Raw genomic sequence first — 72,089 nt, forward strand, 5'->3', positions numbered from 1 at the left:
GTCAGTCGCCAATGGCAGTCAGCAGGGTTTAATAACATCAGTTGTTCGACCTGCTAGTTAAATGCGTTTTGTTAGAATATACTTTTTCACTTTTTTGGTCTTTTGGAAAATGTTGTTTGTGTTGTATATAGACCCCTCTACGAAGAAATTTGTTTTGCATGCACACGTATAAAAATTGCTGTTTTTATCCAACGCAATCATAGGTTTGAAAGTTGTTTTCAATTTAGACTGATATATATATATATATATATATATATATTGATAGATGTGTTTTATAAAATAACTGAGATGAAATATAAACAAAATGCAGTTTACATACACAAATACTGATACATACCTCGCATTCCTTTAGACCCTGGTGGTCCTGGAAGAGAAGATAAAATAAAATCATTATTATGATACGAAAAATTTTAGTTTTTTAAAACTGTAGAATTTTTCTAAGTAAAAGAGGTGTGAAGTGTTTTGTATTTCTGGTTTTTCACAATATGCTAGACAACATATATATCCTACTGGATAATCGAACAGATATGCAAACATGTTACTTAAGGAATGACGAGTTGTTAGCAATATTTCCAATGTTTTGAAATAAATCTAATGATAAATTGCAATTGTACATTTTAAGTGATTTGTTCAAATTTAAATGATTTTGAATGTGCAGTTGCAATCTAATAAGATACTAACAAATATGGGTGCAATTGACATACAAAATTTTAATTCATACCATCTAGTCCATTTGTTCCTGGTTTTCCCGGAAGATGGAGATAAAAAAGATAATGCCACCAATATACTTATAATAATACTATCATATATTTTTGAATATTTACTAACATATTTTTGATACTACCAAAAGTTGTTTGACGAGAACCGTTTTCCGCGCTTCTCTCAACATTTTTCAAAAGATCATTATGTAGCTTAAACATTGAACAAGACATGCTCAAATGTTATTAACGGAATATATAAGATGATTTGTAAGCAATGTTTTAAATGTTTTTAAATGAGAAAAACTGCTTAAAAGTAGAATGGCTTATTCATTTTATTATTACAGTGTTTTAGTAGGTGTCATGGTTTTTTTTCTCCCAATATTTTAGAAAAATATGTATATATGATTGCAAATTCAAAAGACATGCTAAATTGAGTAGAAAGATTTGAATAAAATAAATAAATTGATAATAATGTCTCCAATTCTTGTAAAGTGAGTTTGGAATTTTAACTTACATTGCCTTTTGAAATTTCTCTAAGTTGAAGCGGTTTGAAGTACAATGTATTCTTGTTTTTTTACGATGTGCAAGAAAGCCTTTAGACCCGGCTGGAAAATTTAACAGATAGGAGAACATGTTATTTAAGGAATTGATCACTATGCTTTGTTAGCAATGTATCATTGTTTTACAATAAGACAATCTTATTTCAATAGGATATAATTCCCATTTGTTGTAGTGGTTTGAGAGTTGGTATATTCTTCTTTTCTCCCAGTATTTTAGAAAAATATCTGTATGGTATATGCAACTCGAACAGACAAGCTTAGTTAAGTTAAAAAAATTCAAATATGAATTAGAATGTTTGCCAATACTTTTAAGTGAGTTTGACGTTTGTTTGCAACTTTAATTAACATTTCCTTTTAAAATGATCAATTCCATCTTCAAATATATCATGTTCTGTGTTAGAACTCTAGATTCTACTGACGAGGAAAGGTAAAACTAGGCCACCAAAAGCTGATTTCTAGGTGGCCGAGTGGTCTAGAGCGCTGGACATAGTGCAGGCGGTGTTGTCTCGATATCTCAAAAACATGAGTTCGAATCCAGGTGAGGGAAGAACAAAAATTTATTTCCGCAAATTTGCAGATTTAACATTGTTGTGCTCATATTTAGAGTAATTATATCTATAAGTACTTCTAAACAAATGAAAACTCTACGACAGATCCATCCATTTGATCACCAGTGAAGGTGATACACGGCTGAAAACACATATTATATTCATAATTGTTCTAAATATCAGCACAACAATGTTAAATCTGTATATATATATGTGTTTTAGAAAACAACTGAGATGAAATGTAAACACAATGCAGTTGATATACACAAATGATGATACATACCTCGCATTCCTTTATATCCTTGTAGTCCTTGAAGATAGAGAAGATAGAATCAAATCATTATTATGATATGAAATATTTTTCATTTTTTAAAAATGTAGAATTTCTCTAAGTAAAAGAGGTGTGAAGTGTTTTGTATTCTTGGTTTTTTACAATACGCTAGACAAAATTTATACCCTACTGTAAATCGAAAAGATATGCAAACATGTTACTTAAGGAATGACGAGTTGTTAGCAATATTTCCAATGTTTTGAAATAAATCTAATGATAAATTGCAATTGTACATTTTAAGTGATTTGTTCAAATTCAAATGATTTTGAATGTGTATTTGCAATCTAATAGGATACTAGCAAACATGGGTGCAATTGACATACAAAATGTTGATACATACCATCTAGTCCATTATTTCCTGGTTTTCCTGGAAGATAGAGATAAAAATAATAATGCCATCAATATACTAATAATAATACTATCGTATATTTTGTTTGTTTATCAACCTGTGTTTGATACTACTAAAAGTGGTTTGACGAGTACCGCTGTCTGCGCTTCCCTCGACATATTTTAAAACATCTATATGTGACTTTAACATTGGACAGATATGCTTAAATGTTATTAACGGAATATAAAAGATGATGTGTTAGCACTGTTTCAAATATTTTCAAAATGAGACAAACTGTTTACAAGTAGAATTTTCTTTTGTTACAGTATTTCGGAAGGTGTCATATTTTTTCTCTCTCAGTATTTACGAAAAATATCTATATAGTGTTTGCAAATTGAACAGACAAGCTAAACTGAGTAGAAAGAATTGAAAAAAATGAATAAAAGCTACAATGGCTTCTGAAAGATAGAGAAGATAAAATTCCTTTATTATTATGATATCAAATACTATTTTTTTTGAAAACTATAAAATGTTTCTATGTGAAAAATGTTTGCAGTGTAACTTATTCTTTGTTTTTTACGATGTGAAAGAAAACATATTCGAGTCTAGAAAATTAAACAGATATTTAAACATGTTATTTAAACAAGTAAACAAGATGAGATGTTAATAATATTCCAAATGTTTTGAGACAATCGGATTTCAAGAGAGTATAATTTCTTTCAATATTTTTGAAAAATATTCATATGTTGTGTGCAAAATGAACTGACAAGCTAAAAGGGGTTCAAGGAATTGAAAAATGAAGTAACTGCTTATAATGATGGAAATACTTTAAGGTAAGTTGAACGTTGATTTGCAAACATACCTTCCATTCCTTTAGACCCCTTTGATCCTGGAAGATAGAGAAGATGCAATGCCATCATTATTATGATATCAAAATTATTTTTTTTTGAAATTCTATGACTTAAAGTTTGTTAATCGAATATTATTCTTTGTTTCTCACAATATGCAAGAACACATATATACAAGACTTTAAAATTGAACAGATATGCAAACATGTTATTTAAGAAATTATAAAAATGAGTTGTTTGCAATATTTCAAAGATTTTGAAATATTGTGAATACAAAAATGCGAATGATTTATATGTGTTTAAGCAAGCACATACGATAAATTTTCACCAGATTGCTTTTGACACACACGAATGTTGATAAATACCATCTTTTCCGTTAGGTCCTGGTTTTCCTAATGATCCTATTGGTCCTTTTGGTCCTGGTGGTCCTGGTGGTCCTGGTGGTCCTGTATTTCAGGGAAAAAAGAGATGAATGCATCGTTTTTTTTCGATTTTTAATTATAGCTCAATGAGTCAAAGTTGTATACAACATTTTCAGGTATGTATTTCTAAGACACTATATGGTATCGATATTTACGACATCGACGATTTAGCATCGATATCAGTATGTGCCTTTCACTACATGTGTCGCAGCAAACACAACATCGGCCGTCGATATTGAATGATGTTGACAGCCAAATTTTATACCTGGCACGTTTCTTCTTATTCAACTGTCGATTCCTATTTGATATTTAAAATGTTAAACTGATACTACATTAGTCCATAAAGACAAGCTAGTTTTTTTTTATCTATTGAAGCTATCGATATCGATTCCAAGATGTTGGTTATTCATTTCATTTAGTTTAGTATATGTTCTTCATTAAATTTTGCAATTTAGCAGCTTAAAAAAAACCCACTCTATTTATTTGATACAGTTGTCGATTTTGACGACATCGACGACATCAAGTCGATATCGAAAACTTATAATTCAAATGTCTATCTACTACAATTATCTAATTTAAAGTCAATTGAGTTTTCCATGGTTCGTATGTTTAAAATGTCGATATCATTTTCATATCAATATTTTGTCATAATTTTTTTTCATTTAGTTCAGTGTATGTACCTTATTCAAACGTTAAGATAAGGAGATGTCTACAATTTCAAATCAGAGAACAAACCACACGTAAAAAATAAGAATGTTTACAACTATAGGTCATCGTACAGTCTTCAACAAAGACTAGCACTAATACTGGCATGACAAAATGTCAAATATTTCAAATGGAAAAAAAAAATAATCTGATTTATGTATAAATGATAAACGATTAACGGAAATCAAATATTGCAGACACCGACCGACGACAACCACTGAATTAAACAGTTCCAGATTAGTCACATTGAGGGTTTGGCGATGTAAAACATATTTATGAGCGCTAACCCCTTTCTTTTAATCTCGGATGGTGGTGAAGCGTTTATACATAAATACAAAACGTAAAACACAGTTGGAAATAGCGTGCGCTATCAGATCGGCACAAGGAACAACAACAAACAGACAGACATCTCAAAGTACCGATCTAAGAAACCTCGAACAATTCAAATCAATTTAAAATGTAATTGAAACGAATAAATAAAGCATGTTTTCCCTATTCTGATAATGAAAAAGTTCACATCCACTGGATTTAAATCTTACATAGTAAGTCATGTTTGTGGCTTATTTTAACAGTCTTTGTATGTAGCCATGTTTCATTTAATTATCACCTTAATTACTATGTCAACGTTATACAACCAAATGAACAGCTTTTAATTTGGAGAGTTGACAACTTGATTGATTACAAATCAGCTATCATCTCACCCAATATCAATCTTTATATAAACTCATCATAGATACCAGGATTGAAATTTTGTTTTTGCGCCAGACGCGCGTTTTGTCTACAAAAGACTCATCAGTGAGGCTCGAATCAGAAAAAGTTAAAAAGGCCAAATAAAGTACGAAGTTGAAGAGCATTGAGGACCATACATTCCTAAATGTTTTGCCAAATACAGCTAAGGTAATCTATTCCTGAGGTAGAAAATCCTTAGTATTTCAAAAATTAAAAGTTATGTAAACAGTTAATTTATAATTATGACCATATTAATGATAATTCATGTCAACACAGAAGTGCTAACTTCTGGGCTGGTGATACATATATAATCATCATAAATATCGTTTTAATATCTAGTCGACTTCTTGTTATGTCATTAGTGTACAAGTTCATTGACATTGATTCGATATCGTGTCGACATTGTCGAATCAGATTTAAAATTAATATACTCTCAATTAAACTTTTGGAAATAACTAGTCTACCCAGATCAAATTTGCAAAATTCCCCTCAGCATTAATTTGGTGCTCCCTGAAGCCTACTTCTGTTATGCGTGAGGGTTCCTAACGATAATAAATCCAGAAATGCATACAATTTATAAAGTGCTTCTGTTTGACGTCTTTTAGTGTCAAAGTGTTCATAATTGATTTGATAACAGTATATTACAAAATCTTTACTGATTGTACAAAAATAAAAGACAACAAAACAAGTCGAAAGGGGCCGTACGTTTGAAATATAAAACAAACCTATAGAATAAAGTTAACTGTCTTATGCTCTGTTGAAGATTACATGTATTGACGGCAATTTCCTTCTTAAATGTTTTTTTTTAAACTCAAGGTACTGACTTCGTATTAATGTTTACCATGTTGGAAATAAAACATTAAACTATTTGCACAACAGGTTAAGTATAGTACCAGAAATTCAAGTTCCTTTATATGAGAAATACTTAAATTTATTTAAATAAAGATTTCTTACATCTGATTTTTGCAACTTTTAAAATAAGAATACTTAACACTAAGAAAAAGAATGATGTTCATAGTCGAAAATATATTTATTCTTTAACAATTTATTTCTACGCACAAGTAACAAACCTTAAGGTAAATACTTTAGTGTAAACTTTCTGTTAATGAGATCTTAATTTCAATCTATGACTTTAAATTAAGCATGCATACGGTTCAATTTCTGTCAGATTTTGATATAACTTTGAAATTGAACATACAAAAATTCAGTTGGAGAAATAAGATTCAATATTTCTTATTCTTAGATTTTTAAACTTATATTCCTTTTTTATTCGAAATTTTTTTTCATGATCATACAGTTTTCTTACCTTGATTTGTATTATCTAACCTAGCCAGTACATCCGCTAGAACAGCAGCGCAAACTACTGCTAGAAATGATACATTCATATTTGTCAAACAATTGCAAGTGACCGCTGGAATATCTCTTTAAAAGGTGATTCGAATGTACCAGTGGTTCTACCAATTATGTTGATTTTACTAATTTATACTATGTTAAGTCATACGAAGTTGACAAATAACAGCTGCGATCAAAATTGACATTTTGTCAACCAATAAGATGTGTTTTTGGGTCAAACAACATGTCTTACTGAACGAGCATTTAAGGTATGTAGTTTGCATGTTTAAAAAAAAAATGTTTTTAAGTGCATGCAAGGTAACTTAATTTTATGTATTTACACATTGAAAAAATTGTTTTGGAGCAACATAATCATATATTTGTTTTCTTTTCTCTCTCACAAATAACAACTGTATATATGTCTAAGAGTCTATAGAAAACAACCAACCAGCAAATGTAAAACATATCGGACAAATTTTAAGCAAAGCCAAACAAAATTCAGTGTTAAAGTTTGTGTAACGATGGCGATATCATATAAAAATGTAGTAACTGCCAGTATTCTAAAGTCTGTTCGTTGTGTCTTTTGTGTGTTTTTTTTAGATTTGCGCTTTGATTCGATCTGATGAGTTAATCCCTTTCAACTGATTTTTACAGTCTGTTCTTATGCTGTACTGTTACACCACTGTCCAGGTTAAGGGGAGGTTTTGGCGCCAGCAAACATGTGTAAACCCGCCACATTATGTATGCGCTTGTCGAAAGTCAGGAGCCCTTAAGTCAGTGGTTATCGTTTGTTGCTGTTTATCATATCTGTTTTTCGTTTATTGTTTAGACTGTTCTTATGCTGTACTGTTACATCACTGTCCAAGTTAAGGGGAGGTTTTGGCACCAGCAAACATGTGTAACCCCGCCACATTATGTATGAACTTGTCGAAAGTCAGGAGCTCTTAATTCAGTGGATATCGTATGTTGTTATTTATCATATCTGTTTTTCATTTATTGTTTTGTACTCAAATTAAGCCGTTAGTTTTCACGTTTTATGTCCTTTCGGGGTCTTGAAAGGCTTAAAATGCGGTATGGGTGTCGCTCATTGTTGAAAGCCGTACAATGACTGACAGTTGGCTACTTCCACGTCGTTTGATTTTTCACATATGTCCTTTCTGGGCCTTGAAAGGCTTAAAAGAGGGACGAAAGATACCAGAGGGACAGTCAAACAGTTAAAATGTGGTATGGGTTTCGCTCATTATTGAAGGCCGTACGATGACCGACAGTTGATTCCTTCTTTGTCGTTTGGTCTCTGGTAGATGGCTGTTTCATTGGTAGTTCTGCCGCATCTTTATATTTTTTATATTGTAAATTTTATCGGATACACCTTACCAATCTTATCTCCACATGGATTGGGAAGGAATATTGGGATATATTTACCAGTATTGCTGTGTGCATACTGGGGACTATATTTCTAGACAACGAATCGAATAGTGATTGTATGGCCAGTATTTGGATGTCAAAGATACCTGTATATGTCTACTTAAGTATGGGCATGAAGAATTACGCAATCATGCTTGCTAAGAACTGATTTTTTTATATTTGATAAAGTATGAGATTACTTGTATGAATTAGTGTGCTCATTTAAAACAGTAAATAACTCACTGTGGTGACACATTTTGAAATAGGACTGGCACTATTGATGGATATTAGTTGTAACGAAATATCTGTCATTACATATCATTTCATCTTGTTCGATCATTTTGTTAACCTTTATCTATATATGGTGTTGCACACACCTTAATAATACTATATATCTAAAAATAATAATTCAAAGTAATAAATAATCAAGTAGTTATTTCGAACAAGATTTGTTCAGGAAAGTGTACTGTATTTGATATCAATCTGAATTTTTGTATCAAAACCGTATTTAAGCATTTAATTTAAATATTTCGCATCATAATGAAAATATGAATTAAGTTTCAAGTTAATGGGCTACAACTTTACGGTAAACTACTTTGACAAAAAACTGCAACCTTATACGAAACGTACGTACGCACTGACCAGAGAGAAAGGAGTGGTTAATATACATCAATGAGACAGAAGCAAAAAAAAAAAAAAAAAAATACCAAACAAACAAACAAAACAAAATACATCTAGAGGGGAGCATAGTCTTCGAAAGCTGATAGGTGTCGATGCATTTTATATAAATGTCCATATAAGCTCGTTTCTATAAAAGTTGTGAATAAATTGAACAGATAGCAATCAATGCTCCAGTATAGCACTGTTACACACAATTCTAAGATAAAAACCGTAAGAAAAGAAAATCAGATATTAAGAAATACGAAACCAGCTTACTGATTTATTACAGATATTTTTCAAGGATTCCCTTTTCCTTCAAAACAATCTTGCTGTAAATACATACAACAAAAAATGGCCTAGAATTTGTGAACCTACTTTTCATAACGTGTACGCCATAACATGTGTAGTACACCAAAACGACTTCTTAAAATCTATACATTTTTGTATAGAACAAAATTAATGTCGTGTCGAACAATTTTATTGTCGTACATTATTGAATTAAATAACAAAAATAAGATTTGTGTACCTACTTTTCATAACTTGTACGCCATAGCGTGTGTGTACCTACTTTTCATAACTTGTACGCCATAAAACGTTTAATACACCAAAACGACTTCTAAAAATCTATACATTTTTGTATAGAACAAAATTAATGTTTGAATAACAAATTAAACCTGTCGTGTCGAACAAGTTTATTTTCTTACATTATTGAATTAAATAATAAAAAATGTATGTTTTAAAGTTTGCAGAGTTCCTATATGTTTTCATGTAATTGTATCCTTGTTACTAATATTACAAGAACGTTTCAAAATATACTTGTCAACTGTAAACATACAGAAAATGGCGAAGATAAGGTCGGATTGCTTGCTTGTTTAATAGGAAATGCACTATTCTGTACATAAGTGCAAGTTTGCCTAAGGATCAGGCAGATACCAACACAGGAATGTTTCAGATTTTGATAAAAAAAAAAATGCTTAAATCGTCTGATTAACATGTTATAAAGAAAAAAACCTTTTTAAACCATTGAGATATGGTTGCTATGAAAACAGGACCATTTGATTTTCCCAAAAGCAACAAGTAATTGGGGTCACCATAAAACCCGCAGTTTGTTTTATTATTTCAGTCTCATGAAATCTGCTGATATAAAATCCAGCATTTCTCCATTGTACTAAAGTTTTTTTTACAACTATTAAATATTCTTTAAGAACCGCTGTTTTGATAAAATACAATTTCATTCTAGAAATATTGGGGTACGATGGTCTCCAGCGACCATAATATAAAAAGAATGCAAATAAGGCCAGGAATCAAGTTAAAAAAATTTCTATTACCAGAACAGCACATACCTGGTAGTACCTAATATGGAACAAGAAGTGGTCATACCTTTATTATCTCATCAAAGGTCCATGTTTTTTTTCCCAAACAATGTGTAACCATAGCAATAAAGTAAGCGCTATATCAACACAGCTGAAGAAGAAATTGTAACTTGTAACATATTTGTTCAATATCAAAGTCTTAATGCATATATATGGAGTAGTTATGATTTATTTAAGCTTGTTACATTAGAGTGTTGTCAAGTGATCCCATATTTTCCAGGAAAATATTACGTAGCAATCAAAAAGTTTCCTTAGCAATCATAATGAACAAACTAGAAATTGTGTTTTTTTTTTCATATTAAAATAATGTCCAGTGCAAAATCTGACAATCAAGAGGTCAGCTACAATCATGTCAATATGAAATAAGTAAATTAAACAATATTTGTATTTCATTAGCAACACCTTTGGCCTCCTAGTAACAAAATGGATTCCTTGCATGTCAAGAATTAAAATAACAAAAATTAAAAACGTAATATTATACATGTATTATTTTTTTTTATCTTAAGAACTGTTTTAATAAAAATCCTCGTAAAGCCATTTTACATTATGTCCTGGGTTCTCATTATCTTCTCCCTTCTTACTACTAACTGCGTATTCAAAGTCCATGGCTATTTTTAAAAAGTTCACATACCCTGATTTTAATTTATATTTCTAACAAGTTTCCATTATGTTGTTTTAGTTCTGTAAAAGGATTTGATAAGAATATTTTTGAAATAAAATCCCTCTTTATATTTGGTTTGGAGGATAAGCTAACAATTTAGTTCAATATGGACTTATAAGTTTGTTTTGGTTTTAATAAATGAAATTTTGATTTGACAAAAACTTTTTACAAAATATTTTTTGTGAAATCAAGTTTTGAGGTGCCAACAGGAAACATTTGGAACTTGTATGATATCTTTTCTAGGTAGAAATAGTTTTACCTAATTGATAATCACATTTTGGTTAATCAATTTAATTTATAGGATTGATCATAATATGTTGTTTAAGTTCAATTCAATTACACACAAATGCATGAGTTACACAGTGTGGACCACATGATTGCATTCTTTTCTTTATGAACCTTAAACACATTACCAGTATACATGATAAATGTTCTTGGATGTTGTCTGTCATATACTTTCTTTCGTTTATCATTTTGTCATAAATCAGGTCGTAGGTTTGTTTTCATTTAATGTGTTTCACATTTTGTCATCATGGTCATGTTAGGGTCATTTATAGCTGACTATACATTATGTTTTTTGCTCATTTTTAAACGCCGTACAGTGACCTATACTAGCATTTCCTTACAAAATGTAAATCTGCTTAATTTGGACTCTGTTAGATATCTATCTCGTTGATAATCATACCAAATCACCTTATTTTATTATGTGTTATGCCCTTGAATGCTATTATTACATTGTATTATGTTGAAAAAAAAGTTAAATAACAAATACTAAGGAAGCAACCATTAAAATTGGTACAAAAAAGTCATGTTGGTGGATGATGGGACCAATATATAAATTTATGTTTAAGTCCAAGATGGTCGGTTGTTTTATTTTTTGCTTACCAGAAATTTCGCCAGCTCTCGTCTCTTTTCGCTTTTCAAAATGATTAAAGTATTTCTTTTCAATTTTGGCACTAAAATATGTAAAAAGTTGAAAATTATAAGATGACACAGATATATGTTTTGCCTGTATGTAAATTTGAAAGAAAATTACAAAATGTTGAAATTAAAATAGCAATACTTTGAAATGTAAAACATGCAAAATATTCAAAGTAAACGAAGGTAAAGGGCCTAATAATGTTTGTTGAAATAAGAAATGTCAATGCTCAAAAACAACTGCAGATCAAATATCATTGACATCATAAGTGGATTCCATTAAGCTGATCTAATCACAAACTTTAAAAAAATGTAAACTATGCCAAATTTCAAAGTGAATAGACCATGACTAAGGGGACAGGGCCAAATAATCTCCATGGATATGAGATGCTTTAATGATTATACAACTGTATATCAAATACAGTTGTATCACTAATTTACCATTAGTTGTTCCCCTTAAACTGACCTAATTATAATTCTTAACGCAACCGCCAGGTTTCTGAGTGGGGGCAGGGCATGCATGATCTTTGTGCCAAAAAATCAACTCTTGAAGTTGTTGAAGACATTGGGTGCCTTCTTGTTTAATATTGTCAAAAATGTATCAAAGTTGCTCCAGCAGAAAAATATAGGCCATATTGACCTAGTTCTTGTTGCTACGTATATATCCTATTTCATAAGATGATTTCACCAATCATCACTCAGAAATGAACCAATACGCAAAAATCATTTTGTAAATCGGCATCAACATACCGACAGGGGGAAGTCTTTATGACCTATCCAGTTATGGACGGGGATGACGAGAGAAAATATTGTAAGTTAAAGGGATTCTTATCTATTCAATTATATCATTTATTAAATGATGCATAAACAAGATAGTTAACCTTAAATATGGAGCAAGTGTGATAGGGTTGAAGAAAATATTCAATTACAGGTACTCTTATTTGGCATTTACATTAGAAAGATCATATCAAAGGAAACATGTGTACTAAGTACACCTGAAGCGATCGAAAACTGTCAACTGAAGCGGGACAGACGGACGAACGGACGGACGAACGAACGGACGCACAGACCGAAAAACATAATGCCCTACAATCGTAGGTTAGGCATAGAAAGTAATAAAACTCAACTTAAGATTCTAATGGAAAGAAACAGCATTTAACTTATTTCAGACTCACATATCGCCAAAATGAATTATCTTTAGAATCTTAACGATGTGAATCTTGATAGTCAAAGAAAGGCAAAGTGAGCAATGACCATGACGAATTCAGCATGTAGAATATGTTGTAACTCCAGGGAGCTAGCGTATCAATTCAAGAGAGCTCTGGGTTACATTTTGTAGTAGATTTAAAAATTATAAAACGGTGATGGTCAAAAGGTAAACGAAAATGTATGTGTTAAGAACCATCTGACCATATACATATATCATGTATATATATATACTGATCCTATAGTTTATGATTAAAAATGCAAAAAGTAGACCCTATAGTTTTATTGGCATTTTTATAGCACCGATAAAAAGCATATATTCCTCCCATTAAGCAAATAAGGTATGAATCAACAGATAAAAAAAGCCAGTTCTACCATGTACCTTCCCGTATTTGTTTAAGGCCCAATAAGAAAAAAGTTGTGCCTCCAATAATCTTACCTACATCATGTACATGGTATCCTAAAAAATGTTTGTAAGTTTTGAAAGAGCATTATTTATACTCAGTCAAATTGTTTCCTCTCTTAAACCAGTCTACCTACCTATTGATTCTAATTCTTATCAACATGGTAGCCGAAACACAGGTGTTATGGTTAGGCCTATATGCATCAAGATGCATGAAACCTTTACTATTTGCTAAATCATACATGTGAAACTTTCGTTGGAAGGACAATAATCCTGTTTTCATGGGATCTCCTTCCGTTTAATAAACACTCATGTTTTTGGCATTATCACCAAAATTGTCCCACACCATTTAAAAATTATGAAAAAAAATACAATTAGGCAGTTGCTATTTTGCCGGCGCCAGAAAAATAGAAAATACGCTATTTTGCCGGCTCTAGGTAAGCGCAAGCCAATTGTGCCGGTAAAACATTTTTTTTAACAGGTATGCAATTCAAATGTTTAATCAAATAATATGCAATGCGATTTAGTACTTTTATTTTTAACAACAAACAGTTAAAAAATCTGAGATTTTATTTTTATACATACATGTAGCATAAGACTGTGACTGATTTAAGAAGTAATTTCAGTTACATATTTTGATATGATATCATTGCTACACATTAATTCTTAATATTATTATTTTTATGTTTTTTTTTTATACGAATTCTTATTTTCACTTGGGCTCATAAATGTTTTAAAACGATTATATGTATCTCAAATTTTGTTACTGTTATCTTATTAAACTATATGAGTAATAATTTGATTATTTAATGTTGGCAATGCACATTTTCGTAGTACTTGTCAGAAGTAAATATTAAAATTCACTCTTTACAAAGATCTGGCAAAATAACAATTTCACTATGTATATTGCCGGCGCTGGAAAAAACATCCATTGCTATAGAACTATGCTATTTTGTCGGCTTTAGTTAAGATATTCTAATCAGAGCCAGCGAAATAGCATATTTTCAATTTTGCCGGCGCCCGTAAAAAAGCTACTGCCGATCAATTAGGGTATTTTCAATCTAACATAAAAAAATCTACCAAAATACTGAATATGAGCCCCGTCCACTGTTTTTAATTCATTTTGAACCATTACTTAAACACTTATCTTATGAATATATATTAATAGTGTTCCTGGTCTTATTGGCACAAAGCTACGGTAGAACCAAGAAGAGACCCTGCTCATCAGGATGGTGACTGCTCTGCCTGGCTTTGAACTTCCTTTGTGAGACGATTGTGCACAATCAACCTTCTTCTCAAGCATATCCCTTGGGTGTATGGGTGTTTAAATAAACCAAGTATGATTGTAATTTGGAAAATATACCAACAGGCAACACAGTAACATATCAAATGTCCCTCTGACTTGATTTTTGCATATTTTAATCCTAGAGATGATAAGTGGTTATTAACAATTCTACTACATTGTCTAATTAGTGTGTTTTTTCATCCCTAAAATACTTTGAATAACCACATTCATCACCAGATAAGGTTAAAAACAACATTCTACATATCTGACAATATGTATTGCATTCACGGCGTACTTCGAGCGCTATAAAGATAATATCATAGTCAATCCATCGTTCACCAAAATTGACTCTAGTCCGACCATAATGACATCATCGCCGAACTATAGTTTGTCCCAGCCACTGTTCGGGTTTCGCCATTTTATAAAATGGCTGACAATTGTGGTGAGGACATTTGTTAAAAAATTTAAAATGTTATTTATATCAACACAAGTATTCTGAATTACCTAAAACACGACTAGTTGCTTTTTAATTTGTTATTTTAATGATATATTTAGTATAAAAAATGTGATGCACACCAGCAATATGGTGATCATATTTTGTACATGTGTCACGAATATTACTGCAGAAACTATCAATCCACACAATCAATATAAACCTAAAGAAATCATTTTTTTTCGGCAAGAGCGAGCAGCTAAGACATCAAAAATATATACCCTGTCATATATATCTATGGACCAAAAATAGACATATATGTATGGTTCTAAAGCTTTTCTTACAGATGGCTGTCAATTTAAAATTATCTTGACTTGCTATCTTTGTCATACAACACCAACTTGTATTAGTATACCAAGTCTAGAGTCACAAAAAAAAATCCCATCTATATTGATTGTGAATACAGGTACATCTCTTTGAACATCAATAAGAAAAAGACATTGACTTGCTATCTTTGTCATAAAACACCAACTTGTATTAGTATATCAAGACAATTATGATGACGACAGAGTAACAAGGCAATCTTCGTGTATGATGAATCATTTTGCTTTCATTTTTTAATTGTTAAAACTTTGAAATATTGAACTCAGCATGCATACACTCTTTTCTAAAACATGCAATAAAAAGTACCAAACATCCTTTATCAATAATGCAGTTGCAGCCCTTTTACAAAAGTAAAATCATTGGATCTGCACTCTTGTTGTGTGTTCTTACTTTTAAGCTCCAAAACTGTTATTGCAAGCTTGGATGTACACAATGGTTCTGCACATATTTTTTCTTATCAAAAGAGGGATGAATCAAAATCATGACTAAGAGCTTGTACTGAATTTTCGTATGATTTTATGACCCCTATCTAATATCAGGTGCATTAAGTATGGTACATCTTGTCTGTAAATCTGTTTATTCATAGGTCCTTTTGATATCATTAGGATGAGGGCTTGAAATTATTTGCAATAAAGGTCACTGCAACTTCTTAGTATTTTGTGACTTGCCATTATAACAATAAGATGATGTAGTATGATTGCCAATGAGACAACTCTCCACCTATAACAAAATGTCGTTGATGTAAGCAACTATTACCGTAAGGCCTTAAGCACAGAGCAAAACCCAAACAAGGCATATCAAGCTATATATAAAGGCAACAGTAGTATACCGCTGTTCAATAATAGTCATAATTTAATTAAGCCAAAAAACAAAAAAAAACGGGTAACAAACTAAAACCGAGGGAAACAAATCACACATCAACTAATAGAGGAAAACAACGAAACAACAGAAACACTGAAAAAAAGGCCAACATACATAGAAACAGACTGAAGATAACAACTGCCATATTCCTGACTTGGTACAGGACATTTTATGAAACAAATGGTGGGTTAAATAAACAACAACTCAGCATAAAATGACGCACCGGACATACACGGTACGTATAAGAAAGTAACAACAAAATGTCCGAAAGCGGGATATGTAAATATTGTCTATTGAAGTAGCAATCCTCAAAACTCAACAAATATATTGTCGATTAAAAGTCAAACATTTTGACATTATTTTTTTCAAAACACATGATGCTTCATGATATTATACAAAGGTATATAAAAGAGGGACGAAAGATACCAGAGGGACAGTCAAACTCATATATAAATTATCATTTACAGTGCAGATAATACAATGTCAGATAATTATAATTAAGTTAATTTTAATAATTCTTATAATTACCATTTTCTTAAGAACAGTTTGTGTTTTCTGCTGCAAACTAATTCGTGTGTGTTTTGTTTTGTTTTTATATTTAAATTTTAAGATGAAAAATAAAAAAAAAAAAAAAAAAATAATGGAATAACAAAATAAAAGAAAAAAAAACAATAAATTGTGGAAAAATCTAAAACAAATATGAAATTTGTAGGAAACAAAATTTCAAGGCAGATGAAAAGTAAAAAGCCAAATTAAAGAAAAAAAAACAAAAGTCTCATGTATTTGTGTGATTTTTCTTCAGTATAAACACAGAAAAAGCCCTGTTTAATGAGATGGTGAAGTCGATCATTTAATTGAACATGGGGGATAGTAGTGTACAGCGCAGACAAATCAATTGTCTTAATGTTGGTGCAAAATTGCAGATATTGTGATCTAAGCTTTGGCAGTATATATAAAGGACTCCAAAATGACCAGTTTAAAAATAATTCAAGGGTGAAAATCACTGGCAAGATTTATATACACAATTTTAAACCATAAACAAATATGAAAAAAAGTACCAAACGACAACCACTGATATATATTTACACTTAAGCACAACACAATTAATGAAATAATCTTAATTTTCTAAATAGTTTTTTTTGTACTTGTAATTCATATGCTCAGAAATCACTGATTATAACAACAACAAAAAGACAGAAGTATGAAGCCAAAAGCTCGATTCAAATTGCTACTATGATACTTTCCACAACGACAGGTAATAATGTTATTATGCAAACAAGTCATTTTTTCATACACCAGGGATATTGTAATATTTTCATTTGCCTCTCAAAGGGTCCCACAAGGTGTTTATTTTTGCTGATCCATTTTTTTTCATATATTTTACTTTACCGACATTGTTAGACATTGGGTTTGGCCCTACACCAGGTCATATGATATTCAACATCCATTATGCACCCTTTATTTTGATTTGTAATCAAATTTGAATGTACTGGTTGCTTCAATTATTAGAATATTTCCTTATAATTGTTTTTAAAATATATGGATAAAATATATATCAAATTGACACATGCAAATATGATAGTTCAGTTTGCCAATAAACAGTAGGTAATTGGTTCCTTCAATTTCTTTAATCAATGTGCAAGGACTTATATCAGTTTTTATAATTACATGTCATTCTATTTCAGATACTTGTATAAAGGAGTGCATTATCAATAGCTTGATAATATTTGAAAATGAAAAGTTTGGGGAATAAATTGCACCTGAGACTGAGCTACCACATACTTCTCATAAGCAGTGTAGACCTCCAACTTTGTCCAACAAAAAACAGTTGAAGATCAGCCTAAAACAGAAGACTTTGACAAATGTGGAAATACTATGTTTAACGTATGGAAAGATCAGGAAGAAGACTGTCTTGTTTTCAATAGGCATGAAAGAAATGATGACTTCATCAAAAAACAGAAACCACTCAAAGCTTTGGAAAGGTATATGTTAACAACTGGAAGATATCAAATGTCTAGTATCACCTCAACATTCATTTAATAAATAATCTTCGCAAAAAAAAAATGGAAAAAATTATAGACTAACCGTAAAGTTCTGAAGCAAAATATTTCAGATATAGAACAAGTTTTGATAATATGTAAGAAACAAAAGCTAGCACCAAACCAAAAGTTGTAATCGACACAGACAAGGATGTGGAGGAAACACAAAGCAAACCAGAAGAAACAAATGAATTAACTGAAGACCAAAACAAAAAGGATAAAAAGCAGGAAAGAAAAGAAATAAAAGACAACAATGTTATGGATAAAATGTATCAACAATATGATGATTTTACTCAAAGGATGCAAACTATGCACAAAGAGACAATACAACGACAGGATGAGAAAAGAGAAAGAGTTCACAAGTCAAGGAAAAGTTGACCAAAAATAAAACGTTCTGCATTCGATCATTTATCTTGCTTGTTTTAATTTGAAATCAGAACTTTGATGCATACTTTTTATGTTTTTTTTTATAATTAGTCAACAGTGAGTTGAGGTATCAAGTTAATTACAGGAAATTTTATTTATCAAATGTTTTCTGTGTCTGATACGTTATTTCTTGAGGTTTTTTTGGCTCACCTTGCTAAAAGACATGGTTGTCTGACACAGTCATTGATTTGAATTGTCCAATTTGTAATTTTCTTCTCTGTAACTTCATGCTATAGACTTTTCAGTACAATGTAATTATAATTTGGTGCTCTTGTACAACCAGAACATACCTTGCTTTTCATTTAGTACTATATGAAATCACTTGATTGCATCAAAAATTGGATGATTGCTAAATTTTCACGTTTCTCTTGTCAGCCAACAATTGTATTGAAACTGTATAAAACCTTATTCATCACAGCTTTTATTTAATTACTTTAAAGCTGATCAGTATACGGTAGATTTTAGTCAGTTGTGCAAAAAAGGATCAATTGAGCCTCTATTTCTTTTTACATGTTCCTGTCATTTTGTTTTTGTATGGGTTAAATGATGACAAGATAGAAAGTTTGTATGTGATATTATTTTGTTTTATTTATATTTTTGTGATTAAATTAAATTTGGATGCATATAATATAAAAATACAGAGTAATTTGATGTGATATACTTTTCTCAGATGTCTTGGACCTCATGTAGAGCATAATTTTTTCATGATATGTGCCACTGGACATTAATCAATTATCCATTCATCCCTCAATCAATCTATATTACATGAGTGCCTTTGGTTGTTTTTTGTGTTTAGATTTGTTTGTATGACTCTCATTGTGAAATCTAAGCTATTTCACTACATTTTAAAACAGAAATATAATCCTCTTGGCTTGTAACATTATTAGTTTAGGTCTTGTGTTCTCGATTCTAAATTCTATCAAATTGGTTCAGTATATTCTACCTAAATGTTTATTTTGAACATTTTGAAAAATGATTAAGGATAAATTTTGAAGTTTTCTGACATTTTTCAGCATAAATGTGTACATTTGTTATACTGATAATGCAGTATTACCTTTCATAAAAAGCTGTTAAGCATTCTTTGGGTTTTCAATACCTACATTTACAAATAACCAGAAAATTGTGAAGTATGAATCTATATCCTGGTGGACCAGTGTGTCCCTAGACACCTTTCCTAAGATATATTCTATTTGGTCCGTGTAACACTTATCAATTCCAAATTTTAAAAAGTTTTTAAATTTTAGTTTTTTTTTATTTTTGATCAAAGTTTTAAAATATCAAAATTCCAATTTTTTTTATTTTTTTTGAAATTTTGAAAATTTCACCAAATAATCAAAATTTTAAAATTATAAACTTTTCTTTGAAATTAAATAGTTTGGATGTTTAAGCAAACTTTAATAATACTAAACTGAACGTACAGTTTTGATCATTTCGATTTTTGAAAGTTTGAATATTTTGATTTTTGATTAAAATATAGGAAAAGGTAAACTAAAAAGCGGATACCTGTTACAAGTGCGGAACGGAATAAGAATGAAACGAAACGAAATAATATTTACAAAACCAAATCAAAACGAAGACAATATTTTCTGAAAAACTAAATATAATATAAACAAGAGGCTAACGTGTATGATCTACAGGATGAATATGATAAATATGATTCTTTAAGTCGAAAAATTAATTAGTTAGACCTGATTTTGACACACTTTGATTTTCTAAATAAATAAACAGCAAGTAAAAATTATTTGTCAACTTTGTGATTACTGCTCTAAATGTGGTTATTGATAGTATATGTATGTATACTTGACTCGGATAATTCCACGAGGGGCTTCAATAATGCGGTACATTTTTCAGGTGCGGATCCAGGAATTTGAAATGGTGGAGGCCTAGTTAGGCAATGTTTGGACGAATGCTTGTAAAAAGTATATGCATTTATCAAATATGTAGCACCATTAAGGGTTGGCCACGCTCTCTGCACGTTAAGAACTCCTGCAACAACTCGTTGATTGCCTGTTGCAAGGCCAAATTTCTGTCCCTATCCAATATACCCTCATTTTTCAGTGACGATCTAAATTTTGCCGACAACGGATTCTATTTTAGGACCTTTTGTATTTATTGTTAATTTGATATCGTCCTGAATGTGCATGAAATATTTGCCACTGGACGTTAAGCAGCCAATAATCAATCATTTAAAATGCCGTTTAAATATGCATTACAAAAGAACTTAGACTGCCAATAAACAATAAAATTACACTAACAAAAACATTAATCCGACCATGTACTATTTCCCGCTGACAATAACTTTTGAAGTGAATGGAATATCCGATAAAATAAAATAAAATAACACTTGACAGCATACTTCCGAAGCGCTTTTCTGTATTTACCTACATCCGGAACAATCAAAGCTGAACATTTAAAAGCCAGGTATATATATGAACCGAAACAATTGAAGAGGTGTATAGCCAAAAGAGACATTAAAAATAGCAAAATCCTTCTAGGGTCAACATTGCCTGAGGGAGTTGAAACCTTAGTTTCTTTATAATTTATATACAAATGGCCTATTTCAAATGATTGATTATTGATTGCTTATCTTTCAGTTGTCCATTGTAATTAATTACATTAATTTTCAATTACTTTTATCCAAAGATATGTAAGAGCTATATCATTTAGAATAAAATCATGAAAATGACAACAGGCTATAATATAATGAAACTTTTATATATATATTTATATAACGTGCTAGTTCACAAGGTAACAGTCCGCAGGAAGACTTGTCATCTTACCCGGACACATTATCCTGACTCCGAGCTGACCAGTCTTTGCTCTTACTCCTTAATGCCGCATGTTTAACGGAGAAGCAGCAAATACCAATTTTAAAGTCTTTGGTTTGACCCGGCCGGGGTTCGAACCCACAACCTCCCGCACTAGAGGCAAACACGCTACCACAAGACCACCGAGGCGGCTGTGTACCTCATGTGAAATTTGAAGTAACTTTAAAGCTTGTATTAATTACAGAAGAGTAATGGTAGCATTTTTCAGACGTCTTTTGGCAAGTATATTGGGCTCCCTTCTTGTATGTTTTGACTGCTGTATTTGAAATTGTGTAGAAAGTGTTTAAATGAAATCCATCTGTACAGATTTTAACATATAAATATGATGGTTTAAAAAAAAACATTGCCTTTGGTTTTTAAATCAAGGGACAAACTTGTACTTAATAATTAGTTAAGTGAAAGGAATAACCTGAGGCTAAGATGATTGTTAATTGTTAGAACAACATATTTATAAATTGCATGTAAATAAATTGGCATTGTTTTTAATTTTTACATTTTTTATGTAAATTTGTGAAAATATTAATGAATTAAATACAAATAAAGATTATATATAGTTATATATGCTATGATGATTAATTAGATATCAAGGAATGTTATATTTTTTTCATCATGATAAATGTTTTAAAAATATTAAAAAAAATCAAAGTACCAAGTGTATACTAAACGTAGGAAAAAATATAATTTACCAGTTGCATCAGAAAAGCTAAAAAAGTTTAAAATTTCCATGCAATTATTTAAATGTAATTCAAAGTAATTGAAAAGTAATTCATAATTACATGGCAAAAATGCAATGTAATTCATTACTTTCAATTACATGGTCTTTAGTACCTCCTTTACTGGTCATAGCATTCAGTATATAGAAGGGTCATATACATTAAGAGATGGTTCTAGTTGAGTTGGATATAGTATTAAAGAAGAAATTAAACAGAAGTAACATCGAAATGGATAGAGTCGTATTTACCTCAATGGAATAATTCGACTGCATCTGAATATTTTCACAAACGATAATTAATTATAAAGTTTTGGTGACTATGACTAAGACTTTTGCCAACAACATGAACTACCTGTATGTGCAGCTTATTCATGTATCGTTGTCATACAAGCATATTGTTGCGGTTGCCTGTTTAATTGAAACATCAAAATAATCATTAAACAGAAGAAGAAGAAGTAAGCAACTGCCTTGTTAATGGAATGGCAAGCCTCAGATTACTGCAGTTTTGTTAAGATCATTACTCTGCTACCTGATTATAAAGGAAACTTTTCAAGTTGAGAAGTTTTCATTCTAGTTAGGTCTACCTTTAATATTTGAATAAGGCCAGTATCTATACGTGATCCTTCATTTTAGACTACATTTCTGCAAGAATGGTACCGTAGTTACGACTTCTATACTTTCTTTGCACATCTTTTGATGTTTGGCTTTAGTATGAAAATATGTCATAAGCTTAGTATCATAGGTCACTTAGTTTTCCTGTAGGTAGGTCAAAACAAAACACTTTGAAACCTTACATAAGCGATATTTGTTGATTTTGATACCTTATTGCGGCCATCTTGGAAAAAGCCGCCATTTTGAAATTTCAACTTGGGTCCTTAGGTAATATTGTTAGAAGCATCAAGCACTACTAATATTCCAAATTTGAACTTGTATAAGTGATATATGTTGATTTTCATATTTTGATATGATATTTCATAATTTTTTCTTGAAAAAAACCGCCATATTGAAATTTCGAGGTGGGTCCATAGCCTATATTTTTCAAAACACCCCGCACTACTGTATGCAAATTTTACCTTGAATTTGACCTTATATAAGTGATATATTTTGATTTTCATATTTTATGGCTGCCATCTTGGAAAAAGCCGCCATATTGAAATTGCAAGGTGGGTCCATAGCTAATATTCTGGAAATACCCAGAACAACTATCATGCCAAATTTGGTGCTTTGATCATCAAACCCACAAATTTTTCACCAATCAACCGGACTAGAAATTCAGCTATGAAGAAAGTTGAGGAAAAGTACTTTACAATTTGCTAGATACCGCAATGTACCAGCTAAATACAAGCCAACCAAATAGCTAATTTTATCAATTAAAAAATGTGCCTTTCAAACTGTATGATGGCGTTGATAGTCGATATTTGTAAATCGGATGTATCAAAATTATTAGAATTGTGTACTTGATAACCAGTTGCCATATGCATTATTCCCAGTCATAATTACGTTCGGTAACTCTGAATGTTACTGGTTTAATTAGGATTATGTACAGTTTACTGGTTATCAATGTGATGAAGGATTTAAAAAATTTAAAAAAATATATAAATTTCACCTTAGTTAACATCCATTCGAGGTGATCTTTTAAAATAAGATCAGAAATTTTTTCATTTAGAATCGGACAAAACTAATCTACATAGGTCTTGTCAAAATTTACACCTTGATCAGGTGCCATGTTTGTTTTCTTTTATCACGTCGGTGTTATGACTTTATATCTCCTAAATCTAGCTATGTACTAAAATAATTTAGAATGATATTTACGTGTCGAATGCAATGTCAATATAAACACTGAAGTTATAATTAAATTATTTGCATGCACAAATTTTGAAGATCATCTACGTTTGAAAATCAATACGTCACAATTTTCTTCCTCGAAATTTTATCAAAACAAACAAAATATATCCACTCTCTCAAAAAGAAAACTATGTTTGATTCTATGACTTATTGGGACCATTTTTCTTTTGCTATTGTTAATTTTTCTTATTTTTAGACGGTAGTGCTCCTTTTGCACCGCTTGACATGTCTGATAGTGTTTAAATATTAAAACTGTTTAATATGCCCGTATCTGTTGTGACGTTTTGGATTTTAATGAACGTAGTCTAATGTATGTATTACTTGTAAATTATAACGTCAGGGATTTCGTTACCACAAATTTCCTAAAAACCTTTACTAAAGTTTTCCATAGATACAAAGATTTAGTTTGGACGTGTGGCTGTAATCTGTAAATTGAATCCATACTTCGTATTGTTGTTACTATAGAGTATACTATATATAGTACTAAAATCTGTCGATACCTATATTGTGGCATTGCACAAGGTCATGTTTTCTCTGACTGTTGAATGTGTATTTATTGATATTTAAGTCTTAGACACATGAAATTTTTATTAGTTGGTATTGGCTTTGACCTAAATGTCAGTAGCTGTGAGTACTCTCAGATGTGTACTTTAGTGCCTTTTGTATTGAGAGGGATGTACAAATACCGTGCCACGTCCGGTCTATGTTTTTGTTAGATGTGTACCGGCTTTTTATTGATCTGAAAAGTAAAGCTCTTTTAAACTGATTTGATAGTTTGATTTTATGTTGTACTGTTACACCACTTCCCAGGTTAGGATTGACGCCTTTAAACATGTGCAACCCCGCCGCTTTCTTTATGGTATATCTATGACTAACCTTAAATTCACGTTACACTCCCCCTACACCATGGGTCCCCAGTTTGTTTACATTTCACCGGTATGTTTTTGAACCCAAGATTGTAGTAAATCTGTGAGGCTCGTGTTTGGATGGTATGCTTTTAAGTGATTAATTTTATGAAAGATAAACCATTTATGTGCAAAAATAACCATATTTTAGAGTGATACATTTGAAAGTTTCTGTGACATTTTATTTTCTATTGGAATAGGCTGACTGACAATTATGCTGTGTCACTTAGTGTGGAATTTGAGAGCGTCAATATCAACTGCTTGTCAAGGATATTTCCAGTGCATAAGCATGTTGATTTTTTTTTCATTGAAATAAATTTCTACATACTTTCGGCAGATGATGAGTTTAATTTCAGATTCTATTCAGAATTTTTATACTTTTTTAAATATCAGGTTTCAAACAGACAATTCGCCCTATTGAAAATGCATTGTGAATAATTGTACAATTGCGCCCTAAAGGACCAATTATGACCTTGACCTTTGAACTTGACCTAAATTTCAAGGTCATGGATCAAGGACCTCAAATCAAAAAGTCCTAGACCTTTACGACTAACGGTTTATGAGATATAGCAACACACCACTTACGTGAAATATTTAAGGGGAGATAACTCCTATGAAAAGTCAACTCCGACTTAAATGTAACAAAGTTGCCCCATGTCCCAGGGAACAGTTAAGATGTTAGGGGAGATTACCGCTATAAAGAAAATGTTCCGGTTAAGTGCCCTAACCACAAGATGTCTTTCGGTCAACCGATTCTTGGTTCCTAATATTATTTGAACATGTCACATACCTTTTTTGGGAAATGTGGTTAAAATTTGGCGGTTAAGAGAATAATAATAAATATCTACACTATTAATAGCTTTCTAATTTCAAAATATATGGTTGCTAAGGACTTTTATGTTCATAACAAGTGGTTGCTAAGGACAAAAATATTACTTCCAGTATTAAAAATGTCATATCTACTATTCATAGCCTTTAAAGTTAAAAAAAAGTGGTTGCTAAGGACTTATATGTCGTTGAAAGGACAAAAATTTCATTTCCAGTATCATAAATGTCATATTTATATTATTCATAACCTTCTAAGTTCAAAAATATATGGTTGCTAAGGTTTTTTTATATCGTTACTAAGAACCTTGACCTTTGACATTGACCTACTTTTTAGATCATATTATGCTGAACATTTTTGCAATACAAAGTTTCTTTCTACCTCTAACCTCGTCTGAGATATAACAGCTGTATAAGCAAAAAATCTTCATTTTGGACCCCGAAAACAGTTTTGGTGCCCTAAGTCCATAATGGTTGGTCGAAAAGTTTTGAACCCAATATATCAAATTAAGACCTCTATAAGACACGCATCTTCTCCATTTTATCAGCCATCTTTTACGGTATGGAGTAATTCCGATAACAAGCTACGGTCAAAATCTAGGTCATGACATACACCTTTGACCTTGAGGCCGTTCAAGGTCACATGAATTGATGATCATTTGTGTAATCCTAGTTGGCTACGACTTACGGTTTTTGAGGTTTAGTGGCCAAATTTTCAAAGGGGCATAACCCGACCAATGAGTCGTTAAATCGTTTCGATTAAATATAACGAAGAACCAGGGTCTGGTCCTGAACGAATTCCACCCTTCGCTTTTTTTCTACCTATTATGGTTACGGTGTTTGAATGATAACAATGTTTTTGGTGTTAGTGGAGATAACCGCTAAAAAGGAAATGTAACGACGTGGTGCCCTAACCACAAGATAGCTGTTGGTCAACCGATACTTAATACCTAATATCATTTTAACATGTTGCGTACTTTTTTTGAGAAATGTCGTTAAAGTTTAGCGGAAAAAGAAAAAAAAAATAATAATAACAAACCAATTGTTCAGAGAACAATTGAAGGTCTTTCCACCACAACTTCGATAATTAAGAATGAATTTAAAAAAAACGGTGTTAGAAGATGTGATTTCAGAATCATATAATCCGTTACTTCGAACTGCTTCTAAAAATATAAGATTTTTAGGTACTTTTTAATTGAATAAATAAGAAATAAGCTACTTCCGGTTTAAATAATGTTACTTCCTGTTGACCTTTTAAAAGGTAATATGTCTACCAACCAAATCTTACGTCTCTTTTTTCTTCGTCAAAAGATTTTAGAAGTTATTGTAATGTTTTTTTTCCTATCTTTTGACGGACGAATTGTGTGATTCATTTTTACGAAGAAAAAAGAGACGTAAGACACCCAATTTTTTTTTGATTATTCGATTAATAATGCTCAAAGTTTCAGAAAGACCTGATAGTTTTACAATGAACCAGTATGAATTTTTAGCAAAGGTCAAAATCTAGAACATCAAATTGACCTTTGACCCTGACCTCAATTTCAAGGGCATAGGTCACATGCAAAGATTTAGAATAGCAGATTTTGTGATTTTCGGATCACATCTATTCCAACAAAATATATGTATTCAACGAGCAAAAAAAAAATCATTCAGTCTATGCTCCCTTCCGTCAAGCTTCAATGCAATAGACTGAGATACGTTCAGATAGGTTGGGACATGGGATTAGGTAAATCATTTTCAACTTTTAACTTTTTTATTCGAGCGTTACTGATGAGTCTTTTGTAAATGAAACGCACGTCTGGCGTTCAAAATTTAAATCCTCGTATCTATGATGAGTTTTTGTAGCCTTCAAAGTGGGTTTATATGAACATTAAGATTGTGTTATGTATGTAATATGGGATTTTTTTTCTATATGACGGTCCATTTTATTTATATCCATACTAGACATTTGTCTAGAAGTTATTGTAATGTTTTTTTTTCCTATCTTTTGACGGACGAATTGTGTGATTCATTTTTACGAAGAAAAAAGAGACGTAAGACACCCAATTTTTTTTTGATTATTCGATTAATAATGCTCAAAGTTTCAGAAAGGTATCACTCAAAAGGATTGGTATTCTAGTTTGAACCAACTTTTTGGAGGGAATTTGTGTCAATTTCATGCCCCTTTTTGCAATATGTTATCGTAAATGAATGCAAAATGTTGCCATGGATACACAACAAAAAAGGGAATGAAATTTAAACCAAATTTCGGAGGACATTTGTGTCATTTTCATGCCCCTTTTTGCAATATGTAACGGTAAATGAATGCAAAATGTTGCCATGGATACACAAAAAAAGGAATGATATTTAATCATTCTAACTGTTGAAATAAAATATATTGATGATACTAATTACAAACAAATGCACATGTATGACATAGACAATTGGCTTTATATACCAGAAAGCCAGGAATAGAAGGTGATTTAAAATTCTGTGGGTCAATTTTAATATTATTTCCTAACTGTGCAATGTTATCTTATGACAACTCAGAAAGTAAAAAATGCACTTTTATAGATAAATCATACCATAAATCCATAGACTTTTTGATTTTAATAATAGATCTGATGGAAAAACATATTGTAGGATGTCAATATATGTTAATTATATTGTTTACTTTCATTAGACACCAAAGGTAGACATGATTTGTGTTCCATTAGCTTCACCCTTGTAACCGAATGATGCACTGTATACTACTGCAGTATGTAACGTTTAACATTTGTGCATGCCAATAAGTCTAATTAACATTTCTACCAGTATTTTGTGTTATAATATGTCATGAATTTAACCTAAAGTTTCCATTATTGTTAGAAATGCATACCCTATTTGAAAGGTACTATACAAAGGCTTTGTATGCTATGTACATCAAAATTGACCCTTAACTGCTTTTAAATGCAGAATATTGTACATGTTTTCCTTTTTAAAGATAATTTAATGAATTTAGACAGAAAAAGAGGAAAAGTAGTAAAAATTTAACAAACAAAAAAAATGACTTGAGGTTTAACACTGATCAAATTTTTTATAAAATAGTTATTACTGAACCAATTTTAGAAAATAAGTTATCATTTTAATCGTTTCAAATGATGTATGCGACTTGATTCACTCGATGGTAAGACGTTGACTCAATATTTTTTAGTGTGCATTCAGTATTTATAATATCAGCATAATGATTGTATACTGTGTGTGGCCATTAACATTTTGAATGGGATTTGGTAAATCCTTTTTCCTTTTACATATAGAATGTATGTTGTTACATTTTTTGTTGAAAAAGTTCATCAGAAAGTACCAATACCTAATACATAAATATTCAATTTCAACTTTACAGGTAATACAAGGTGGTCTTGAGTTATAGATTATAGGTGCTGAAGTATCTTTTTATTTTTACTTTAGTTTTCGCGTTCCTTGTCTTTGTGCTTTTATGTTTCATTTGGTCGCATGACTTCCCCGTGACTCGGTATTTATGCATTCTGCAATCGGGTTTTTTACTTTATAAAAAAGAATATAAAGATATCAAAGGGACATTCAAACTCATAAGTTGAAAATAAACTGACAACGCAATGGCTAAAAAAGAAAAAGGCCAATAGACAAACAACAGTACACAAAACACAACATAACTTTAGGCATTCCTGGTGCAGGTGGGATCTTAGGTTCTGAGGTTCTGATTTGGACACGAGTTCAAACTTTTATAAGATCTTGACATATGATAAAGACAATTTTAGATGATAGGTGAATGATACTGAAGTCATATTCAAACTTATATAAGTCGTAAACAAACTGACACTGCCATGGCAAAACAAAGCCCAATAGACACAGAACACAACATATACAACGAAAGACTGGTGGGATCTCATGTGCCGGAGGGTAACAAATCCTGCTGAACATGCGGCGGTACCAATCGTACTGCTGTTGTACAAACCCGGTGAAATGTTTCTATTGTTGAAGACTATATGTTGGCGTTTAGATAAATTTGGTTATTATTTTTTGTATCCTTCGCCTCTCTCTTATTGGGAAATATTTTTCATCGCTTGTCGATTACGCGATCTTTTTAACCCGTGTTGGAAGGGTGCTGTAACATTGATGCTTATCCACATATTTTCTATTACATACACCATACTTTATAAGTTTTGTATGAATCAAGTAATTACTAATTACGTTTTGTGAGATGAAAACTCGTTTATTTCAACGTTATCTAATATATACTTTCTGTTATAAGAACTTTTAAATGTGAAGGTTACTTTATGAACATCTCCCCTTTTTTATGTGCATGTTGCAATGAGTTTTGGTTATTAGGAAAATTGAGTGTTGATGGTAGATTTTTAGTTGTTTCTGTTTAAATTCCAAATCTGTATAAGATATTTGCCACTGGACGTTAAGCTACCAACAATCCATCAATCAAACAGATACATGTGCCATATACATCTTTCTGTCAATTAGAGTTTAAAAAAAAGAACGTACTACTTTTTTATACTACAATGCATTTATTATAGTTTACTAAATACAATAAGTTTAAAAATCCCTTAATCTTTTCTTTATCCAATAAGGAAATCTGCGGCTCTTCGACGTTTGTTTATTCCCTGGATGTTTATTTTTTTTGGTAAATATAATTTTTTACAGCACTCTATATCTTGTATTTTCCTGCAAAAAAACGAGATACGATAAGAATGGGGGTGAACATTATTAGTTCATAATGAATATTCGTAAGGTCAACAACATTAAAAAATGAAATATTAAACAGATGTACGGTGTGTGTTAGTAGAGATGTGTTTAAGTTTCAACGATTAACGCTAGTAACTTAGGCTTACAATTTCGATTTTTTAGGGGGGGGGGTTAGGGATTTTTGTGGGATTTTAAGAAGAAATATTTCTGCCCCTGATGTAACTGTAATAAAATTAATTTCACAGTTGGCCAGCACCTTGAGTTAACACGATAATTGTCCCACATGTTGCCCATTTAATAATTTTCTGATCAAAATTTTCTTATTAGCTTCCCCCCAAAGAAAGTGCATTTCGCTTCAAAATCCCTCTCCCACCCCCTTACCCTCCACCCAAAAAATTAAATGATTGGTGCCTAGATTACAAAATACACAAGCTTAAGCATTAAACATAAGGTTCTTCCTTATACAATCATATCTAATTGAATAAACTTTAGGCAGCAACCATTTCATTTTTTGGGAGGGAGCTAAAATCAAATTTGAAATAAACCTGCAGGACCCGAAGTTATGGGGGACCAAATTTTGGATGAGCCTTTGCAAAATCAATTGCAGAATAAAAAAAAAAGTGGCCACAAAATAAGATGATTTGGATTTATTCAAGCGTTGATCCCTTATCAAAAACATGGACAGTCTTTCAACTGAACGAAAGTAAAATGTAAACAAGAATTAGAAAATAACACATTTATGTAAAAAAAAATTATTTCCAAAAATGATTTCGGTTCTTGAAAGTCAATATTCTTTTTTATTTTTGTTTATGCTTTTTGTCCGTCTTCTCGGGGCTGAGGGATTTAACGACCTAACTATACCTAACTTCTAATCTGGTCTGCATGGTCGGCGTTATATCAAACTGACGGAGGGGAGTTTAGCTACCTGACTATACCTAAATTGGTCTGCATCGATGGCCCTTTGCCGGGTTTGGTATATTAATATTCATATAAAATTATATATAATTAATATTTCTAAAAACAAAAAATGATAATTCAATAACGAAACATAAACAAAAGAAAATATTTAAAAGTTATAAATAATAATGAAAAGCGATAAGCCAAAAGTAAATCAAAACGAAAAATGATTATGTTGAAAGTTAAATAAGTTAAATAAAATACACCAAAAAAAGAGAAAAAAATGTAGGACGTAATGGTAAAGATAAGTGCCGTAACCCGTGATGGAAATTTAAAGCCGAAATTTGAGAGGATGCAGCCGTTTTGGAAAGAAAAAGGAAATGCCAAATGCTGGTGTGTGGATAAAATTTAGAAAGGAAAAAGTTAAACCCTCTTTATCGTGGAATACGCTATTTTGAAATAGATTTGAACTAAATGGAGAAAGGTAGACAAACTTTGACAAGTTTAGGCGAATAACGTACGTCAAAATATACGAATTTTGATGAATTTACAAGTTTTATGGCCAAAGGAAGATAACAATAAACATTTATTTGAAATGTTACGGTAATTGAGGTTAAAACACGTCAAAAACCTAAAATTCTCTAATAAGACAGTGAACTTCATGACTATGGTCGGTCTCTTTAGTAATTTAAACCTTTCGAAACGTGTGTGTTATAAATGAGTCTTGTATGTCAGCATGGCAAATGTGTTCCTTTTTTAGATCACTATATCGTACATTCACCGTCCATTCTCTGTATGTGTATCGTCCGTACGTGAGTCATTCGTGTGGTCAGCTTAAAATTTACAAGTGAGAGGTTTAGCTAGCTATAAAACCAGGTTTAATCCACCATTTTCTACATAAGAAAATGCCTGTACAAAGTCAGGAATATGACAGTTGTTATCCATTCGTTTGATGTGTTTGAGCTTTTGAATTTGCCATTTACGTAGGGACTTTCCGTTTAGAAATTTCCTCGGAGTTCGGTATTTTTGTAATTTCACTTATTAGAAGGTTTGTACACCGAACAAACAGACACTTAAAACATGAAGTAACCACTCTATTCGCCCATCATCATCTAATTGTCGACAACGTTTTGTATAATATAACGATATTGAGCAAATGTGTTTTGATTGCCTTACTTTAGGGGGTCTGGCATAGTTGAAATTTTGTTTTCATCGGTCATGTATGAAAAAAAAGCAAGCGATTATGTGATCCTGTCTCATGTCATATTTCAAACGCATCTTTGGTCATATTGTTAATGAAATGAAAAAAAAATGTAATTTCCAATCAAAGAGGGACGAAAGATACCAGAGGGACAGTCAAACTCATAGATCGAAAACAAACTGACAACGCCATGGCCAAAAATAAAAAAAAAAAAACAGACAAACAAATGTCTGCATTGCAACATACACTTTTGTGTCCGTACTGAAAACTGTTTTGCAAATATTTTCGAAGATCAGAAAAAATTGTGGTGAAAACAGCAGAATTTGGTGTAAGAAAAGCTGTAAAATTTAAAATCTAAACTTATCTATAATTTTTAGTTTATAGTTTGAAAGAAAATTTCAATTGGTGACATTCCTCTTGAAAAAATGCAGATGTCAAATTTACCACAAAAGTTACTGCTATCTTAAATGAACTCGAGTACACATTACAAAACACTTAATTAACGTAAATTAAAGTCGAAAAAACATGACTAACAAAACTTTCTGAAATTTAACATTCATATTGTATTTTTAAAGTAGCAGGTGTAATCAAATTAAAAAAATATTGATTAATAAGTTCAAGGCAGTTGTTATAACATGGCTCGTTTCTATGTATGTTGGCGTTTGTTTTTGTAGCAGTTCAGTGTTTCTGTTGTTCCGTTTTGTTTCCTCTTATAGTTGATGTGTTTCCCTCAGTTTTGGTTTGTGACACGGAATTGTTTCAGTTTAATTGATTTATGACTATTGAATAGCGATATGCTACTATTGCCTTTATTTAACATAATCAAAACCGTAAATGTATGCTTTATCAATGTCTTTAACTCAACATCAATGGTGCATTGAATCTGAAGTTAGGCAAGGAAACGCAAAGCTTCTACATATGATATTAACAAGTGTAATTTTTTCAAAATTTATCTTTCAGATTAGGAGATTTTATAATGCAGTTACATCCCTTAATCTGTATAGACTTTGTTCTCTTCAGTATATTTGATATGTAAGCATAATTGTTTTTTGGTATACTGATATTTATGAATTTCTTTTTTACGGAATTTCAAACAATTTTAGTTTTCAGTTTTATTATATAACTGATTAATCGGTTAAATACTTAACTTAAAAGGAATACAGGCCGTTTCTTACTTATTGCTGTAATGGAATTACGCCCCGTTTGTTTTGTAATGCAATACGATAAATTGATCAACATATTTTCTTAATTTTGACATTTTGAAATATTAACTGCCCGAAAAAATATGAAACCTTTTGCACTCATTCACTAGAGTCACTCGACGAAAATCATCATATCATGATTTCTTGGCATTTTAGAGTTCAATCTATCAATATGAAGAACAAATCCTGTTTATCAGTATGGGTATGCCAAAATACTTGGAGTAGAAGGCGTAATGACTGTTTTTAATAATCCATCACATACAAATGGCACCAGCCCCTTTTTGAACATTTGTCTTGTACTTTTTAAATCAACATTGAAGAAACATCCTTCATTATAAAACAATTAGGAGGTGTGGTATAATGCAAATGAGACAACAATCCACCAGAGTTCAAATGGATAAAAATTATAAAAAATCAAAGGTCACTGTATGGCCTTCAAAAATGAGAAAATTTCATTATAATAACATGTACCTATAAAATGCCCCGACATAAAAAAGGGGAAACAATTCAAAACAGAAAACTTAAGGCATAATTTGTACAATTCAATTTACAGAAAAATATACAGCGCAGCAAACAAAAAAAACTGTAAAAATCAGTTGCAAAAGACCTAACTCATTAGATCTGTACAAAACACACACAAACAAAAACTGTCATAAAAACATAGTAAACAAAACACAGATATAAAAGTACTCGCAGTAACAAAAAGTTAGTTCAAAGCCAATAAAAAATAGATAAATGATGTTTTCCAAGAATAAAGATTGTCAAATACGTTAACGTTTATTGGTTTTATAAAGTTATAAAGTTTTTACCAATTTCGTCTATTTTTCTTATCTTTCCATGTTTCCCATATAATTTGACACGTACATCATATTTCCCTGAAAATATTATTAGAAGAGGAATTAATTGAAAGTAAATTATATAATCCTTTTTTGATAGTTCATCCTATTAATTTGTAATCCATTGCATATAAATGTAATTAAATATTTTTTATTATTCAAATATTATGAATGAAAAAACAAAAGATTTATAAATACAACAGTTTGAAAAGTTACTGTTGTTTTAGAGTGATGTCTTAAGACATAATCTTTCAATCAGTTTAATTGAGGTCTGGAGCTGGCATGTCAGTAACTGCTAGTAGTCTGTTGTTATTTATGTATTATTGTCATTTTGTTTATTTTCTTTTGTTTTCTATTCTGACATTGGACTCGGACTTCTCTTAAACTGAGTTTTACTGTGCGCACTGTTGTACGTTTGTTTTTTGTACATTTGCTAGGGGGAGGGTTGAGATCTCAAAAAACATGTTCAACCCCGCCGCATTTTTGTGCCTGTCCCAAGTCAGGAGCCTCTGGCCTTTGTTAGTCTTGTATCATTTTTATTTTTAATTTTAGTTTCATGTGTATAATTTGGAGTTTAGTATGACGTCCATTATTACTGAACTAGTATACATATTTGTTAAGGGGCCAGCTGAAGGACGCCTCCGGGTGCGGGAGTTTCTCGCTGCATTGAAGACCCATTGATGGCCTTCGGCGGTTGTCTCCTCTATGGTCGGGTTGTTGTCTCTTTGACACATTCCCCATTTCTATTCTCAATTTTATTAAGACTGGCAATACAAGAGTGACATATCCAATGAATGTAGAGTAAAAATGTCAAAAACATTCAGAGATCAACATTATCTTGTGCAATGTCAAAATATAAGTATCGAGACAATAAAGAACCGTAACATATCATATCTGTTATTTTACTTAATGCAATATATGGTTTTGAGTTGAAATTCCAATAAGTGCCTCCTAAAATGCAATGTTACAATGTACATGAAACGAGATGTAGGAAAAGGCTTCATTGAACGATCTTGTTTTTCTTTTACCTACTATTATCTTTTTTAGGGTTTCAAATTACATCTTATTTGCGAAAAATTTTACTTATAATACTTACATTCTTTTCCTATAAAAAAAAATAAGAACAAGTGAATATAAAATCGTTTTATGTAATATAAATAACATACACCCCATAATTCAACGAAATGTTACACATAACGCTTGCTTAATGCAGGTAGATAAACTGCAAAAGAGAGGCAAAAGATAACAAATGAATATACAAACCGATAAGTTGAAAATAAACAGACAACGTCATGGCAAAAAACGAAGTACGATTAAAAGACAAAGACCAAATGTTTGTTTAATAAATTCATCATAGATACCACGATAACAAATGTGTACTCTAGACGTGCGTTTCGTCTACAAGAGACTCATCAATGACGATGAAATGTTGTTTGTTGTTTTACTTACCGGGATCTCCGTTGTCTCCTCTATCTCCTCTTGATCCTTAAAGTATATAGATAATATTGTTAGTACGTATTATTTCTTTAAAATTAGTATTTTAGATTATGCGTTCGTTTAAAAGTACAATTAAGATTAATTTACATTATTATTTTTTCCTTCCGGGTGTTTTTTTTACGTTAACTGCTAAATAATTATAGTTACATAAATAAGGATGAAATTTGAGTTCAAGTTTAAGGGCTTAAACTTTCCCGATGACCACAAATCAATAGAAAGTTGTAGCATAAAATTGAGAATGGAAATGGGGAATATTTCAAAGAGACAACAACCCTGACTTGGGACAGGCGCAAAAATGCGGCGGGGTTAAACATTATTGCGAGATCTCAACCCTCCCCCTATACCTCTAGCCAATGTAGAATAAAGAAACACATACGCAATACGCACAGTTAAAGTCAGTTCAAAAGAAGTCCGAGTCCTATGTCAGAATAGGTAATCTAAGAAACTAAGCAAAATGACAATGATACATAAATAAACAAAGCACTACTAGCATTTACTGACATGCCAGCTCCAGACCTCAATTAAACTGATTGAAAGATTATGTATGCATCATATGAAAATCAAGTACAATCCCTCCCGTAAGGGGTTTAGTATCATACCATCATAAAATATATGAGAAGAACATAACCCGTATCATGCCAATAACTGGTTTTAGATTAAATGTGTTTTTAATTCCAATGCAAAGACCCTATGAGTGAATCAATATTAATGCAAAAATATGCAATCCTTAATGACTTGACAACGGTATCGTAACTATATCCTTTCCGAAAAAGTCTGTTAAAAGGTTTGGTTAGCATGTTTGATTTGATTGAAAATTCATTTAAGTTCCCTCGTGGTCCTTTATGTCCTCGATATACATATAAGAAAAGAAGAAACAGCTATCAATCAGAGACCAAATGACGTACATCTTAGCAATTATAGATCACAATACAACATTTTGAAATGAGCAATACCCATATAAAATCACAAGCTATAAAAGGCATGACAAAATGTCAAACATTTCAAACGAAATAACAAACAGCCTTGTGTATGCACAAATCAATAAACAAAAACTCAATAATATATACAGCAAGACATGGGAACAACTGAATAAACAGCTCATGAGTTGGGATAAGCACATTTATTTAATGTGACGGGATTTTAAATGTTGGTGAACACCCTATCCTTCCCTTACCTAGGATTGTGATACAACAGTTGCACATACGTTCAAATTGTTTAAAATCAGTTAAAAGGGCTTGACGCATCAGATCGTTATAAAGCACAAAGCAAAAAGCCTAAAAAACAAAACAACAAAAGCACAAACAGACTATATTGTCTGTACATTCGTGTGTTATATCGTTTTAGATTGTTGCACTTTTGTATATGATCATTCCAGATAAAAAGTTCCATGATTGATCGAAAATGTAGCAAGCTTTAGGTTTTTGTAACACAGTGTCAATACCACTGCTGATGGTCTGCAAATTTATGACGTGTCTTTTTCACTATATAGTAGTCGCACTTGAGCACATTAAATAACAGATCTAATAATTATACAGTATATTTTTGTCGAAATAGATACATACATGTTGTGATGTTACACTATTGTTTCAGAAAAAGGGTGAAGGTTTGGTACCATTAAAACGTTTAAACCCGCTGCATTTGTTTGCACCTGTCCTAAGTCAGGAATCTGATGTTCAGTAGTTGTCTTTTGTTGATGTGGTTCATAAGTGTTTCTCGTTTCTCGTTTTTTATATAGATTAGACCGTTGGTTTTCCCGTTTGAATGCTTTTACGCTAGTAATTTTGGGGCCTTTTATAGCTTACTGTTAGGGCAGGGCTCCATGTTGAAGACCGTACTGTGACCTATAATGGTTTACGTTTATAAATTTTGACTTGGATGGAGAGTTGTCTCATTGGCACTCATACCACATCTTTTTATATCTATGTTCTCTATCAGCTAAAAACCATCATTGTTGCAAAACTTAAAAATCATGATTTAGTTAAGTTTTGGATGCAAAATATTTTTCTTTAAATGTAGTCACACCGACAATATCCAATGTGTTCAAACAAAACGATTTAGTATTTTGATAAGGAACTTACCATCCTGTCCGTCTGGGCCGTCTCGTCCTGTTAATGAAAATGTATGTTTTAGGATATGTTAATGTTATAGAAACTATTTGTTGTGACATTATCATATGTTATAATGTGTGATATTTTCGATTCGTTTACATACTATGAGTATATGAGATAAGCTGTTAATAGTTGATATTTACGATATGTCTCTAGATACCTTCAGTATATGAAGTTACAAGTTGAAAATAGCAACAATTTGAGATCATTACTTTTGATGAAATAGAAAAATGATTCAAACTTGTTGCAGTTTCGTTCCTTATGAATTATGTTAACCACTGTCTGGATATGTTTCAGGTTATGAATGCTTAAGGTAGAGTTACTTATGTCTCGTTTGCGTTATGGAGATGAATACAAAGGCGTCATATAAAAAACTTTCCATGATAGCCCCACTAGGATTATGTTAACTCTTTGACTTGAACTAAACTGACAGTACCTCAGATGGCAAAGTTTGTGTAGTGTTTCGTCGGCTTTAATCATAAGTCGCGCATGACAATTATATCACATTCTTAAAGAATGCGAGTTATTTTCGGTGAAGACGTTAGCTGATCAAATGATTATTATTAAATGTTAACAAAGTTTCATCGTCAACAACGAACTTAATTACAGTTGACGATAATATACATTTTGTAAAATGGACGTCACTAATGCAAGATAACACAGGCGTTTGATATTTGTATGTTTTCATATTGAATAAAGTCCTCATTCTTTATTATAACATCTGCAACGTGACAATTGATAAAAATCATGTACACGTAAATTACCATTTGGTCCAGTAAAACCTGAAATAGAGAAAGGAGCATTAAATGATTATATTATAATAAAGGTATTCATGGTTCACGGAACTGACATGTGACTTCTTATATTTTGATGATTTGTTATAATACTGATGCTATATAAACAGTTGATATTTACCTTTACATACCATGACTGTATGAAGTAACACGTTAACAGTTGATATTTACGATGCGTTTACATACCATGATTATATGAAGTAACAAGTTAACAGTTGATATTTACGATGCCTTTTCATACCATGATTGTATGAAGTAACAAGTTAACAGTTGATATTTACGATACCTTTACATACCATGATTGTATGAAGTAACAAGTTAACAGTTGATATTTACGATATCCTTTACACACCATGACTATATGAAGTAACAAGTTAACAGTTGATATTTACGATGCCTTTACATACCATGATTGTATGAAGTAACAAGTTAACAGTTGATATTTACGATGCCTTTACATACCATGATTGTATGAAGTAACAAGTTAACAGTTGATATTTACGATATCCTTACATACAATGAGTATATGAAGTGATAATTCAACAGATTGATACTCATACTACAGTGCATTAGTTTGTAAAATGAGTTCATTAATTGATCATTTGAACACGTTCTTTCGCGTTACAAATCTATAATAATCACAATTGGACGCAAATAGGTTTGATGAAATAGTAAATGATTAAAACGTTTTGCAGTCTGAACTCTTTTAATTTATGTCTGTTGGTTATGTTTACAATACATATGTAAGGGTCTCTATGCCTCATTTGTGGTATAGGATGAATACAGAGGCACCCATTTCTTATCGGAAAGGGCATGCAAATTTACCTTATCGCCTTACTTGGAACTATGCTATATATTTGACCTTTACTGAACTGACAGTTATGAAGGTAACAGAGTTTGTGCACTGTTAGCGCCGCTTTAATTAAAATTTGGAATTGGCATATATTTCTCATTCTAAATGAAGATACTTTGAAATTAGTTCATATAAACTTGCTTTGGTTAAAAAAAGAACATCTTACTTTGCAAGACAAACATTTAACGATTATTTTAACAAATTGCTTTTCAAAACAGAGATCATTAAGATGCTTTTTTTATCGTTTAAGATTTCATGATAATGTAAGTATAACTAGGTTTAACGACTACACATCCAGGGAAAAAGTGTTAACATCTGTTTAATGTTATGGAAATATTTACATAGTGATGATGTTATCTTAAGATGCTCTTCCTTTTTACTACACTAGAATGTAAGATGATGTTTTGATGTTCAGTTGATTTCCCTAGAGAATACTAGAGGAATGTGTGAAGATTCTTGAAATAACATTATACAACTCCAACTGCAACCGATTCATTTATTTTCACCAAGCTAGGAACATGACAAGGACACATTGTGTAAGTCGTTGGCCAAATATCTGTATCAAAAGTGATGTTTGTAATGTTTGAATGTTGGAGGTTTCAATATATTTATAAGCATATAGCTAGCTTATGTTGTACTTTTCTTTACTTACCTCTGTCTCCCTTGTCTCCTTCCGATCCTAAAATTATACAGATAAAATGGTTTTGTTTCTATGATAAATGTATTATTTTGTAGGGGCCAGCTGAAGCCCGCCTCCCGGTGCGTGATTTTCTCGCTGTGTTGAAGACCCATTGGTGGCATATGGCTGTTTTCTGCTCTTTGGTCAGGTTGTTGTCTTTTTGACGCATTCCCCGTTTCCATTCTCAATTTTATTTAAAAATTCGATTGAAACAACATTTAAACGCATATTAACATAATTAGCTTCTGATTTGTATATGGCTTTATTGGCAAATAACTCTCGTTAAATGAACAAAAATGACATCGACGTTCGACTGTTCGTCTTAGCAATAGTCCTGTAAAACCCTAGTTATGCAATGAACTAATCTTTAATGCACCATAATAAACAATTTTCTAAAACTGCAGTTGCATTTAAAATATGCAATGTTATCAAGTAAAACAGTTTGGTATAAAATTTGCATATGCAATATTTTATGAACGCTTCGATGACTCTAAAATACCATGAGTATATGTAACAACAAGTTAACAGTTGATATTTCTTTACATAACATGAGTAGAAGAAATAACAAATTAACAATTTGATAACCATAGTGATACCAAACTGCATTTGTTTGTTAAACGTGTTCCTTTATTAAACAAGGTTATTCTCGGTAAGAATTAATAATGTCAACAATTTGAGCCTACACGTTTTGATGATATAGTAAATAATTAAAACTGTTTGTAGTCTCAATCCTTTTAATGTATGTTAACCGATGTGGGTAATGTAAAATTAGGCTTTATAATGCTTATTCTAGAGTAACGTATGCTTCATTTGCTAAATGTGGATGATTACAGAGCCACCCACGTCATGGTATTGATTTGACTTTTACTGTACTGACAGTAATAAAGGTGGAAGAGTGAGTGCACTGAGTTAACCCCCAATGCTAATGATTTTTTTTATATTGAGCCTGCTACAAACGCAACAAAATATCAGTGTGTATCTGAACTCGTCATAGGTACAACTAGTACGCTAGACGCGCATTTTGTGTAGTCTACAAGAGACTCATCAGTGACGATCAAATGTTTTACTTACCGGTATTTCCTGTGTATCCCCTGTCTCCTTTTGATCCTAAAAGTATATAGATAATATGGTAAATATGTTTTATTTCATTGATAAAATTATCTAAGAAAATGCATTTGATTGCAATTACAATTAAACTTAATTTTTCATTCGTAGCTTCTGTTTCTAAAGATTTTTTTATGACGTTAATTGCTATATAATTGTAGTTACATACATAATGATGACATTTACGTTCAACTTAAACATTGCTGATGACGGCAAATTAATAGAAAGTTGAAGCATGTTTGATTTTATCGACAATTCATTTAAGTTTCAATGTGGTCTTTTATTTGTGCATTTTTATTGCAAATGCCAGATTTGTCAACAAGAGAACAAATGTAGATGATAGCAATTATAGATCACCATACATCATTTTTAATCGAGTAGAAACCACTATCAAATCGCAAACTATCAAAGACATAAAAACGGAATAACCAACAGTCTTATTTTTGTACAAATCAATAAACGAAAAATAAAAAATATATACAGCCAGATACGACTACTAAAGAATAAAAGGCCCATGATTCATTTAATGCGACAGGATTTCAAATGTTGGTGAACGCCCAATCCTTTCCTTTAAAGGTATTGTTGTATTACATCTGAACACAAGATTAAACTGTTTAAAAGGTTAAAAAGGGCGTGACTCATCAGATCGACACAAAGCAAAAAGCACAAAAAATAACTCACAAAAAGTACCAATCATATTGTCTTTACATTATAGGGTTATATAGTTTTTGTCTCTAATTTCTCAATCTGCGATGATTGTTTTTAAAATCAATGAGATCAACATCAATCACAATCATTAAAAAATATCTTTAAAAAGCATCGGAAAATCTGATAATGTTTTCTTTTTCAATTTTGACTTTATTCTTCAAACCCGTTTTGAAATTTATAAACCTTCTGTACATATATTTCATTATTTAAATCATATGCATTTTCATTCTTTCTTTAAAGCAAATTAAATTAAATAAAGTGTTCACCAAATACATACCGGTCATGCCCTGTTGTCCTGTTGGTCCTGTTGGTCCTAAAAGAGAGTAAGTATATCTTACTGTAGTCGACATACTCGCATCAAATTTTAAACTTTCTCTAGTAAAGTTGACTTTAGGTGGATATGACTTTTATTTTCACGTCCGTTTTGGGTTATTATACTACTCACGAGAAAGTTTTAAAAAACTTCCATTGAGATTGTAGTTAATGTAATACACTTTAAGTCGTGTATAATTAGGCATTGCAAAGCTTAAGGTTGAGTTACTTATGTCTCGTATGCGTTAATAGGATGAATTAAGAGGAATCATCGGGAAGGGGATGCAAATTTACAGGATCGCCCAACTAGGAGCATGCTACATATTTGACTTTAACTGAACTTACAGTACTGCAGGGGCAGATTTTGTGCTGTGTAACTCGGCTCTAATCATAATTCCCAATAAACAATTATTTCACATTTTTAACATTTGTTAAAAGAAAAGTTACTTTAAAAATATTTTATTCACAACTGTTTTGGATAAGAAAGGACATAATTTGTTGTTGAAAAAACTCAACAATTATACAAACAAATGTATCTCCGAAATCCGAAACAGAGATAATAAAGATCCTTATTTCTTCTAATAAGATGTGTAACAACCAAAAAAGCCTAGACAAAGATTTTAACATCCGTTTAATGTTGTATGATTATTTGTTAGTAATGATTTTTTTCTTACGAAGGTCTCCAATTTATCAACTTAAATGTAAGGATATACACTCATGTTTAATTGATCACCCTAGAGAATACTGGAGGAAAATGTGCAGCTTTTGAATAATAGCCTGATATAACTCCTGCTACAACTAATTTCTTTATTTTGATCCCTCTATGAACGCAAGCAGATCTTATTGTGTCTATGACCAAATGTTTGTATAATAAACTCACCATAGACAACAGACTAATCAGTAACACTAGAATGAAAAAAAGCTAAAAAGGCCAAATAAAATACGAAGTTGAAAAGCATTGAGGAGGCAAACATTATTCTTGTATTGCATTAAGATTGGAGGTTTCAAAACACAGTTAAATGTTGTATGTTATTTTTACTTACCGGTATTTCCTTTGTCTCCTTTTCCTCCTTTCGGTCCTAACAATATAAAGATATAATGATAATGGTTTGTACGAACAGTTTCTTTGATAAATGTATTTTAAAAGATGCGTTCGATTGAAACTACAATTAAATCCATATTTCATGTTGTTTGTTTTTGTATATACAAAGTATGAACAAAAAATAAATAATATATACAGCAACACACGACAACTTCTGAATTAAGCATCATGACTTTGGATAGGAATATTCATTAATGTGACGGGGTTTGAATTTTTGGAACGCCTATTCCTTCGCCTTCTTTGTATTGTGATGTAACCCCTTAACAAAAGATCGAACTGTTAAATATCAGTTAAAAAAGGCATGACGCATCGGATAGGTACAAAGCACAAAGCAGCACACAAGAATTTCCGAACCTACAGTCTTCAAATTATTGTGTTATATCGTTTATTTTGTTGATGATCAATCGAGATAAAAATATCAATTATCGATCAAAAGTTTAATAAGTTTTCGGATTTTGTGACACAGTGTCAATACCACTGCTGGTGGTCTGCAATTTAATAACGTGTTATTTATATTATATAGCAGCCATACTACATTTATTAAAAAATCTAATCATAAAACAATATATCTTAAAAAAACACAAAACAGATAGAGACATTTCTCTATCAGCTAAAATCATCATTATTACAAAGCTTCAAAATCATGATACAGTTAAATTTTGGATTTAAAAGATTTTTCGTCAATTGTAGTAAATGCACAATGTGTTCAATGAAAACAGTGACGTATTTTGATTCTGAACTTACCAGCCCGTCCTTCTCTGCCGTATCTTCCTGTTAATGTAAATTCATTCTTTAGGATAAATTAATACTGAAGAAATTATTGGCAGTAAATTTATCATATGTTATAATGTATGATATTTTCGAAGCCTTGACATATTATGAGTATATGAAGTAAACAGATAACAGTTGATATTTACGATGTCGTTAGATACCATGAGTATATTAAGATAAAAGTTAACAGTTTAATACCCATTCTAAACTGCATCCGTTTGTTATATATGTTAAACGTGTTCCTTAATTCAATTTCAACAAGGTCTTTCCCGTTACAAGTTGAACATAGCAGCTATTTGAACCCAATAGTTTTGATGAAATAGAAAAATGATTCAAACTTCTTGTAGTCTCTTTTCAGTGGAAGTATGTCCAGATATGTATAGACAAGTTTAAGAATGCTTAAGGTAGAGTTATTTATGTCTTTATTTCAGTATGGGATGAATACAAAGGTGTCATTTAAAAGAGAATGCAAATTTCCATAATCGATCAACTAGGCGCATGCCATATATTTGACTTTAACTGAACTGACAGTTCTGCAGGTGGTAGAGTTTGTGCAGTGTTTAATAGGATTTACTCATAATTCACAACTGACAATTGTTGCACATTTAAAAGAATGCGAGCTATTTTTGGTGTAAACGTTTGCCGATAAAATGAAGGTAATAAAATTTCAACCATGTTTCATCGTCAACATCGAACTTCGTTACACGTTACGGTGAGTATACATTTTGTAAAAGTTATGACGCTTTTGTGTACGTCACCAATTGGAAGATAACATAGGCGTGTCATGTTCGTATTTTGTATATTCAATTAAGTCCTTAGTCTTTATCATAACATCTGCATATCATTTATATATTTTTTTAAACGTAAAAATTGCCAAAATCATGTTCACGTCAATAAGTTAAGAAAATTACCCTTTAGTCCTGGAAGTCCTGAAAAAGATAAAGCAGCAGTAATTGATTATACAATTATACATTACATATATTTTATGAAAGTTATTATAACAATAAAATACCACGAGTTTATAAAGGAACAATTTAACTGTTGGTATTTGAGATGACTTTACATATCATTAGACTAGTATAAAAAACTACCATGAGTAGAAGAAATAACAAATTAACAGTTTGATACCTATAGCAATACAAAACTTCATTTGTTTGTTAAACGTGTTCCTAAATTATTTTAACAAGGTCTTTCTCGGTACAAATTGAAAATACCAATAATTCGAGCCAAGAAGTTTGATGATATAGTAAATGATTTAAATTATTTATTTATAATCTCGTTCCTTTTAATTTATGTAAACCCCTGTGGGTAAAGAAAAATTAGGCTTTAAAATGCTTATGCCAGAGTTACTTATGCCTCGTTTGTTTGATGTGGATGATGTCGGAGGAACCCGGGTCTCATATGAATGGGGATCCAAATTAACAGGATTTCCCAACTAGGAACATGATATATATTTAACTTTTACTGAACTGACAGTAATTAAGGTGGCAGATATTGTGCACTGTAAACTCGGCTTTAATTACAATTTGAATAATTCGCATTTCTAATGAAGATACTTTAAAATTGTTTGATACAAAAATGATTCGGAAAAAAAGACACAATACTTTATGGAAAAAAACAAATTCGGGAATTATTCTAACAAACTGCTCTCTGGAAGGGAGATCCTACAGCTATTTAGTTTTGTCATATAAAAATTCCGTGATAACGTTATGATCAATAATGTTTAACGACTAATATCGTTTGAAAAAGTTTACACATTTGTTTAATTGTAGAATGATTGACATAGTAATGGTTTTATTTAACGAAGGTCTTTACTTTATCTATTGTAATGTAAGAATGTATACTCATGTTCAATGTGTGAAGCTTTTGGATAAAAGCCTGACATAGCCTCCACAGCAAAGGAATTTGTCATTATAAGCCCCCTACGAATGCTACAAAATATCATTGTGTCTCTGACCAAATATTTTTTTAATAAACTCATGATAGATACCACAATTACAAATATGTACGCTTGCCGCGTGTTTCGTCTACAAAAGACTCCTCAGTGACGCTCAAATGCTGTATATTGTCTTACTTACCGCAATCTCCTATGTTTCCCCTATCTCCTGTCGATCCTAAAATCATATGGATGATACGGTTAGTAAGAATAATTTCTTTAATAAAAGTATTTGAGAACATGCGTCAGATTAAACTACAACTTAACGTAAATTTTCATTAACAGCTTCTGCTTCTGAATGGGTTTTTTTTTATGACGTTGCAATTTTATGCATTATGATTGCAAATGCATGTTCAGTGTATGTAGCTTATTCAAACGTTAAGATAAGGAGATGTCTACAATTTCAAATCAGAGAACAAACAACACGTAAAAATTAAGGATGTTTACAACTATAGGTCATCGTACAGTCTTCAACAAAGACTAGCACTAGTACTGGCATGACAAAATGTCAAATATTTCAAATGGAAAAAAAAAATAATCTGATTTATGTATAAATGATTAACGATAAACGGAAAATCAAATATTGCAGACACCGACCGACGACAACCACTGAATTAAAGAGTTCCAGATTAGTCACATTGAGGGTTTGGCGATGTAAAACATATTTATGAGCGCTAACCCCTTTCTTTTAATCTCGGATGGTGGTGAAGCGTTTATACATAAATACAAAACGTAAAACACAGTTGGAAAGGGCGTGAGCTATCAGATCGGCACAAGGAACAACAACAAACAGACAGACATCTCAAAGTACCGATCTAAGAAACCTCGAACAATTCAAATCAATTTAAAATGTAATTGAAACGCATAAATAATGCATGTTTTCCCTATTCTGATAATGAAAAAGTTCACATCCACTGGATTTAAATCTTACATAGTAAGTCATGTTTGTGGCTTATTTTAACAGTCTTTGTATGTAGCCATGTTTCATTTAATTATCACCTTAATTACTATGTCAACGTTATACAACCAAATGAACAGCTTTTAATTTGGAGAGTTGACAACTTGATTGATTACAACTCAGCTATCATCTCACCCAATATCAATCTTTATATAAACTCATCATAGATACCAGGAAACTTTGTTTTTGCGCCAGACGCGCGTTTTGTCTACAAAAGACTCATCAGTGAGGCTCGAATCAGAAAAAGTTAAAAAGGCCAAATAAAGTACGAAGTTGAAGAGCATTGAGGACCATACATTCCTAAATGTTTTGCCAAATACAGCTAAGGTAATCTATTCCTGAGGTAGAAAATCCTTAGTATTTCAAAAATTAAAAGTTATGTAAACAGTTAATTTATAATTATGACCATATTAATGATAATTCATGTCAACACAGAAGTGCTAACTTCTGGGCTGGTGATACATATATAATCATAAATATCGTTTTAATATCTAGTCGACTTCTTGTTATGTCATTAGTGTACAAGTTCATTGACATTGATTCGATATCGTGTCGACATTGTCGAATCAGATTTAAAATTAATATACTCTCAATTAAACTTTTGGAAATAACTAGTCTACCCAGATCAAATTTGCAAAATTCCCCTCAGCATTAATTTGGTGCTCCCTGAAGCCTACTTCTGTTATGCGTGAGGGTTCCTAACAATAATAAATCCAGAAATGCATACAATTTATAAAGTGCTTCTGTTTGACGTCTTTTAGTGTCAAAGTGTTCATAATTGATTTGATAACAGTATATTACAAAATCTTTACTGATTGTACAAAAATAAAAGACAACAAAACAAGTCGAAAGGGGCCGTACGTTTGAAATATAAAACAAACCTATAGAATAAAGTTAACTGTCTTATGCTCTGTTGAAGATTACATGTATTGACGGCAATTTCCTTCTTAAATGTTTTTTTTTAAACTCAAGGTACTGACTTCGCATTAATGTTTACCATGTTGGAATAAAACATTAAACTATTTGCACAACAGGTTAAGTATAGTACCAGAAATTCAAGTTCCTTTATATGAGAAATACTTAAATTCATTTAAATAAAGATTTCTTACATCTGATTTTTGCAACTTTTAAAATAAGAATACTTAACACTAAGAAAAAGAATGATGTTCATAGTCGAAAATATATTTATTCTTTAACAATTTATTACTACGCATAAGTAACAAATCTTAAGGTAAATACTTTAGTGTAAACTTTCTGTTAATGAGATCTTAATTTCAATCTATGACTTTAAATTAAGCATGCATACGGTTCAACTTCTGTCAGATTTTGATATAACTTTGAAATTGAACATTCAAAAATTCAGTTGGAGAAATAAGATTCAATTTTTCTTATTCTTAGATTTTTAAACTTATATTCCTTTTTTATTCGAATTTTTTTTTCATGATCATACAGTTTTCTTACCTTGATTTGTATTATCTAACCTAGCCAGTACATCCGCTAAAACAGCAGCGCAAACTACTGATAGAAATGATACATTCATATTTGTCAAACAATTGCAAGTGACCGCTGGAATATCTCTTTAAAAGGTGATTCGAATGTACCAGTGGTTCTACCAATTATGTTGATTTTACTAATTTATACTATGTTAAGTCATACGAAGTTGACAAATAACAGCTGCGATCAAAATTGACATTTTGTCAACCAATAAGATGTGTTTTTGGGTCAAACAACATGTCTTACTGAACGAGCATTTAAGGTATGTAGTTTGCATGTTTAAAAAAAAATGTTTTTAAGTGCATGCAAGGTAACTTAATTTTATGTATTTACACATTGAAAAAATTGTTTTGGAGCAACATAATCATATATTTGTTTTCTTTTCTCTCTCACAAAAAACAACTGTATATATGTCTAAGAGTCTATAGAAAACAACCAACCAGCAAATGTAAAACATATCGGACAAATTTTAAGCAAAGCCAAACAAAATTCAGTGTTAAAGTTTGTGTAACGATGGCGATAACATATAAAAATGTAGTAACTGCCAGTATTCTAAAGTCTGTTCGTTGTGTCTTTTGTGTGTTTTTTTTTAAATTTGCGCTTTGATTCGATCTGATGAGTTAATCCCTTTCAACTGATTTTTACAGTCTGTTCTTATGCTGTACTGTTACACCACTGTCCAGGTTAAGGGGAGGTTTTGGCGCCAGCAAACATGTGTAAACCCGCCACATTATGTATGCGCTTGTCGAAAGTCAGGAGCCCTTAAGTCAGTGGTTATCGTTTGTTGCTGTTTATCATATCTGTTTTTCGTTTATTGTTTAGACTGTTCTTATGCTGTACTGTTACATCACTGTCCAAGTTAAGGGGAGGTTTTGGCACCAGCAAACATGTGTAACCCCGCCACATTATGTATGAACTTGTCGAAAGTCAGGAGCTCTTAATTCAGTGGATATCGTATGTTGTTATTTATCATATCTGTTTTTCATTTATTGTTTTGTACTCAAATTAAGCCGTTAGTTTTCACGTTTTATGTCCTTTCCGGGTCTTGAAAGGCTTAAAATGCGGTATGGGTGTCGCTCATTGTTGAAAGCCGTACAATGACTGACAGTTGGCTACTTCCACGTCGTTTGATTTTTCACATATGTCCTTTCTGGGCCTTGAAAGGCTTAAAAGAGGGACGAAAGATACCAGAGGGACAGTCAAACAGTTAAAATGTGGTATGGGTTTCGCTCATTATTGAAGGCCGTACGATGACCGACAGTTGGTTCCTTCTTTGTCGTTTGGTCTCTGGTAGATGGCTGTTTCATTGGTAGTTCTGCCGCATCTTTATATTTTTTATATTGTAAATTTTATCGGATACACCTTATCAATCTTATCTCCACATGGATTGGGAAGGAATATTGGGATATATTTACCAGTATTGCTGTGTGCATACTGGGGACTATATTTCTAGACAACGAATCGAATAGTGATTGTATGGCCAGTATTTTGATGTCAAAGATACCTGTATATGTCTACTTAAGTATGGGCATGAAGAATTACGCAATCATGCTTGCTAAGAACTGATTTTTTTATATTTGATAAAGTATGAGATTACTTGTATGAATTAGTGTGCTCATTTAAAACAGTAAATAACTCACTGTGGTGACACATTTTGAAATAGGACTGGCACTATTGATGGATATTAGGTGTAACGAAATATCTGTCATTACATATCATTTCATCTTGTTCGATCATTTTGTTAACCTTTATCTATATATGGTGTTGCACACACCTTAATAATACTATATATCTAAAAATAATAATTTAAAGTAATAAATAATCAAGTAGTTATTTCGAACAAGATTTGTTCAGGAAAGTGTACTGTATTTGATATCAATCTGAATTTTTGTATCAAAACCGTATTTAAGCATTTAATTTAAATATTTCGCATCATAATGAAAATATGAATTAAGTTTCAAGTTAATGGGCTACAACTTTACGGTAAACTACTTTGACAAAAAACTGCAACCTTATACGAAACGTACGTACGCACTGACCAGAGAGAAAGGAGTGGTTAATAATCATCAATGAGACAGAAGCAAAAAAAAAAATACAAAAAAATACCAAACAAACAAACAAACCAAAATACATCTAGAGGGGAGCATAGTCTTCGAAAGCTGATAGGTGTCGATGCATTTTAAATAAATGTCCATATAACTCGTTTCTATAAAAGTTGTGAATAAATTGAACAGATAGCAATCAATGCTCCAGTATAGCACTGTTACACACAATTCTAAGATAAAAACCGTAAGAAAAGAAAATCAGATATTAAGAAATACGAAACCAGCTTACTGATTTATTACAGATATTTTTCAAGGATTCCCTTTTCCTTCAAAACAATCTTGCTGTAAATACATACAACAAAAAATGGCCTAGAATTTGTGAACCTACTTTTCATAACGTGTACGCCATAACATGTGTAATACACCAAAACGACTTCTTAAAATCTATACATTTTTGTATAGAACAAAATTAATGTCGTGTCGAACAATTTTATTGTCGTACATTATTGAATTAAATAACAAAAATAAGATTTGTGTACCTACTTTTCATAACTTGTACGCCATAGCGTGTGTGTACCTACTTTTCATAACTTGTACGCCATAAAACGTTAAATACACCAAAACGACTTCTAAAAATCTATACATTTTTGTATAGAACAAAATTAATGTTTGAATAACAAATTAAACCTGTCGTGTCGAACAAGTTTATTTTCTTACATTATTGAATTAAATAATAAAAAATGTATGTTTTAAAGTTTGCAGAGTTCCTATATGTTTTCATGTAATTGTATCCTTGTTACTAATATTACAAGAACGTTTCAAAATATACTTGTCAACTGTAAACATATAGAAAATGGCGAAGATAAGGTCGGATTGCTTGCTTGTTTAATAGGAAATGCACTATTCTGTACATAAGTGCAAGTTTGCCTAAGGATCAGGCAGATACCAACACAGGAATGTTTCAGATTTTGATAAAAAAAAATGCTTAAATCGTCTGATTAACATGTTATAAAGAAAAAAATCCTTTTTAAACCATTGAGATCTGGTTGCTATGAAAACAGGACCATTTGATTTTCCCAAAAGCAACAAGTAATTGGGGTCACCATAAAACCCACAGTTTGTTTTATTATTTCAGTCTCATGAAATCTGCTGATATAAAATCCAGTATTTCTCCATTGTACTAAAGTTTTTTTTACAACTATTAAATATTCTTTAAGAACCGCTGTTTTGATAAAATACAATTTCATTCTAGAAATATTGGGGTACGATGGTCTCCAGCGACCATAATATAAAAAGAATGCAAATAAGGCCAGAAATCAAGTTAAAAAATTTTCTATTACCAGAACAGCACATACCTGGTAGTACCTAATATGGAACAAGAAGTGGTCATACTTTTATTATCTCATCAAAGGTCCGTGTTTTTTTTCCCAAACAATGTGTAACCATAGCAATAAAGTAAGCGCTATATCAACACAGCTGAAGAAGAAATTGTAACTTGTAACATATTTGTTCAATATCAAAGTCTTAATGCATATATATGGAGTAGTTATGATTTATTTAAGCTTGTTACATTAGAGTGTTGTCAAGTGATCCCATATTTTCCAGGAAAATATTACGTAGCAATCAAAAAATTTCCTTAGCAATCATAATGAACAAACTAGAAATTGTGTTTTTTTTTCATATTAAAATAATGTCCAGTGCAAAATCTGACAATCAAGAGGTCAGCTACAATCATGTCAATATGAAATAAGTAAATTAAACAATATTTGTATTTCATTAGCAACACCTTTGGCCTCCTAGTAACAAAATGGATTCCTTGCATGTCAAGAATTAAAATAATAAAAATTAAAAACGTAATATTATACATGTATTATTTTTTTTTATCTTAAGAACTGTTTTAATAAAAATCCTCGTAAAGCCATTTTACATTATGTCCTGGGTTCTCATTATCTTCTCCCTTCTTACTACTAACTGCGTATTCAAAGTCCATGGCTATTTTTAAAAAGTTCACATACCCTGATTTTAATTAATATTTCTAACAAGTTTCCATTATGTTGTTTTAGTTTTGGTAAAGGATTTGATAAGAATATTTTTTAAAATAAAATCCCTCTTTATATTTGGTTTGGAGGATAAGCTAACAATTTAGTTCAATATGGACTTATAAGTTTGTTTTGGTTTTAATAAATGAAATTTTGATTTGACAAAAAGTTTTTACAAAATATTTTTTGTGAAATCAAGTTTTGAGGTGCCAACAGGAAACATTTGGAACTTGTATGATATCTTTTCTAGGTAGAAATAGTTTTACCTAATTGATAATCACATTTTGGTTAATCAATTTAATTTATAGGATTGATCATAATATGTTGTTTAAGTTCAATTCAATTACACACAAATGCATGAGTTACACAGTGTGGACCACATGATTGCATTCTTTTCTTTATGAACCTTAAACACATTACCAGTATACATGATAAATGTTCTTGGATGCTGTCTGTCATATACTTTCTTTCGTTTATCATTTTGTCATAAATCAGGTCGTAGGTTTGTTTTCATTTAATGTGTTTCACATTTTGTCATCATGGTCATGTTAGGGTCATTTATAGCTGACTATACATTATGTTTTTTGCTCATTTTTAAACGCCGTACAGTGACCTATACTAGCATTTCCTTACAAAATGTAAATCTGCTTTATTTGGACTCTGTTAGATATCTATCTCGTTGATAATCATACCAAATCACCTTATTTTATTATGTGTTATGCCCTTGAATGCTATTATTACATTGTATTATGTTGAAAAAAAAGTTAAATAACAAATACTAAGGAAGCAACCATTAAAATTGGTACAAAAAAGTCATGTTGGTGGATGATGGGACCAATATATAAATTTATGTTTAAGTCCAAGATGGTCGGTTGTTTTATTTTTTGCTTACCAGAAATTTCGCCAGCTCTCGTCTCTTTTCGCTTTTCAAAATGATTAAAGTATTTCTTTTCAATTTTGGCACTAAAATATGTAAAAAGTTGAAAATTATAAGATGACACAGATATATGTTTTGCCTGTATGTAAATTTGAAAGAAAATTACAAAATGTTGAAATTAAAATAGCATTACTTTGAAATGTAAAACATGCAAAATATTCAAAGTAAACGAAGGTAAAGGGCCTAATAATGTTTGTTGAAATAAGAAATGTCAATGCTCAAAAACAACTGCAAATCAAATATCATTGACATCATAAGTGGATTCCATTAAGCTGATCTAATCACAAACTTTAAAAAAATGTAAACTATGCCAAATTTCAAAGTGAATAGACCATGACTAAGGGGACAGGGCCAAATAATCTCCATGGATATGAGATGCTTTAATGATTATACAACTGTATATCAAATACAGTTGTATCACTAATTTACCATTAGTTGTTCCCCTTAAACTGACCTAATTATAATTCTTAACGCAACCGCCAGGTTTCTGAGTGGGGGCAGGGCATGCATGATCTTTGTGCAAAAAAATCAACTCTTGAAGTTGTTGAAGACATTGGGTGCCTTCTTGTTTAATATTGTCAAAAATGTATCAAAGTTGCTCCAGCAGAAAAATATAGGCCATATTGACCTAGTTCTTGTTGCTACGTATATATCCTATTTCATAAGATGATTTCACCAATCATTACTCAGAAATGAACCAATACGCAAAAATCATTTTGTAAATCGGCATCAACATACCGACAGGGGGAAGTCTTTATGACTTATCCAGTTATGGACGGGGATGACGAGAGAAAATATTGTAAGTTAAAGGGATTCTTATCTATTTAATTATGTCATTTATTAAATGATGCATAAACAAGATAGTTAACCTTAAATATGGAGCAAGTGTGATAAGGTTGAAGAAAATATTCAATTACAGGTACTCTTATTTGGCATTTACATTAGAAAGATCATATCAAAGGAAACATGTGTACTAAGTACACCTGAAGCGATCGAAAACTGTCAACTGAAGCGGGACAGACGGACGAACGGACGGACGAACGAACGGACGCACAGACCGAAAAACATAATGCCCTACAATCGTAGGTTAGGCATAGAAAGTAATAAAACTCAACTTAAGATTCTAATGGAAAGAAACAGCATTTAACTTATTTCAGACTCACATATCGCCAAAATGAATTATCCATGTTATCTTTAGAATCTTAACGATGTGAATCTTGATAGTCAAAGAAAGGCAAAGTGAGCAATGACCATGACGAATTCAGCATGTAGAATATGTTGTAACTCCAGGGATCTAGCGTATCAATTCAAGAGAGCTCTGGGTTACATTTTGTAGTAGATTTAAAAATTATAAAACGGTGATGGTCAAAAGGTAAACGAAAATGTATGTGTTAAGAACCATCTGACCATATACATATATCATGTATATATATACTGATCCTATAGTTTATGATTAAAAATGCAAAAAGTAGACCCTATAGTTTTATTGGCATTTTCATAGCACCGATAAAAAGCATATATTCCTCCCATTAAGCAAATAAGGTATGAATCAACAGATAAAAAAAAGCCAGTTCTACCATGTACCTTCCCGTATTTGTTTAAGGCCCAATAAGAAAAAAGTTGTGCCTCCAATAATCTTACCTACATGGTATCCTAAAAAATGTTTGTAAGTTTTGAAAGAGCATTATTTATACTCAGTCAAATTGTTTCCTCTCTTTAAACCAGTCTACCTACCTATTGATTCTAATTCTTATCAACATGGTAGCCGAAACACAGGTGTTATGGTTAGGCCTATATGCATCAAGATGCATGAAACCTTTACTAGTTGCTAAATCATACATGTGAAACTTTCGTTGGAAGGACAATAATCCTGTTTTCATGGGATCTCCTTCCGTTTAATAATCACTCATGTTTTTGGCATTATCACCAAAATTGTCCCACACCATTTAAAAATTATGAAAAAAAAATACAATTAGGCAGTTGCTATTTTGCCGGCGCCAGAAAAATAGAAAATACGCTATTTTGCCGGCTCTAGGTAAGCGCAAGCCAATTGTGCCGGTAAAAACATTTTGTTTAACAGGTATGCAATTCAAATGTTTAATCAAATAATATGCAATGCGATTTTGTACTTTTATTTTTAACAACAAACAGTTAAAAAATCTGAGATTTTATTTTTATACATACATGTAGCATAAGACTGTGACTGATTTAAGAAGTAATTTCAATTACATATTTTGATATGATATCATTGCTACACATTAATTCTTAATATTATTATTTTTATGTTTTTTTTTTATACAAATTCTTATTTTCACTTGGGCTCATAAATGTTTTAAAACGATTATATGTATCTCAAATTTTGTTACTGTTATCTTATTAAACTATATGAGTAATAATTTGATTATTTAATGTTGGCAATGCACATTTTCGTAGTACTTGTCAGAAGTAAATATTAAAATTCACTCTTTACAAAGATCTGGCAAAATAACAATTTCACTATGTATATTTCCGGCGCTGGAAAAAACATCCATTGCTATAGAACTATGCTATTTTGTCGGCTTTAGTTAAGATATTCTAATCAGAGCCAGCGAAATAGCATATTTTCAATTTTGCCGGCGCCCGTAAAAAAGCTACTGCCGATCAATTAGGGTATTTTCAATCTAACATAAAAAAATCTACCAAAATACTGAATATGAGCCCCATCCACTTTTTTTAATTCATTTTGAACCATTACTTAAACACTTATCTTATGAATATATATTTATAGTGTTCCTGGTCTAATTGGCACAAATCTACGGTAGAACCAAGAGGAGACCCTGCTCATCAGGATGGTGACTGCTCTGCCTGGCTTTGAACTTCCTTTGTGAGACGGTTGTGCACAATCAACCTTTCTTCTCAAGCATATCCCTTGGGTGTATGGGTGTTTAAATAAACCAAGTATGATTGTAATTTGGAAAATATACCAACAGGCAACACAGTAACATATCAAATGTCCCTCTGACTTGATTTTTGCATATTTTAATCCTAGAGATGATAAGTGGTTATTAACAATTCTACTACATTGTCTAATTAGTGTGTTTTTTCATCCCTAAAATACTTTGAATAACCACATTCATCACCAGATAAGGTTAAAAACAACATTCTACATATCTGACAATATGTATTGCATTCACGGCGTACTTCGAGCACTATAAAGATAATATCATAGTCAATCCATCGTTCGCCAAAATTGACTCTAGTCCGACCATAATGACATCATCGCCGAACTATAGTTCGTCCCAGCCACTGTTCGGGTTTCGCCATTTTATAAAATGGCTGACAATTGTGGTGAGGACATTTGTTAAAAAATTTAAAATGTTATTTATATCAACACAAGTATTCTGAATTACCTAAAACACGACTAGTTGCTTTTTAATTTGTTATTTTAATGATATATTTAGTATAAAAAATGTGATGCACACCAGCAATATGGTGATCATATATTGTACATGTATCACGAATATTACTGCAGAAACTATCAATCCACACAATCAATATAAACCTAAAGAAATCATTTTTTTTCGGCAAGAGCGAGCAGCTAAGACATCAAAAATATATACCCTGTCATATATATCTATGGACCAAAAATAGACATATATGTATGGTTCTAAAGCTTTTCCTACAGATGGCTGTCAATTTAAAAAAATCTTGACTTGCTATCTTTGTCATACAACACCAACTTGTATTAGTATACCAAGTCTAGAGTCACAAAAAAAAATCCCATCTATATTGATTGTGAATACAGGTACATCTCTTTGAACATCAATAAGAAAAAGACATTGACTTGCTATCTTTGTCATAAAACACCAACTTGTATTAGTATATCAAGACAATTATGATGACGACAGAGTAACAAGGCAATCTTCGTGTATGATGAATCATTTTGCTTTCATTTTTTAATTGTTAAAACTTTGAAATATTGAAATCAGCATGCATACACTCTTTTCTAAAACATGCAATAAAAAGTACCAAACATCCTTTATCAATAATGCAGTTGCAGCCCTTTTACAAAAGTAAAATCATTGGATCTGCACTCTTGTTGTGTGTTCTTACTTTTAAGCTCCAAAACTGTCATTGCAAGCTTGGATGTACACAATGGTTCTGCACATATTTTTTCTTATCAAAGGAGGGATGAATCAAAATCATGACTAAGAGCTTGTACTGAATTTTCGTATGATTGTATGACCCCTATCTAATATCAGGTGCATTAAGTATGGTACATCTTGTCTGTTAATCTGTTTATTCATAGGTCCTTTTGATATCATTAGGATGAGGGCTTGAAATTATTTGCAATAAAGGTCACTGCAACTTCTTAGTATTTTGTGACTTGCCATTATAACAATAAAATGATGTAGTATGATTGCCAATGAGACAACTCTCCACCTATAACAAAATGTCGTTGATGTAAGCAACTATTACCGTAAGGCCTTAAGCACAGAGCAAAACCCAAACAAGGCATATCAAGCTATATATAAAGGCAACAGTAGTATACCGCTGTTCAATAATAGTCATAATTTAATTAAGCCAAAAAAAAAAAAAAAACCGGGTAACAAACTAAAACCGAGGGAAACAAATCATACATCAACTAATAGAGGAAAACAACGGAACAACAGAAACACTGAAAAAAAGGCCAACATACATAGAAACAGACTGAAGATAACAACTGCCATATTCCTGACTTGGTACAGGACATTTTATGATACAAATGGTGGGTTAAATAAACAACAACTCAGCATAAAATGACGCACCGGACATACACGGTACGTATAAGAAAGTAACAACAAAATGTCCGAAAGCGGGATATGTAAATTTTGTCTGTTGAAGTATCAATCCTCAAAACTCAACAAATATATTGTCGATTATAAGTCAAACATTTTGACATTATTTTTTTCAAAACACATGATGCTTCATGATATTATACAAAGGTATATAAAAGAGGGACGAAAGATACCAGAGGGACAGTCAAACTCATATATAAATTATCATTTACAGTGCAGATAATACAATGTCAGATAGTTATAATTAAGTTAATTTTAATAATTCTTATAATTATCATTTTCTTAAGAACAGTTTGTGTTTTCTGCTGCAAACTAATTCGTGTGTGTTTTGTTTTGTTTTTATATTTAAATTTTAAGATGAAAAATAAAAAAAAAAAAAAAAACAATGGAATAACAAAATAAAAGAAAAAAAAAAACCCAATAAATTGTGGAAAAAATCAAAAACAAATATGAAATTTGTAGGAAACAAAATTTCAAGGCAGATGAAAAGTAAAAAGCCAAATTAAAGAAAAAAAAACAAAAGTCTCATGTATTTGTGTGATTGTTCTTCAGTATAAACACAGAAAAAGCCCTGTTTAATGAGATGGTGAAGTCGATCATTTAATTGAACATGGGGGATAGTAGTGTACAGCGCAGACAAATCAATTGTCTTAATGTTGGTGCAAAATTGCAGATATTGTGATCTAAGCTTTGGCAGTATATATAAAGGACTCCAAAACGACCAGTTTAAAAATAATTCAAGGGTGAAAATCACTGGCAAGATTTATATACACAATTTTAAATCATAAACAAATATGAAACAAAGTACCAAACGACAACCACTGATATATATTTACACCTAAGCACAACACAATTAATGAAATAATCTGAATGTTCTAAATAGTTTTTTTTGTACTTGTAATTCATATGCTCAGAAATCACTGATTATAACAACAACAAAAAGACAAAAGTATGAAGCCAAGTGCTCGATTCAAATTGCTACTATGATACTTTCCACAACGACAGGTAATAATGTTATTATGCAAACAAGTCATTTTTTCATACACCAGGGATATTGTAATATTTTCATTTGCCTCTCAAAGGATCTTACAAGGTGTTTATTTTTGCTGATCCATTTTTTTTTCATATATTATACTTTACCGACTTTGTTAGACATTGGGTTTGGCCCTACACCAGGTCATATGATATTCAACATCCATTATGCACCCTTTATTTTGATTTGTAATCAAATTTGAATGTACTGGTTGCTTCAATTATTAGAATATTTCCTTATAATTGTTTTTAAAATATATGGATAAAATATATATCAAATTGACACATGCAAATATGATAGTTCAGTTTGCCAATAAACAGTAGGTAATTGGTTCCTTCAATTTCTTTAATCAATGTGCAAGGACTTATATCAGCTTTTATAATTACATGTCATTCTATTTCAGATACTTGTATAAAGGAGTGCATTATCAATAGCTTGATAAAATTTGAAAATGGAAAGTTTGGGGAATAAATTTCACCTGAGACTGAGCTACCACATACTTCTCATAAGCAATGTAGACCTCCAACTTTGTCCAACAAAAAACAGTTGAAGATCAGCCTAAAACAGAAGACTTTGACAAATGTGGAAATACTATGTTTAACGTATGGAAAGATCAGGAAGAAGACTGTCTTGTTTTCAATAGGCATGAAAGAAATGATGACTTCATCAAAAAACAGAAACCACTCAAAGCTTTGGGAAGGTATATGTTAACAACTGAAAGATATCAAATGTCTAGTATCACCTCAACATTCATTTAATAAATAATCTTCGCAAAAAAAAATGGAAAAAATTATAGACTAACCGTAAAGTTCTGAGGCAAAATATTTCAGATATAGAACAAGTTTTGATAATATGTAAGAAACGAAAGCTAGCACCAAACCAAAAGTTGTAATCGACACAGACAAGGATGTGGAGGAAACACAAAGCAAACCAGAAGAAACAAATGAATTAACTGAAGACCAAAACAAAAAGGATAAAAAGCAGGAAAGAAAAGAAATAAAAGACAACAATGTTATGGATAAAATGTATCAACAATATGATGATTTTACTCAAAGGATGCAAACTATGCACAAAGAGACAATACAACGACAGGATGAGAAAAGAGAAAGAGTTAACAAGTCAAGGAAAAGTTGACCAAAAATAAAACGTTCTGCATTCGATCATTTATCTTGCTTGTTTTAATTTGAAATCAGAACTTTGATGCATACTTTTTATGTTTTTTTTTATAATTAGTCAACAGTGAGTTGAGGTATCAAGTTAATTACTGGAAATTTTATTTATTAAATGTTTTCTGTGTCTGATACGTTATTTCTTGAGGTTTTTTTGGCTCACCTTGCTAAAAGACATGGTTGTCTGACACAGTCATTGATTTGAATTGTCCAATTTGTAATTTTCTTCTCTGTAACTTCATGCTATAGACTTTTCAGTACAATGTAATTATAATTTGGTGCTCTTGTACAACCAGAACATACCTTGCTTTTCATTTAGTACTATATGAAATCACTTGATTGCATCAAAAATTGGATGATTGCTAAATTTTCACGTTTCTCTTGTCAGCCAACAATTGTATTGAAACTGTATAAAACCTTATTCATCACAGCTATTATTTAATTACTTTAAAGCTGATCAGTATACGGTAGATTTTAGTCAGTTGTGCAAAAAAGGATCAATTGAGCCTCTATTTCTTTTTACATGTTCCTGTCATTTTGTTTTTGTATGGGTTAAATGATGACAAGATAGAAAGTTTGTATGTGATATTATTTTGTTTTATTTATATTTTTGTGATTAAATTAAATTTGGATGCATATAATATAAAAATACAGAGTAATTTGATGTGATATACTTTTCTCAGATGTCTTGGACCTCATGTAGAGCATAATTTGTTCATGATATGTGCCACTGGACATTAATCAATTATCCATTCATCCCTCAATCAATCTATATTACATGAGTGCCTTTGGTTGTTTTTTGTGTTTAGATTTGTTTGTATGACTCTCATTGTGAAATCTAAGCTATTTCACTACATTTTAAAACAGAAATATAATCCTCTTGGCTTGTAACATTATTAGTTTAGGTCTTGTGTTCTCGATTCTAAATTCTATCAAATTGGTTCAGTATATTCTACCTAAATGTTTATTTTGAACATTTTGAAAAATGATTAAGGATAAATTTTGAAGTTTTCTGACATTTTTCAGCATAAATGTGTACATTTGTTATACTGATAATGCAGTATTACCTTTCATAAAAAGCTGTTAAGCATTCTTTGGGTTTTCAAAACCTACATTTACAAATAACCAGGAAAATGGTGAAGTATGAATCTATATCCTGGTGGACCAGTGTGTCCCTAGACACCTTTCCTAAGATATATTCTATTTGGTCCGTGTAACACTTATCAATTCCAAATTTTAAAAAGTTTTTAAATTTTAGTTTTTTTTTATTTTTGATCAAAGTTTTAAAATATCAAAATTCCAATTTTTTTTATTTTTTTTTAAATTTTGAAAATTTCACCAAATAATCAAAATTTTAAAATTATAAACTTTTCTTTAAAATTAAATAGTTTGGATGTTTAAGCAAACTTTAATAATACTAAACTGAACGTACAGTTTTGATCATTTCGATTTTTGAAAGTTTGAATATTTTGATTTTTGATTAAAATATAGGAAAAGGTAAACTAAAAAGCGGATACCTGTTACAAGTGCGGAACGGAATAAGAATGAAACGAAACGAAATAATATTTACAAAACCAAATCAAAACGAAGACAATATTTTCTGAAAAACTAAATATAATATAAACAAGAGGCTAACGTGTATGATCTACAGGATGAATATGATAAATATGATTCTTTAAGTCGAAAAATTAATTAGTTAGACCTGATTTTGACACACTTTGATTTTCTAAATAAATAAACAGCAAGTAAAAATTATTTGTCAACATTGTGATTACTGCTCTAAATGTGGTTATTGATAGTATATGTATGTATACTTGACTCGGATAATTCCACGAGGGGCTTCAATAATGCGGTACATTTTTCAGGTGCGGATCCAGGAATTTGAAAAGGTGGAGGCCTAGTTAGGCAATGTTTGGACGAATGCTTGTAAAAAGTATATGCATTTATCAAATATGTAGCACCATTAAGGGTTGGCCACGCTCTCTGCACGTTAAGAACTCCTGCAACAACTCGTTGATTGCCTGTTGCAAGGCCAAATTTCTGTCCCTATCCAATATACCCTCATTTTTCAGTGACGATCTAAATTTTGCCGACAACGGATTCTATTTTAGGACCTTTTGTATTTATTGTTAATTTGATATCGTCCTGAATGTGCATGAAATATTTGCCACTGGACGTTAAGCAGCCAATAATCAATCATTTAAAATGCCGTTTAAATATGCATTACTAAAGAACTTAGACTGCCAATAAATAATAAAATTACACTAACAAAAACATTAATCCGACCATGTACTATTTCCCGCTGACAATAACTTTTGAAGTGAATGGAATATCCGATAAAAGAAAATAAAATAACACTTGACAGCATACTTCCGAAGCGCTTTTCTGTATTTACCTACATCCGGAACAATCAAAGCTGAACATTTAAAAGCCAGGTATATATATGAACCGAAACAATTGAAGAGGTGTATAGCCAAAAGAGACATTAAAAATGGCAAAATCCTTCTAGGGTCAACATTGCCTGAGGGAGTTGAAACCTTAGTTTCTTTATAATTTATATACAAATGGCCTATTTCAAATGATTGATTATTGATTGCTTAACTTCCAGTTGTCCATTGTAATTAATTACATTAATTTTCAATTACTTTTATCCAAAGATATGTAAGAGCTATATCATTTAGAATAAAATCATGAAAATGAAAACAGGCTAGAATATAATGAAACTTTTATATATATATTTATATAACGTGCTAGTTCACAAGGTAACAGTCTGCAGGAAGACTTGTCATCTAACCCGGACACATTATCCTGACTCCGAGCTGACCAGTCTTTGCTCTTACTCCTTAATGCCGCATGTTTAGCGGAGAAGCAGCAAATACCAATTTTAAAGTCTTTGGTTTGACCCGGCCGGGGTTCGAACCCACAACCTCCCGCACTAGAGGCGAACACGCTACCACAAGACCACCGAGGCGGCTGTGTACCTCATGTGAAATTTGAAGTAACTTTAAAGCTTGTATTAATTACAGAAGAGTAATGGTAGCATTTTTCAGACGTCTTTTGGCAAGTATATTGGGCTCCCTTCTTGTATGTTTTGACTGCTGTATTTGAAATTGTGTAGAAAGTGTTTAAATGAAATCCATCTGTACAGATTTTAACATATAAATATGATGGTTTAAAAAAAACATTGCCTTTGGCTTTTCAATCAAGGGACAAACTTGTACTTAATAATTAGTTAAGTGAAAGGAATAACCTGAGGCTAAGATGATTGTTAATTGTTAGAACAACATATTTATAAATTGCATGTAAATAAATTGGCATTGTTTTTAATTTTTACATTTTTTATGTAAATTTGTGAAAATATTAATGAATTAAATACAAATAAAGATTATATATAGTTATATATGCTATGATGATTAATTAGATATCATGGAATGTTATATTTTTTTCATCATGATAAATGTTTTAAAAATATTAAAAAAAATCAAAGTACCAAGTGTATACTAAACGTAGGAAAAAATATAATTTACCAGTTGCATCAGAAAAGCTAAAAAAGTTTAAAATTTCCATGCAATTATTTAAATGTAATTCAAAGTAATTGAAAAGTAATTCATAATTACATGGCAAAAATGCAATGTAATTCATTACTTTCAATTACATGGTCTTTAGTACCTCCTTTACTGGTCATAGCATTCAGTATATAGAAGGGTCATATACATTAAGAGATGGTTCTAGTTGAGTTGGATATAGTATTAAAGAAGAAATTAAACAGAAGTAACATCGAAATGGATAGAGTCGTATTTACCTCAATGGAATAATTCGACTGCATCTGAATATTTTCACAAACGATAATTAATTATAAAGTTTTGGTGACTATGACTAAGACTTTTGCCAACAACATGAACTACCTGTATGTGCAGCTTATTCATGTATCGTTGTCATACAAGCATATTGTTGCGGTTGCCTGTTTAATTGAAACATCAAAATAATCATTAAACAGAAGAAGAAGAAGTAAGCAACTGCCTTGTTAATGGAATGGCAAGCCTCAGATTACTGCAGTTTTGTTAAGATCATTACTCTGCTACCTGATTATAAAGGAAACTTTTCAAGTTGAGAAGTTTTCATTCTAGTTAGGTCTACCTTAAATATTTGAATAAGGCCAGTATCTATACGTGATCCTTCATTTTAGACTACATTTCTGCAAGAATGGTACCGTAGTTACGACTTCTATACTTTCTTTGCACATCTTTTGATGTTTGACTTTAGTATGAAAATATGTCATAAGCTTAGTATCATAGGTCACTTAGTTTTCCTGTAGGTAGGTCAAAACAAAACACTTTGAAACCTTACATAAGCGATATTTGTTGATTTTGATACCTTATTGCGGCCATCTTGGAAAAAGCCGCCATTTTGAAATTTCAAATTGGGTCCTTAGGTAATATTGTTAGAAGCATCAAGCACTACTAATATTCCAAATTTGAACTTGTATAAGTGATATTTGTTGATTTTCATATTTTGATGATATTTCATAATTTTTTTCTTGAAAAAAACCGCCATATTGAAATTTCGAGGTGGGTCCATAGCTTATATTTTTCAAAACACCCCGCACTACTGTATGCAAATTTTACCTTGAATTTGACCTTATATAAGTGATATATTTTGATTTTCATATTTTATGGCTGCCATCTTGGAAAAAGCCGCCATATTGAAATTGCAAGGTGGGTCCATAGCTAATACCCAGAACAACTACCATGCCAAATTTGGTGCTTTGATCATCAAACCCACAAATTTTTCACCAATCAACCGGACTAGAAGTTCAACTAAGAAGAAAGTTGAGGAAAAGTACTTTACAATTTGCTAGATACCGCAATGTACCAGCTAAATACAAGCCAACCAAATAGCTAATTTTATCAATTAAAAAATGTGCCTTTCAAACTGTATGATGGCGTTGATAGTCGATATTTGTAAATCGGATGTATCAAAATTATTAGAATTGTGTACTTGATAAACAGTTGCCATATGCATTATTCCCAGTCATAATTACGTTCGGTAACTCTGAATGTTACTGGTTTAATTAGGATTATGTACAGTTTACTGGTTATCAATGTGATGAAGGATTTAAAAAATTGAAAAAAATATATAAATTTCACCTTTGTTAACATCCATTCGAGGAGATCTTTTAAAATAAGATAAGACATTTTTTTCATTTAGAATCGGACAAAACTAATCTACATAGGTCTTGTCAAAATTTACACCTTGATCAGGTGCCATGTTTGTTTTCTTTTATCACGTCGGTGTTATGACTTTATATCTCCTAAATCTAGCTATGTACTAAAATAATTTAGAATGATATTTACGTGTCGAATGCAATGTAAATATAAACACTGAAGTTATAATTAAATTATTTGCATGCACAAATTTTGAAGATCATCTACGTTTGAAAATCAATACGTCACAATTTTCTTCCTCGAAATTTTATCAAAACAAACAAAATATATCCACTCTCTCAAAAAGAAAACTATGTTTGATTCTATGACTTATTGGGACCATTTTTCTTTTGCTATTGTTAATTTTTCTTATTTTCAGACGGTAGTGCTCCTTTTGCACCGTCTGACATGTCTGATAGTGTTTAAATATTAAAACTGTTTGATATGCCCGTATCTGTTGTGACGTTTTGGATTTTAATGAACGTAGTCTAATGTATGTATTACTTGTAAATTATAACGTCAGGGATTTCGTTACCACAAATTTCCTAAAAGCCTTTACTAAAGTTTTCCATAGATACAAAGATTTAGTTTGGACGTGTGGCTGTAATCTGTAAATTGAATCCATACTTCGTATTGTTGTTACTATAGAGTATACTATATATAGTACTAAAATCTGTCGATACCCATATTGTGGCATTGCACAAGGTCATGTTTTCTCTGACTGTTGAATGTGTATTTATTGATATTTAAGTCTTAGACACATGAAATTTTTATTAGTTGGTATTGGCTTTGACCTAAATGTCAGTAGCTGTGAGTACTCTCAGATGTGTACTTTAGTGCCTTTTTTATTGAGAGGGATGTACAAATACCGTGCCACGTCCGGTCTATGTTTTTGTTAGATGTGTACCGGCTTTTTATTGATCTGAAAAATAAAGCTCTTTTAAACTGATTTGATAGTTTGATTTTATGTTGTACTGTTACACCACTTCCCAGGTTAGGATTGACGCCTTTAAACATGTGTAACCCCGCCGCTTTCTTTATGGTATATCTATGACTAACCTTAAATTCACGTTACACTCCCCCTACACCATGGGTCCCCAGTTTGTTTACATTTCACTGGTATGTTTTTGAACCCAAGATGGTAGTAAATCTGTGAGGCTCGTGATTGGATGGTATGCTTTTAAGTGATTAATTTTATGAAAGATAAACCATTTATGTGCAAAAATAACCATATTTTAGAGTGATACATTTGAAAGTTTCTGTGACATTTTATTTTCTATTGGAATAGGCTGACTGACAATTATGCTGTGTCACTTAGTGTGGAATTTGAGAGCGTCAATATCAACTGCTTGTCAAGGATATTTCCAGTGCATAAGCATGTTGATTTTTTTTTCATTGAAATAAATTTCTACATACTTTCAGCAGATGATGAGTTTAATTTCAGATTCTATTCAGAATTTTTATACTTTTTTAATTATCAGGTTTCAAACAGACAATTCACCCTATTGAAAATGCATTGTGAATAATTGTACAATTGCGCCCTAAAGGACCAATTATGACCTTGACCTTTGAACTTGACCTAAATTTCAAGGTCATGGATCAAGGACCTCAAATCAAAAAGTCCTAGACCTTTACGACTAACGGTTTATGAGATATAGCAACACACCACTTACGTGAAATATTTAAGGGGAGATAACTCCTATGAAAAGTCAACTCCTACTTAAATGTAACAAAGTTGCCCCATGTCCCAGGGAACAGTTAAGATGTTAGGGGAGATTACCGCTATAAAGAAAATGTTCCGGTTAAATGCCCTAACCACAAGATGTCTTTCGGTCAACCGATTCTTGGTTCCTAATATTATTTGAACATGTCACATACCTTTTTTGGGAAATGTGGTTAAAATTTGGCGGTTAAGAGAATAATAATAAATATCTACACTATTAATAGCTTTCTAATTTCAAAATATATGGTTGCTAAGGACTTTTATGTTCATAACAAGTGGTTGCTAAGGACAAAAATATTACTTCCAGTATTAAAAATGTCATATCTACTATTCATAGCCTTTAAAGTTAAAAAAAAGTGGTTGCTAAGGACTTATATGTCGTTGAAAGGACAAAAATTTCATTTCCAGTATCATAAATGTGATATTTATATTATTCATAACCTTCTAAGTTCAAAAATATATGGTTGCTAAGGTTTTTTTATGTCGTTACTAAGGACATTGACCTTTGACATTGACCTACTTTTTAGATCATATTATGCTGAACATTTTTGCAATACAAAGTTTCTTTCTATCTCTAACCTCGTCTGAGATATAACAGCTGTATAAGCAAAAAATCTTCATTTTGGACCCCGAAAACAGTTTTGGTGCCCTAAGTCCATAATGGTTGGTCGAAAAGTTTTGAACCCAATATATCAAATTAAGACCTCTATAAGACACGCATCTTCTCCATTTTATCAGCCATCTTTTACGGTATGGAGTAATTCCGATAACAAGCTACGGTCAAAATCTAGGTCATGACATACACCTTTGACCTTGAGGCCGTTCAAGGTCACATGAATTGATGATCATTTGTGTAATCCTAGTTGGCTACGACTTACGGTTTTTGAGGTTTAGTGGCCAAATTTTCAAAGGGGCATATCCCGACCAATGAGTCGTTAAATCGTTTCGATTAAATATAACGAAGAACCAGGGTCTGGTCCTGAACGAATTTCACCCTTCGCTTTTTTTCTACCTATTATGGTTACGGTGTTTGAATGATAACAATGTTTTTGGTGTTAGTGGAGATAACCGCTAAAAAGGAAATGTAACGACGTGGTGCCCTAACCACAAGATAGCTGTTGGTCAACCGATACTTGATACGGAATATCATTTTAACATGTTGCGTACTTTTTTTGAGAAATGTCGTTAAAGTTTAGCGGAAAAAGAAAAAAAAAAATAATAATAACAAACCAATTGTTCAGAGAACAATTGAAGGTCTTTCCACCACAACTTCGATAATTAAGAATGAATTTAAAAAAAACGGTGTTAGAAGATGTGATTTCAGAATCATATAATCCGTTACTTCGAACTGCTTCTAAAAATATAAGATTTTTAGGTACTTTTTAATTGAATAAATAAGAAATAAGCTACTTCCGGTTTAAATAATGTTACTTCCTGTTGACCTTTTAAAAGGTAATATGTCTACCAACCAAATGCTTAAAGACCTGATAGTTTTACAATGAACCAGTATGAATTTTTAGCAAAGGTCAAAATCTAGAACATCAAATTGACCTTTGACCCTGACCTCAATTTCAAGGGCATAGGTCACATGCAAAGATTTAGAATAGCAGATTTGGTGATTTTCGGATCACATCTATTCCAACAAAATATATGTATTCAACGAGCAAAAAAAAAATCATTCAGTCTATGCTCCCTTCCGTCAAGCTTCAATGCAATAGACTGAGATACGTTCAGATAGGTTGGGACATGGGATTAGGTAAATCATTTTCAACTTTTAACTTTTTTATTCGAGCGTTACTGATGAGTTTTTGTAAATGAAACGCACGTCTGGCGTTCAAAATTTAAATCCTCGTATCTATGATGAGTTTTTGTAGCCTTCAAAGTGGGTTTATATGAACATTAAGATTGTGTTATGTATGTAATATGGGATTTTTTTTCTATATGACGGTCCATTTTTTTTATATCCATACTAGACATTTGTCTAGAAGTTATTGTAATGGTTTTTTTCCTATCTTTTGACGGACGAATTGTGTGATTCATTTTTACGAAGAAAAAAGAGACGTAAGACACCCAATTTTTTTTTGATTATTCGATTAATAATGCTCATAGTTTCAGAAAGGTATCACTCAAAAGGATTGGTATTCTAGTTTGAACCAACTTTTTGGAGGGAATTTGTGTCAATTTCATGCCCCTTTTTGCAATATGTTATCGTAAATGAATGCAAAATGTTGCCATGGATACACAACAAAAAAGGGAATGAAATTTAAACCAAATTTCGGAGGACATTTGTGTCATTTTCATGCCCCTTTTTGCAATATGTTACGGTAAATGAATGCAAAATGTTGCCATGGATACACAAAAAAAGGAATGATATTTAATCATTCTAACTGTTGAAATAAAATATATTGATGATACTAATTACAAACAAATGCACATGTATGACATAGACAATTGGCTTTATATACCAGAAAGCCAGGAATAGAAGGTGATTTAAAATTCTGTGGGTCAATTTTAATATTATTTCCTAACTGTGCAATGTTATCTTATGACAACTCAGAAAGTAAAAAATGCACTTTTATAGATAAATCATACCATAAATCCATAGACTTTTTGATTTTAATAATAGATCTGATGGAAAAACATATTGTAGGATGTCAATATATGTTAATTATATTGTTTACTTTCATTAGACACCAAAGGTAGACATGATTTGTGTTCCATTAGCTTCACCCTTGTAACCGAATGATGCACTGTATACTACTGCAGTATGTAACGTTTAACATTTGTGCATGCCAATAAGTCTAATTAACATTTCTACCAGTATTTTGTGTTATAATATGTCATGAATTTAACCTAAAGTTTCCATTATTGTTAGAAATGCATACCCTATTTGAAACGTACTATACAAAGACTTTGTATGCTATGTACATCAAAATTGACCCTTAACTGCTTTTAAATGCAGAATAATGTACATGTTTTCCTTTTTAAAGATAATTTAATGAATTTAGACAGAAAAAGAGGAAAAGTAGTAAAAATTTAACAAACAAAAAAAATGACTTGAGGTTTAACACTGATCAAATTTTTTATAAAATAGTTATTACTGAACCAATTTTAGAAAATAAGTTATCATTTTAATCGTTTCACATGATGTATGCGACTTGATTCACTCGATGGTAAGACGTTGACTCAATATTTTTTAGTGTGCATTCGACAGACTGGTGGGATCTCATGTGCCGGGAGGGTAACAAATCCTGCTGAACATGTGGCGGTACCAATCGTACTGCTGTTGTACAAACCCGGTGAAATGTTTCTATTGTTGAAGACTATATGTTGGCGTTTAGATAAATTTGGTTATTATTTTTTGTATCCTTCGCCTCTCTCTTATTGGGAAATATTTTTCATCGCTTGTCGATTACGCGATCTTTTTAACCCGTGTTGGAAGGGTGCTGCAACATTGATGCTTATCCACATATTTTCTATTACATACACCATACTTTATAAGTTTTGTATGAATCAAGTAATTACTAATTACGTTTTGTGAGATGAAAACTGGTTTATTTCAACATTATCTAATATATACTTTCTGTTATAAGAACTTTTAAATGTGAAGGTTACTTTATGAACATCTCCCCTTTTTTATGTGCATGTTGCAATGAGTTTTGGTTATTAGGAAAATTGAGTGTTGATGGTAGATTTTTAGTTGTTTCTGTTTAAATTCCAAATCTGTATAAGATATTTGCCACTGGACGTTTAGCTACCAACAATCCATCAATCAAACAGATACATGTGCCATATACATCTTTCTGTCAATTAGAGTTTAAAAAAAAGAACATACTACTTTTTTATACTACAATGCATTTATTATAGTTTACTAAATACAATAAGTTTAAAAATCCCTTAATCTTTTCTTTATCCAATAAGGAAATCTGCGGCTCTTCGACGTTTGTTTATTCCCTGGATGTTTATTTTTTTTGGTAAATATAATTTTTTACCACACTCTATATCTTGTATTTTCCTGCAAAAAAACGAGATACGATAAGAATGGGGGTGAACATTATTAGTTCATAATGAATATTCGTAAGGTCAACAACATTAAAAAATGAAATATTAAACAGATGTACGGTGTGTGTTAGTAGAGATGTGTTTAAGTTTCAACGATTAACGCTAGTAACTTAGGCTTACAATTTCGATTTTTTAGGGGGGGGGGGAGGGGGGGGGGGGGGTGGGGGTTAGGGATTTTTGTGGGATTTTAAGAAGAAATATTTCTGCCCCTGATGTAACTGTAATAAAATTAATTTCACAGTTG

At 31.4% G+C, this 72,089-nt stretch overlaps 1 protein-coding gene across 1 annotated transcript; it reads right to left on the reverse strand.

The window, feature by feature from the left end:
- Positions 1–311: 311 nt before the first annotated feature.
- Positions 312–39,254, reverse strand: LOC127715940 (collagen alpha-1(XXIII) chain-like). Its single transcript, XM_052222047.1, has 11 exons — positions 39,236–39,254; positions 38,870–38,887; positions 38,076–38,102; positions 35,950–35,985; positions 35,597–35,605; positions 34,474–34,539; positions 6,479–6,538; positions 3,682–3,762; positions 3,331–3,357; positions 2,481–2,507; positions 312–364 (listed from the first exon to the last, which is right to left on the reverse strand). The coding sequence occupies exons 1-11, from the start codon at positions 39,252–39,254 to the stop codon at positions 312–314; spliced, it is 423 nt and encodes a 140-aa protein (XP_052078007.1).
- Positions 39,255–72,089: the final 32,835 nt, after the last annotated feature.

This window comes from Mytilus californianus, unplaced genomic scaffold (assembly GCF_021869535.1).
Source record: "Mytilus californianus isolate M0D057914Y unplaced genomic scaffold, xbMytCali1.0.p SCAF_9, whole genome shotgun sequence".
Taxonomy (NCBI): domain Eukaryota; kingdom Metazoa; phylum Mollusca; class Bivalvia; order Mytilida; family Mytilidae; genus Mytilus; species Mytilus californianus.

What these genes read in the sequence shown, in the direction of transcription:
- LOC127715940 (XM_052222047.1), bottom strand. An exon ending in GGGGTCTAAAGGAATGGAAG is followed by an intron (nt 2,508 to 3,330) that starts GTATGTTTGCAA and finishes TCTATCTTCCAG; the next exon opens with GAAAACCAGGAAATAATGGA. An exon ending in AGGAAATAATGGACTAGATG is followed by an intron (nt 365 to 2,480) that starts GTATGTATCAAC and finishes CTTCTCTTCCAG; the next exon opens with GACCACCAGGGTCTAAAGGA.